A 67,122-nucleotide genomic window follows, 5' to 3' on the forward strand; every position below is an offset into this window, starting at 1 on the left:
CATTGTAGATACTGTAGCTGCAACCGGTCATGCTCGTATCAAACATGGGGTCTGGCAGGTCCTCCCATTTCTCTTCCCCTGTGCACCTCTTGTGTCCCCAGTTGAAGGGTTGGCCTGGTTTCAGGAACCGACAGGCAAATCCATATTCCCACCATTTATGGAGAAAGACATCTCCTTGTGGTCGGAGTGGATCTAAAGCCCAGAAGAAATGTTTGAACACTGGCACATTCCTTCTGTGGACCATGAAGTGCAAAGCACCATGGAAAGGTGTCAGATCAACTTGGGCCAAGTGGGATGCTCTTCCAGCAATTTCCAAATGTGGTGTGAAGATCCAAACCTTCCTAAATGAGGTCTTGGTACAATATTCATTTTCTGCCATTGCCCATCCAACATTTTCAATGATCTTGGATTCCCCGAAGAGAATCATCACTTGCAACTCAGTCCAAGCATCAGAATCGATCAGTTCTGAAAGAACAGGAGAATAGGCCGCGTGGATCGTATGGGCGAAGGCCACACAGATGTCATTCTGTTTGAGCAGTGGTGTCAGTGTCTGGATGAAACACATATATAAAAATGTGGTGAATAATGGGCAATGGGATCAATTCGCCTATATTGATGGTTGGTTGAATTGGTGCGGAAAGAATCCCCCTTAGTTACGGAAGTGTAAATGCGTAAATGTGTTACTGGCAAAGGATCACAGGGGCAAGAGACCCCGGGTGGTGTCTGAATCAAGTAGTAAGAGATAAATTTGCCTCAGGGAAGGTGAGGTTATCAGCATTTGGATGAGTGCCAACCAAAATCCACTGAAGGCGAGAAAAGGTTGAATATAAAGTTCAATATTGTAAAGTCATGATGGTATGCTCCGAGGTGAAGCCCAAAGCCCCTGTTCTCCCCGATTCATGCCCCGCGGGAGGAGCTTGAAGACTGGGAGACCCTGCCCAAGGTGCCCTGAGCTCCCCCCGGTCTGATTTGGTCTATTAGGTTGGGAGGAGAGGTTGTCGGGGGAGGGAGGGGGCCCTCCAGAGACACTTTGTCTGCCATCATATCCAAGTCTGATAGAAGAAGCAAAAGCAGTTGAAAAAGTTGCAACTTCTGAAGAAAGAGATTTGTTTGACTACTTAAAGACTGTGGCAAAATCAAGAAACAAAGACAGAGCAAGTTCTTAAAATATCAGGGTCTGTGTGAGCTTCTCTCTGTCAGCCTGCTCAGAGCAGAGCCAAGGGGGACTTGCCTAACCCCCCTTCGCCGTGGCTGGTTTAGCCTTAGCAAGCAGAGAGGCTGGAAGGTGTCTGTGAGGACCTGACAAAAGAGTGAGATTTGCAAAAAAAAAAAACAAGAAAAGCATCACAGCTGGAAAGCTGAGCAGCACTGCTCTGTTCTTATCTGTGGAGGAATCTAGAAGAGGTGTAAGGTTACACCTTCCCCATTCGAACTGATGAAGAGACACAGAGCTTTTGTTAAAAGCATCCCTTCTTTATGGCCCAAAGCCTTCTTTGTTAGAGGCACTCTGCACATGGACTGGAACTTTGGCCAGTTAAAGACTTGCCATAAAAAGTACTGTGAGGCTTGTCATAGCCTTAAACTCCCGTTGTTGTAGATTGTGTGTTTGTTTGTGATCAGCTCAGTGTACAGTTTGATTTGTGATTTCAACACTCAGATAAAAAGCTGCATTTGACTGAAAGAACTGGGTATATTTAGCCTTGAGAAGAGAAGACTGAGGGGAGATATGATAGCGCTTTTCAAGTACTTGAAAGGTTGTCCCAGAGAGGAAGGCCAGGATCTCTTCTGGATCATCCCAGAGTGCAGGACACAGAATCGTGGGCTCCAGTGACAAGAAGCTGGATTCCAGCTGAACATCAGGAGAAACGTCCTAACTGTTAGAGCAATACGACAATGGAACCAATTACCTGGGGAGGTGGCGGGCTCTCCCACCCTGGAGGCATTCAAGACGAGGCTGGACAGCCATCTGTCAGGGATGCTCTGATTTGGATTCCTGCACTGGGCAAGGGATTGGACTCGATGGCCCTTCCAACCCTACTCTTCTATGATTCTATGATTTCCAAGGCTTTGATTTCATTTACCCTAATGAAGCATACAGATACAAATTTCTAGAGATTCACAGACTACAAAGGAAACAGCCTTCAAAAAGTTCAAAGAGAAACTACGAAAGTTAGTTTCCCTTTAAAAAGGGGGGCAGCAAATTCTCTTAACTTAAGAGGTGAGAGAGAAAGAGTCCCCCACTCTCCCGTGATACTTCTAAGCCCAGCTGTGTTTCTGAAGCCTAAGAAAGTTCCTGCCCCATGTGTTCCAGCTCTTTCTCAAAATCTGAACTGTTCTGACGTTCCATTTGCTCAGAGGCAAACCTGACACTCTGCCAAAACTCATGCAGTGTGGAGTTGCCGATGCAAAAATGGTGGCTTGGAACTCTTTCCACATATGAGAACGCCCTTCCCTTGATTTTGATGGGCCCTGACCATGCAGTCAGAGGAGCAGTATAATGGTTAGATCTGCTCCACCATGCCCTACTATACAAAACAAATGTTTTCCAGTCATGGTGTTAGATTTTAATGATATGAAAAAGGTATAAAAGAAGGCAGAAGTAGCAGACAAAAAGGCTTAAAAAAAGAAAGAAAGCTTATCCCAAATGTGTGTCATTGAGATTAGTAAGAAGATCTAAGCAAGCGAGTCTCTGTCGAAGCAATGGCAAACAGCCTGACTTGCAGAGAAGACAAAGAGTTAAAACTGGTGCATGGCACAGAAAATTTGAAACATGATCTGCAGAACAGGCAAGCCGAAAGATAAGTGTGCCTGTTACAAGAGGGAGGCTATAGTAGCCATAAAAAGGGGCGAAGCCCCCGTATGAAGCTCTAACAAAAATATTACCCACTAGAAGTGGACAATTAAAATAAAAAAGGCTTTTCTTAAATTGAAGCAAGCCTTAATATCACCGCCTGCTTTAGCCTTATCAGACCCCAGATCATGAAGTTTTTAGAGCTATGGTGCACATGAGAGCACATGAAAAGAGTGCCATTCCTGGAAAAAGGAAAAGGCAATGCTGGCAGCCACCATGGGCGGAGATATAAACTGCAGCTTGAGAGCACAGAAGCGACCAGAGGGGAGGGGGGGGGGCAGAAAAGGAAAGGGCCGACCGGGGCTCAATAAATGTGCGTATTGCCGAGAGAAGAGACATTGGAAGAAAGATTGTCCAGAGCTGAAAGAAAAGAGAAAAGAGACTCACCCTGAAGGCTGCCAAATGCTGGCAGGGTCCTCCAGTGGGGGGGAGTCTAGCTGAAGGGCCACCACCCTACGAACAAACGCTCGGGAGAATCCCAAGGTAAAAGTAAGGGTTGGTGGCAAGGACTGTAAAGCCCTAGTAAGATACTGGAGCCACATTTTCTATGATCCCTGTGAAGCCCCCCGGCGAGAGAAAGTGGAAAGCATGTAACTATAAAAGGAATTAAAGGGAAGAAAAAAAACTAAATTGCCCATGTGTAAGCCCCTCCCCACGAAGATTGGAAATAACATACTGGAACATGCCTTTGTACTTTCACCTGCATGCCGGGTTGCCCTCTTGGGGCGGGACTTGTTAACAAAACTGCAAGCTAAAATCTTCTTCTGTGATAATCAGATTGTGGTACAGCTGCCAGCAATGCAGGGCTCAAATTAGCAGATGGCCCTTCAAGCAATCAAGATTGTGTCAGAGGCCAAAGGGACTGAGATTTTAGAGAATGTTGATCCATGTGTGTGGGCAGACAGAACCCCTGCCCGAGCAAATGCATAACACCAGTTAAAATCTTCTTTAAAAAGGGAGAGCCCTGTGTGCGTAGGGCAGTATCCTCTGAAGAAAGCCACCTGTGCAGGCTTGAAGCCGCTCATTGAGAAGTTCAAAAGTTATGGTTAGCTAATAAAGGGGTCATCCCCCTTTAACACCCTGATTTTGGGTGTGCCCGAGGTGGATAGCACCTCCTTCAGGTTAGACCAAGACCTGAGAACAGTGGCTGACTGCCCTTTGTGCCTCAAAAATGATTCAAAGATGTTTGAGCCCCCAGCTCAAATGAGAAGTCGCCCATGCGCTTACTATCCTTTTCAAAGATTTCAAGTTGACTTTTCAGAGTTGCCCCAGACTCATGGCTATCGGTACCTGCTAGTAATGATAAAAGCAATTGACTGCACCGCACAGACAGTAACCAAGATCCTGTTAAAAAGTAATCCCTAAGCTCTTGTTACCTAAAGAGAGTGAATCAAATCAAATCCCCATTTTGTTGGACAAGTGACGCAAGTAGTGGCCCAGGCATAACAAACTAACTAGAAGCTACACCCCCCTTGGAAACCTCAATCTACAAGTCAAGTTGAGAAGATGAACCGCACCTTAAAGACAATGCTCATTAAAATTTGTTTAAAGATTAAGTTGAAAGGCCACAGGCCTTGCCAATCACCTTGACTCGAGTATGGTGCGCCCCCAGGGGAAGTATTAAACTGACACCCTTTAAACGTTCCATAAGTGCCCACCTCGGATATTACCTATGCCTGATAGCTTAAATGTGAATTTAAAAGTAAAAGTTTTAAGATTCAAGGTTATGTTACTGCTTTGCAGTCTGTTTTGTTTTCACAGGTTTGCGACACCGCACCAATCCTGGCCTTTAGATGCTCCAGTGCATAATCTCAATCCCAGCGATTGGGTGCTAATCCAGTCCTAGAAAGATGAACCACCTACCAAGGAGCGGAAGGGTCTGTTTCAGATCCTACTTACCCTCCCATTGCTATGAAAGTCGCCAAAGAAAAGAGGTGGATTCATCACACTGAATAAAGGCATCACCTGCACCAGAGAGAGTCACACCGGAAGCTGACCCACCTGAAGGTCACCGTTGGAATAATGAACCCCTGAAAGGACTCAAGTAGCTCTGCAGAAAGGGGGTGCTCTCGTTTCAAGGGTTCCTGATGAACGGAACACAACTGAGTTCCAAAAGTTCAAAAAAAAGTGTTTTTGTTGTCAACATTCTAGTAGCTAGAACAAAGGCGTCCCAGGCCTCACTTGCTGTTTAGAGAAAAGCGTCAATGCCACAGCAATAATAGTTTGCGCCTTTAAGTGCATAGTCCACCGCGGGACCAAAGAGAGTATAAATTTGAGAAAAGCCTTTTGAGGGGGGAATTGTAGTAAAAATGTAACCTAAAAGCCATTGTATGTGTCTTAAGCAGCACATAGTATTGTAAGAGCTGCGCATGCCTGGAATGAGCAGACAGTAACCCTAAGACAAGGTTGCCAAGCAAACTGCTAGCAACCAATCAAAGTGACACGCTGGCTAAGGAATGCAAGCTGAGGTGATAAAACTGTAGCGCGGGGGTTGCCCAGGGTTGACTCTGCTTTTGAGCGTGAGCTCCTTTGTCCAACTGTTTGCAAACAATAAAATCGAGTTGGACCCAGCCTGAAGTTGACTCTCCTCTTTGGGGCAAATTGGACTAGCCTCCAGGGGGCGAAACTAGCATTTTGTGCAACAATAGCACCAAGAACAACGAAGAGGTTTGTGGCGTTTCAAGGACTAGCCCATTCTAACTGTGTAAGATTGCATAGACTAAGGCCTACATCAGAGGACTGAAGTGTTACCTTGGAGGAAGACAGTCATTTCAAAAATGGACAACTCAAGGTAAGCTGGAGCTCTGCGATCCCTCTAAGACTCCCCCGGGTGTGGTTTTCATCCAAATGTCAGGGCTGCCAGCAAACTTCTTACCATTGCAATGAATGGGCCTTGGTGAGTATAGCAAAAATAAAGATCCATCACAAGCAACTTGGGGTCTTTTGAGCACCTCCCAAATCCCTCAGAATTATCTCAGGAGGCACAACTCAAGTATATCAACACATGGCAGCTGTGTGGGTCAGTTGCACCCAGAGCAACAAAGCGACCTGGAAACCCAGCTCATGAAATGGTTGGGGGGACACAGAATACAACATGTGACACAATGTTTGTGGGGCTGAATCAGACACCTTCAAAGTGCCCCCACTCCAAAACCCTTCTGCTAACAGCCTAAGGCACATGGCTGAAAATAGTTGAATTGTGTATGGAAATGTGTCCCCATACCTAAAACACTGACTGGTTTGAGATGGTGTGTGTGTGGGCGGTCTGTGTGTGCCGAGTTGGTCTTGGCAGCCAGAGCAACACAGAGGTTTGGAAACCTTGTTCATTTCCGAGTCTTTAAGGGGTCACCACACTCTTTGTGTCTCCCAATCCAAATCGTATTGTTCTAAAGAAATCCCAGTGAGGGCTGGGAGTAGCCATGTCACAGTGACCTAAGATGAATGGCTTCCGCCAAGGGTACTATATGGCAGGTTGACCGAAGTTGGAAGGTCACCTCCTCCTGCCAGGAAACACAGCGGCGCCACACACCCACTGCATGGGCAAGAGACTGTTGTCAGAGACCGGGTTTTGCATCTCTGTGTTCCTGAGTTCTGCAGAACCCGCTTACCTGAGGGATCTTGAAGATGCCCATTAGAGACGCCACCTGCCGTGAGGATGTGGATTCGAGACCCCCAATAACAGAGAGCAGTTTATCCCCTCTGTTGCATTTATAATTCGGGAAAGCTTGGCCCCGTGTGGAGAGCAGGGTCAGGGTGTTCACGTAGATCCATCTCCCATTGTTGCTGTGGTCATAGATGCGGAAGCCGAGGGTCACATTGGGTAGGAGAGCTGGGTTCTCGTTGAGCTCCGGGATGGCAAATGCCAAGGCAAGGTACTGCAGGATGTTAGTGTTTACCGGCCTGCAGTGAGAGGGACAATGAGTGTCGGTGGGATCCCAATTACACTTCTGAGAGCAGAAGGAGATAAATTCCTCCTGGTTCCACCATCTTTGAATAAAGACTAGCCCTTCAGGCTAATACCCAAGAATTCACAATCTCTCTCCCTCCCTCCCTCCCTCCCTCCCTCCCTCTCTCTCTCTCTCTCTCTCACACACACACACACACGTCTTTGTCGCTGCCAGATCCTTCACATGGAACCAGATTATTGCCTAGCTCTGCCTGCCCCCCTTACACCAAGTGCCCTTGAGAGGCAAGTCAGTTGTTCTCCAGGTTTGCAAAGATGTGGATCTGGAATGGCAAAGTCTCCCCAGGTCCCCAGCCCAGCCTGACTCCAAAGAGGACTCTGGAAAGCAGGTTTGAGGCCCCTGAAAGAGAAGCAGGCAGACATCTGCCCCAGATTCATCTTGGAGAAACTCACAGTGGATGAACGACCATCTGCGATGGCCCTATAATCAATACTTCCCCTGTGATGCTAGGATAAACCTACTGCCAAGCAGTAGATTCCCACCAACAATGAAGTCTCCTGGCTGGTAATAGTCTTCTCGCACTTCATAAGGCCTGGCCAAGAGGCAGGTGGTCCTCAGCATCGCCTGCGTGGCCTGAGTCTGGTTCCAAAACAGCAGCAGCAGCAGCAGTTGAACCATCCTCAGTAGGAAGAGGCTTTTCCTCCCAGGCCAGTGTCCAAACAGAACCTGAAGGAGAGCCGGCTAGACAGGCTCCAGCAGGGGAATGAGGTCTTGGCAAGCAATGAGCAGATGCTGAGCGGTCCGACTTCAACCCAGGCCCCCATGGAAGGGCTCAGGGCATATTCATGTTAAGCAAGTGTTGACCTGGAGTTCTCTGTTGTTGACTTGCTGGATGGAAATCCATGGGGGCTTCCTGCAGAATTACTGTCATTACCCTGGTAACACCAGTGGAGAGGAAGAAGCAGAGCCCCACGGCGCTGGGCTCCCTTTGTACCTTGAACGGTGAAAACTACATGCTTGCATCCCTCTTTGGCTCTCTGTGGGGCAGGTGGAGTTCACATTAGTCATCAGGTTCTGCCCTTCGGTCTGCGTGAAGTTGAGCGCCAGAATCCAAGATGGAGCCCAGGCACGTGCGAAGTTCTTTCTCCAGACAGATGGCTGGGGAAAAGGAGGAATTGCAGTGGCAGAGTTGTACCCCATGCATAAGTCTGCATCATTGCGTTGCCCACACTGCCACCATGCTGCTCTGCTCCTTGTTCTGCCCCGAGAGTTGTGTTTTCCTCGGTCGTGGGGGGTTCAGGGATGCAGTCTCCATAAAACTATGATGGAGACCCTCTCTGGGCTCTTCCTCAGCCAGGCCATGGTCTCACAGTGTATCTCGGGAGAATCATGGCCTTGTCCAGCTGATCTGGAAGCAAGGAACGTCTCTGTCATGGCCACTGCAGGTCTCTGGTCTACAGAAATCCACCTCCCACCTCAGTCTGATTTGCTTTCTGGGCGTTCCTGATGGACCACTGTGTGGCCCCAGGCTCGCCCCAGCTTGCGTGACGGGGTGGGGGCTGGTGTGGATCTTGGCCCATCTCCAGGAAGGGATCCCCTCAGCCAAAGGGATAGCAAGCAACCGTTTTGCAGGAGGCCCCCCCTGGCCGGAGATCTTGGAAGGGAGAAGGCCCCGAAGGGGATCTGGAAGACGTTTGGCTCGCTCAGACTGGCAAAGTTGGCCCTGCCCTCGTTGTGCTCTGGTGGCTTCTTGAGCCTCACCGCTGGCAGAACCGTTGCATCAGACAGCTATGGACAGAGTGTGGCCCGTCCCTCTTGCACCCAGGGGCCACAGATTATGGTAGGTGATGCCACTCAATATCCTGAGACCCTCCTCCCTCGGTGAGTGATGCCATCCGTGGCACATGAGCTCACTCCGGCCTTCTCCTTTTCCCCATGCACTGCTCACAGGCCAAGGGATCCACTTCTCAGGAGCGCCGCACCCTCCCGAGGGAGTTGGGAGACAAGTTGGCACAAACCTTGTCTTCTCCTTCTCACCTGGATGGTCCCACTGAGGATCCCTGCCAAAATCAAGAGGATCCCTGCCAAAGATCCATGTTTTTGGATCTTGGCTGCAGCTGCGAGTGGGAGAGCCATGATTTTTCTGGGTCAGAAATGGTTCCGAGAAGACATGGAATTCCTGTCCTTATACAGTATTGGCCTGACTTGAACCAGAAAGCCATGGATCGGGGCGGGGGGGGGACACTTTGCGTATGTTGAAACATCAGTGCCCTGCAGCATTTTCCCATCCCCATAGCCAAGTCGATCCCTTTCCTATGTATCCCTTGGAAAACGTGGTATGTGCCTTTTTCCGTAGCAGATGCACTCTGGGTTGACCTTGTCATCAAACTGCCGACCACACACCCAAGATCTCTGCCTTGGCCAGTCATGAGCATGCAAGTGAAGTTGGGCTTGCCCCCCACATCCCCACCCCAATGTGCATCACGTTACACTTGCTGACATAGACCTGCATTTACCATGTTGATGTCCATTTTCCCACTATGGAGGGACGCTTTTGGGGTGGAGCTCTTCGCAATCCCTCTTTGTTTCCCCGGCACCAAATTGTTTAATGATACCAAGTTATTATACTAAATAATTTGGCATAATCAGCAAGCTTGGCCACCTTGCTGCTTAGTCCTAGTCCCAGATATTTGGATTATTACTGTCAGTATTCCTACTCCTATTCCTCCTCCTACTACTATTACATTAGTTATTCTTACATTTATATCCTGCGCTTTTTCCTCTGTGGGTAACCCAAGGCAGCTTCCATGGGCATCTATCTCCTCCTCCATTTCATCTTCACAACAACCGTGTGAGGTAGGTTAGGCGCAGAGTCAGTGAGTGGCCAAAAGCCACCCAGTGAGCTTCATGGCCGAGTGGGGACTGGAACCCACATCTCCCAGATTCCAGTCCAGTGCTCTAACCACTACACCACACTTGAAACAAACAAACAAACAAACAAATATATGACCAGTAAATAAACCATGTACAGAAATAATGGACTTGATTGGAAAGATGTCTTTTTAAATAAAATAAAGTACAATGACTCCTGTAAGTATGCAAAGCATAGGGAAATGTGATGGAGGGACTGGACAATGAATTCACAGTGAATTCCCTACAGTAATAAAAATCACAGAATCTTTCTCCTTATTAGATGATCCTGATTAGATAAAGATGCAACCCAGGAGACCAGCCACAGAGGCCAAGATGGAGAGGATCTCCACGGCCTCCATGGACTTTCCCTTGGTGCTCAGGTAAGTTGGCATGAAGGACACCCACACGCTGCAAAACACCAGCATACTGAAGGTGATCACCTGGGCTTCATTAAAGCTGTCCGGCAATTTCCTTGCTAGGAAAGCCACTGTGAAGCTGATGAGAGCCAGGAAACCCATGTAACCCAAGACACTGAAAAACATGGTGACCGAGCCTTCCTGACATTCCACGATGATCTCTGCTTACAGAATTTGGGTTTTCCTTCATTGCACACTATTGAGCAAGAGTCTGATATAAGGGAGTGTCATATGAAAAGAAGGCATTTTGCACCTTCTTTTGCACAGTGGACTTCCATTCCCTGGCTGGAGAGATCATAGTGGAATGTCAGGAAGGCTCGGTCACCATGTTTATCAGTGTCTTGGCTTACATGGGTTTCCTGGCTCTCATCAGCTTCACAGTGGCTTTCCTAGCAAGGAAATTGCCGGACAGCTTTAATGAAGCGCAGTTGATCACCTTCAGCATGCTGGTGTTTTGCAGCGTGTGGGTGTCCTTCGTGCCAACTTACCTGAGCACCAAGGGGAAGTTCATGGTGGCCGTGGAGATCCTCTCCATCTTGGCCTCTGCAGCTGGTCTCCTGGGTTGCATCTTTCTCCCCAAATGCTACATTATTCTCCTGAGGCCCAATCTCAGTTTCAAGGATCATCTAATAAGGAGAAGGATTCGGTGATTTTTACTACTGTAGAGAAGTCACTGTGAATTCATTGTCCAGTCCCTCCATCACATTTCCCCATGCTATGTATCCTTACAGGAGTCATTGTACTATATTTTATTTTAAAATACATCTATCCAATCAAGTCCATTATTTCTGTACATGGTTTATTTACTGGTCATATATTTGTTTGTTTGTTTCAAGTGTGGTGTAGTGGTTAGAGCACTGGACTGGAACCTGGGAGATGTGGGTTCCAGTCCCCACTCGGCCATGAAGCTCCCTGGGTGGCTTTGGGCCACTCACTGACTCTGCCCCTAACCTACCTCACACAGTTGTTGTGAAGATGAAATGGAGGAGGAGATAGATGCCCATGGAAGCTGCCTTGGGTTACCCACAGAGGAAAAAGTGCAGGATATAAATGTAAGAATAACCAATGTAATAGTAGTAGTAGGAGGAATAGGAGTAGGAATACTGACAGTAATAATCCAAATATCTGGGACTAGGACTAAGCAGCAAGGTGGCCAAGCTTGCTGATTGTACCAAATTATTTAGTATAATAAGTTAATTTTTGTGAACCACCCAGAGAGCTTCGGCTATTGGGCGGTATAGAAATGAAATGAATGAATGAATGAATAAATAAATAAATAAATAAATACTTTGGTATCATTAAACTATCTGGTATAGCTGAAACAAAGAGGGATTGCGAAGAGCTCCAGAAGGGTCACTCCATAGTGGGAAAATTGACATCAACATGGCAAATGCAGTTCTATGTAAGGAAGTGTAAAGTGATGCACATTGGGGTGGGATGTGGGGGGCAATCCCAACATCACTTGTATCCTCATGACTGGCCATGACAGAGATCTTGGGCTTATGGTCGACAGTTCGATGACAATGTCAACCCAGTGTGCAGCTGATATGAAAAAGTCCCATCCCACGTTTTCCAAGGCATAATTAGGAATGAGATTGACTTGGCTATGGGGATGGGAAAATGCTGCAGGGCATCGATGGTTCAACACACTCAAGCCCCCCCCCCGCCCCGATCCATGACTTTCTGGTTCAAGTCAGGCCAAGAGTGTATAAGGACAGTAATTCCACATCTTCTCAGGCAATGTCTGCCAATTCAAACAAAAAGGAAAGTACAAACTTCCCAGTTACACAAGACTCTTTGTGAAACTGGATCAGAAGTATGCCTTATCAGGCACTCGGGAATTTCCATCTATGCAGCACTACTTTCACCCTTCACTCCATCACAACTGCACAGCATTTCAGCTTCAGAGTAGCTTCTGCTGGGACACACTCGTGACTGATTGTGGGCATCCCTAAAAAACTCCGCTGTGCCCTTTGTTTCCAGTCCCTGATGGTAAAAAATCAAGCTGGCACTTTATATGAGGGAACCAGTTGTGAAGGAGGATGTTGCCTGCCTTGGCTGGACGTTCAGCAGCCTCCTGCCATCCCCCATCCATGCATCCTCCTAATCCACTTATGTGTCTTCTTCCTCCCAAGGTGCCCAGCCCAAGTATGGCCACCGCTAAGAGGGTTGCTTGGTGTCTCCTGGGCTCAGGGGATCTGTTCTGGGTGCTGAGCCAGGATCCACACTAACACCCCTCCTTGTCCCTTAGTCTGGGGGAGTCCTCATGGCTGCAAGGGGAGCACCGTCAAGAAACTAAACCCCACTCAGATTGAGACGGAGGGGCAATTGCTGTAGGCTCCTGTGAGAAAGGTCCGTGTGACGAGTGTTGCAGTCTGGCCCGGCAACAATCACGGTGGCAGCCATAGAAACAGTGGCTATGCAGAAACATCATCGGATATCAGATACAGTTATGGGCAGACTTGGAAGCCGCCATGTTAGAGAAAGATATTGCAAGATGGTGGATTTTTTTCCAGTGTACAGGACTGATAGTAGAGCTGAAGGATTAGAGGCCTGTATAATGGCAGAAAGGTGGGAAGCACAAGTCTTTAACTACAGAGATGAACTGGAACACATAAGATCTCCACAGCTGAAATCCCTCCAGAAGGCAAACCTGTGCAACCTACGCAGTTCCGCCCTCTGAGGTTTAATAAAAAGTCTTGAAGAAAGTGGTCTTACATGGGTAAGACCTTACATGGTCTTACATGATCTTACATGTCGATCATGGGTCTGCCAACCCCAGTGGTGTCTCCACCAGGGGTAGGTGACCTTCTGGGGGGCTGTGGGCAGACCTGGCTGTTTGAGAAAGTGCCCTGGGCCCTGCCAGAACATGGGCGTGTTGCCACTGGAAGCATCAGCTGGCTGCGACCTGCCACCCTCATTTCCTAAGAATGTCCCTAAGCCCCATATTCATGGAGGAAGAAGATGGGAGCAGTTAGAGCCCCTCACTCTGGTCGGAAGGGATCCCAGCTGCCCCTGAGAAGTCTTGTTCTTGGACACAAAAACCAATCCAAGCGCGGAAGGGTGGGGCACCTTGGCAGGCACCAGGAAAGGTGTCTTGGGGCACAACGTTGCCCACGGGTGTCCCATCGCCTGCCGCTGGCTGACACGGACTGGCACTGGCTCTCCAGGGTTTCTGGCAGGAATCATTCTGTCCTCCGCAGTCATTCTGTCCCCATTCCTATCATGCCCCCGGAACGCACAGACCGCTCCACCAGGTTGTGGCTCCAGCACAGTCAGGATTCCCCACTGGCTTTTGGATGGCTTAATAACCATCGGTGGTCACACATCGTGCAGCTCTTCTCAGTCAGGACCCCGTATTTTCTGGGGAGCGACCACAGTGGCGCCTGGACAGGTTTGGCATCCTTGGTAGAATTGCCATAGATCTGCCTTCCCCCACCGGGTGCACTCCAGATGTATGGAACTGCAGCTCCTACCATTCCCAGCCACAAGAGCCAATGGTGAAGCTGGTGAGGAATGATGGGGTTATGGGCCAAAGCATCTGGAGAGCACCAGTTGAGGAAGGCAGGGGAAGACAATGCCGTGTGTAGCCTCAGGGGTGGCCAAGAAGGCTGAATGCCAGGTGTCCATGGCAGGGGGGATGTCAGGCACCCGGACAGTGTGTCATCTGAAACAGGGCTCAGGCAACGTGGCATCCGAAGTCCAAGGGAGGGATGGGCACACTGGAGTCCATGTTCCACACCACTTGCTGGGCCCCGTTGGTCCCCCGCCATGGTGCGGCAAGACGTGCGAGCCGCCAGGCGGTCCATGGATGGCCAGCAAGTGACGTCCCCCCACCCTGCGAGCCACCCTTTGGTGTGAAAATGGAGGCTCTGCTTTTTATGTCAGCCACCATGTGCGAAGAGTGGAGGCCATTGGTAGCCCCACTGATGCAAGTTAGAGGCTTGACCGGTCTAATCAGACCACTTGCGGCTGCAATACTGAGGAAATGGGGCTGTTTCTGGCCACCGTTTTGCATGAGTGGCGAGTGACGTGAATGGCAGAGCCTCCATTTTCATGTGCAATGGCAGTCCGCGGACAAGAGGGCAAGTATAATAAGTTATTTTTGTGAACCACCCAGAGAGCTTCGGCTATTGGGCAGTATAGAAATGAAAATAAATAAATAAATAAATAAGTTTATTTATTTATTTATAAGGGGCAGGATTGCAGCTTGAGATCGATAGGCATATGGTCAAGGAACACCTAATTACTTTGAATGAGTTCAAATCTCCAGGGCCAGATGAGCTGCATCCTAGATCACATTTTTTGATCAAGTCACCTCCCTTGTAGACCATGGGAATGCTAGAGACATCATATACCTCGACTTCAGCAAAGCTTTCGACAAAGTGCCCCATGATCTCCTGATGAGCAAACTAGCTCAAAGTGGGCTAGATGAAACAACAACCCGGTGGATCCACAGTTGGCTACAGAATTGGACTCCAAGAGTGCTTATCAATGGGACCTTCTCAAACTGGGGAGAGGGAATGAGTGGGGTACCGCAGGGCTCAGTCCTGGGCCCAGTGCTCTTCAACATTTGTATTGATGACTTGGCGGAGGAGGTGCAGGGAATGCTAATCAAATTTGCAGATGACACAAAATTGGGCGGGATAGCTAATACTTTGGAAGACAGAAACAAAATCCAAAGTGATCTGGATAGACTGGGGCGCTGGGCAGAAAACAACAGAATGACATTGAATAGGGATAAATGCCAAGTTCTGCACCTTGGAAAAAGAAACCGAATGCACAGTTACAAGATGGGGGATACGTGGCTCAACAACACTACAAGCGAGAAAGGTCTTGGAATTGTTGTCGATCACAAGCTGAATATGAGCCCACAATGTGATGTGGCTGCAAAAAAGGCAAATGCTCTTTTGGGCTGCGTTAATAGAAGCATCGCTTCCAAATCCCAGGAAGTACTAGTTCCCCTCTACTCAGCACTGGTTAGGCCTCATCTGGAGTACTGTGTCCAGTTCTGGGCGCCACACTTTAAGAAGGATGCAGACAAACTGGAGAGGGTTCAGAGGAGGGCAACGAAGATGATCAGAGGACTGGAAACAAAGCCCTATGAAGAGAGACTGAAAGAACTGGGCCTGTTTAGCCTTGAGAAGAGAAGACTGAGGGGAGACAGGATAGCGCTCTTCAAGTCCTTGAAAGGTTGTCACAGAGAGGAAGGCCAGGATCTCTTCTTGATCACCCCAGAGTGCAGGACACGGAAGAATGGGCTCAAGTTGCAGGAAGCCAGATTCCGGCAGAACTCCAGGAGAACCTTCCTGACTGTTAGAGCAATACGACAATGGAACCAGTTCCCTAGGGAGGTGGGGAGCTCTCCCACACTGGAGGCCTTCAAGACGAGGCTGGACAGCCATCTGTCAGGGATGCTCTGACTTGGACTCCTGCATTGAGCAGGGCCTTGATGGCCTTGTAGGCCCCTTCCAACCCTACTATTCTATGATTCTATGAATAACACACACACCCCGCAATATGTTGAACAGCCATGTTGCTACATCACTGGAAGCGTTTGTCTCGATATTCACATCATGTGGAATAAGGTTGCACAAACTTTTCAGGGTCGTTTTGAGCATTGGGTCCTCTACTGGGGGCCAACCCATCACCCAACACTTGAATTATTGGGCCGCATGGGAAAAGGGGTGTGGCCTGACCTTTAGCAGGCGTCAGAGTGACATTATTCTCCTTCATGGTGCTTTCTCATTGAAATATCTCCCATCACAGTTCACCCCGAACAGTCACTTCAGCTTCATTTCATGCAAATGTGGCACTTCCCTCTTCCCTTTATTCCCCGTGGCTCCTCTTGGGAGATGTTTCAAAAGCCGAACCTCACCGTGCCTCCTGGAAGCCCTGCAGAAAACTGCCCCACCCCGCCTGGGATGGCTGTTGGCACCAGAAGGGATGCTCCCTCGGCCCTAACAGGACCTTCCATTGCACAGCAAAGAAACGCCATGGGGACTCCAATCTGGAACAGGCACAGGATGGAAAGATAACCCTGTCCCCCTGCCACGGGCCAGACCCACCACCTTCCCTGCGGCTATTTATTTGCAGTGTTATGGAGACACAGCTGCCAGCCGTGAGATTGTCCCATCTAGGCTGACCCTCAGAGCAAAGGTTGCCTACTCCAAGCATTCTCCATGACGGGAGAAGGAGGGTGGCAGTGAGAGGAGCAGGGATTTGGCAAAGTCCCCATCCAATAATGCCAAATTGTTCATAGAATCCTAGAATCCTGGAATAGTAGGGCTAAATCCCCTGAGTCCATGGGGGTTGGACTCGATGGTCTTGTAGGCCCCTTCCAACCCTACTATTCCATGATTCTTCCTCTTCAGCATCCACAGTTTTAAACGCATGATTATTGCAGAACATAAGACAAAACAGAAGAAGGGAACTGTCGGCAGGCTTACAAGAAATCTTGTGTGGTTGTACCATCTGACAACTATACTGCTTCTTTCCTCTAAAATCTGGGATTAATAACTGTCAGGAATGAATCTGAGCATGTGGAGATATTGAGTAGCTTGGATCCAGCATGGGAACAGCCAGAACAGGGGGAGGCTCCCTCCCTAGTGAGCGCAGCTATGGCAAAGCCTTCTCCCTGAGACCTTGACTCGCAGATGGCTCAGCCTGAACGCCCCCTCCTGCCACTTTCCTCCTCCATAAGAACCCAGGTTTCGAGGGAAGAGGAGGGCGTGGAGCATGACTTGAGAGATGCTAGGGTCCATCACAGAGTGAAGGGGGCAAAGTTCGGGGCAGAAGTCAGACGCTCCTCCAGGTTGGCTATGCGTGAAAGCCTACCTCGGAGGGAGCCACCGTAAGGGAGGGGCATCCCTGTGAAGCTCGTCTGGCTGAGTGACTCTTGTTCAGACTGCTGGCAACTTCTCTGAATCCCACTTCAGCTCCTCCTTTGATATTCGTAATAGTGTGGGGTAGCTGTTTCCATTGTAGTTTGAGAGTGTCCTGCAATTTGCATTTGTAAGGAAGCTAGTCGTTCACTACTAAAATAGAGAGCCTGAATCCTGGAATCCTGGAGGGATACTTGACTGTGAAGGGGGGGATGAAGGAACGTGGCCATAACAACCTCCTGATGACTTTCAGTACATATGTGAGAGCAGTCTGCAAGGTGTCTCTGACTGGATTTTTAGAACTGCCTAGCCAAAATAATGGCACGAGGCAAAACAGAAACATACTGGAAGCACAATTTTGTCCGTTTGTTTTAAAGGAAACTAACAGGATCTCATTAGCACCTGTACTGATAAATAGGATTGATTGGGAAATGAACGAGCAGGGAATGTTCTGGAGGATACAATTCACAGATTATGTCTTCCTTATGAGATGAGCTCAGCAACTGAGATTGGGCCTCAGGGGGATAATGTAACATTAGGGGAGAAAGATGCATCCGACGAGACCAGCCCCAGAGGCCAAGATGGAGAAGACCTCCACGGCCACCCTGGACTACCCCTTGCTGCTCTGGTAGGTAGGCACAAAGGAGACCCACCAGCATGCTGAAGGTGACAAACATGACTTCGTTGAAGCTGTCAGGCAACTTCCTCGCTAGGAAAGCCACCGTGAAGCTAACAAGGGCCAGCAAACCCATGTAGCCCAAGGCAGTGTAAAGCATGGTGACTGAGCCTTCATGACATTCCACTACGATCTCGCCGGGCAGAGAACGGAAGTCCAAGTTTGGGAATGGGGGAGGGGTCAGCAACCAGACAGCACAGATCACAGCTTGGATGAGGGGACAGGCCAGGACAATGGAGGTTGTCAGTTGTCTCCCCAAGAGTTTTCTGGCCATGTTTCCTGGCTTGGTGGCCATGAAGGCCAGAACCATGGTGACCGTTTTGGCCAGAACAGATGAAATGGCATGAGAGGAGGTGATGCCAAAGGCAGCTTGTCTGAGAAGACAGGTGGCCTTCATTGATTGGCCGATGAACAGGAAGGAGCAGAGGAAGCAGAGCAGCAGGGAGAAGAGGAGGACGTAGGTGAGGTCTCGATAGTTGGCTTTGACGATTGGTGTGTCATGGTGTTGAATGATGGTTGCCAGCACTAGAGACGTGGCAAGAGAGAGGAGAAGTGCTAGAGAAACTAGCATGGAACTGAATGTCTCCTGATGGGAAAGGAAGTGGATCTTTTGTGGGATACACTGATCTTGGTTCCTGTTTGGATGTTGATCTTCCGGACATGAGGCACAGCCATCTGCATCTGGAATGAAAATAGCTCCTGAAGCATCTCAAAGATGAGACCGATTTTATGACCGTGGTAGCCGGTTAATGCCACAGTGAATGAAGAATGTATCCCGAAATATCCTTTCCACCGGAATGTGGACTATCCCCTCAGAAAAGGCCCTGGGAGAAAGGCTGGGGAACAGGTTACAAAAGGGATGATCTCAAAAAGTGATCCGTTTCTGTAACAGTTGCTACAGTCTGAAATGTGGCCCAGATTTGACTGCCAGCACAGAGCGCAAAGAAAGAGAGGCAGTTGGCCATCCTGCCATTGGCTGTACATCCCAGAGTACCGCTGCCCTTCCATTCCCCCCTTTTTCAGCTTCAGCCACCTATTTCTTAAGAAGACAGCCTGAAAAAGCGCAGGATGCTTTAAAAACAAAGGATCGTGACAGCCCCCTGTGCCAGCCCCATCTTCAATAGCCTGCAAAGGGGGAAAAGACCAAATTCTGTAACTAGAGAATGAGCCTATATCTCCGGCCCCCTCTGAAAGAGCAAATAAAGAAATGAATCCTGGGCATGTTCTTCAGATTAGGAGCAACGCCCCACCCCACAGGGCGTGCCTCAGTCCAGAGGCGAAGGGACAGGCGACAGAAGACATTGCAGGGGAAAGGGGGAATTCAATGGGAACGGGGGACCATGTTCCGATTGTTCCCCTGAACGCTGGCCTGATCAGGGTTCTGCGCCTTTCATCAAAACTGCCCCCAAAGCTTTGGGGCCGGATACCCAAACAACTGAGGTTGGCAGTAGGGTTGTGCGAACTCAGCTGAGTCCGCCCTGCGAGCCAATCGCCAGAACCTGGCCCACTGCTGGACCCGAATCACGCTGGGATGCGACCCGGCTGGTGCTTTGCGGGGCCCTGCGAGTGCTCTCGCCGCCAGCGCCGCCGCAAGCAACGGTGTCCCTCTCTGCCGTGCACCAGCAGGAAGGGGTGCAGTCGCTCATGGCGGTGATGGGAGAGGGCCTCTGTGTCTCTCTCTGCTCAGCACCGGCAGGGAGGGACGCAGTCGCTCTCGGCAGCAGGATGGGAAGGCTTCTCATCCTGCCTTTGCTGCTCGGGCAAGGAACGGGCCGCTGCACCCCTCCAACTCCACATGCGCCGAGTCGGGCCAGAGCGGGAAGTCGCGGGCTGGTGTCCAGGGGCCAAACTGGCAGGAACCCGCGGAGCTCGAGCCCCCGAATGGACGCTCACAACATCCCTAGTTGGACTCATGGGGTCCGCTCCAGTTATACACCTTGGACCAGACACATTGAAGGATGGCCAATTCTGGGCCAAACCCATGAGCCCTATCCATGCTGACTGTGCTCCAGCTGGCGCAACGGGGACCCAGCACTCCCCAAAGTGACTGGAATGAGAGGAAAGACTCCCTTTGAGAGGGGGAGCAGGTCAGCCGAGCTCGCGGGAGGGAACTCCATTCTGGGAAAGGGCATTCTGGCTCGTCTCTGGCGTTGCTCTAGTGTGCCTTGCTGGTGGAACATAATCCATGGAATCCTAGAATAGTACGTTTGGAAGGGGCCTATAGGACCATCGACTCCAACCCCCTGCTCAATGCAGGACTCCAGGTCAGAGCATCCCTGACAGGTGGCTGTCCCGCCTCCACTTGGGTGGGAGAGCCCACCACCTCCCCAGGTCCTGGGTTCCACTGTCGTATTGCTCTAAGAGTCAGGACGTTCTTGCTGATGTCCAGCCGGAATCTGGCTTCCTGTAGCTGGAGCCAAGATTCCATGTCTGGCATTCTGGGATGATGGAGAAGAGATCCTGGCCTTCCTCTCTGTGACAGCCTTTCAATGAGCAGAGATGTGTGAGCAAATGCAAGAGAAGTATTGCCTAGGCGAATACGGACGAAAAGCTGACACATACAGGGCCGGGAGTCCTTGCACAAAGGTCTTAATGTCTTGCCGAGAGAGTTGTCCTCTGGCCGCGACGCACTGTCTAGGGGGCCATAGGATTTTGCGGTTTCTGGGCTCCGAGGTCGGGGCCAAGACGCATGCTCCCCACCCCCTCCCCGAGCCCCCATAGCCAGCGTGGTTCTCCCTCTGCCAGCTGTGTCCTCACGCTCGGAAACGGAGCACGGCGACAGGGTAAGGGAGCCGATCCCTGGAGTGGGGAGGGGACCACGGAAGCCGCGCGGCACAGCTTTGTCTGAACCATGTGGCCTCCCTCGCTCCCCCTCCCCGAAGCAGTGGCTAGACCGCTGAAATTGGGCATCTAGCCAGAAATGCAGGGCGGCTGGAGCATGGAGGCAAGGGCCACCCCTGTGCTCCAGCTGCCCTGAAAGGGCTGCTCGGCAAGGTCCGATTTCGGAGGCTGATGCCTCTCCGTATAGGATTGTGCCCTGGACTTGTTGACGATGATGATGGCTATAAGAAGAATAAGAACATGGAACGTTTCTTCAGAAAAGGGTATTCCTTGCAAGCAGGTCAAGCTGCGGACATCCACAAGCCAAAGCCAGACTTCATCCATGGAGAACATGGCATCCTCTGCTCCTCATCCAGGATCTGCACCTTTCCTATCCCGTCCTTGTCCCCTGTGTTTCCTCCTTAAATAAGGCTCTGAAAGTCTCCGCGACCTGTCCGGTCAGAAAAGGTCCCTTCCGAACAAGGGACACATTCGTAGCAGCAAGCCGGCTTCCCCTCCGGAACTTTCCTCTGGTGTCCCGGAGAGCACCTCTCCGCGCACCTCACCGAGGGAGGCACCTAAAAGGGGAGTGAGAAATAGTTGGGGTCTCCTACACGATGGAAATGGAGGGAAACAGGGCTGGGCGTTAGTCTGTGGAGTTTACCATTGCATGGCGAACAGAGCCACCGGTTTGGGGCGCCAAATTGCTCCCGGCAATCTGCAGCTAGAATAACAGAGGCTCAACCAAAGTGTGTGCCGAGCAGAACTGGGATGCTGCCTTATAGCCCATCCATCTAGTTCAGGATGGTCTCCTCTGACTGGCAGCGGCTTCCAAGGACCTCCACCAGGCAAAGGAGGTGCTCCATCACTGAGCAATAGCCCCATGAAGGTAAAATAAGTTGATAGTTCTCCTTCCATCCTTCCATCCATCCATCCATCCCTCCATCCAATTTATGACTCACCCTACAGCCAAAGCTGTCAGAGTAACAACAGCAAATACAAAACACCCGACAAGAACCCCTACTAAAAGAACTTGGAATGTTAGACACAAAAACAAGACAGCCGCGATGATTGAAAATAGCGCGGAAAGATGAGATCAATATCCAGGCCGCGGAAACATGGGAAAGGGTTATTTTAAAGCGCAGCACGGAATGTATGCGTACAAAGCAGACGTCAGTTCAAAGTGGCCGTACAAACCCTGGAAGGATCGTAGCATCACAGGGCGGCATGACTGTGATTCGATGATGAGCGAAGAGAAAGGGTGACGCCTGGCGGGGAAATGGTGACCGGGGATGTGCCAGGCGCTCCAGTGCCCTCCCACACTGAGATCGCACAGCTGGCTATGTGGGGCCTTTTTTGTGCTGGCCCCACATTGTGGGATATCCTCCCTAGCTAGTTCCTCCTAGTTCTTCCTTTGTCGACTTTTAGGAACCAAGCAAAGCCCTTTCTTTTCCATTCTTCCGGGCCTTGTAAAATAATTTGAAAGTGCTGTGTTTCCCCACTTGTAAGGATGCAATGGATGCCATGCTTTGAAATCAGCCTTTTCACGTGTTTGCTGCTTGGGATGGGTCTCTCTTTAAAAATCATTTCAAATTATTGTTCCGCATCTTAAAGCTGCTGGTGAGTTTTATCGTTCAGCTGAGCCTATCTGCCGTTCTTAAATACGTCAGCCTGAGAGCTTCAGCAACTCGTAAGCTGGAATAAATAAATGCATGGAAATGAGGACGGGAAGCTTGTTTTCTCTTTATGGGGCCATATAGACCCATAGAACAGAAGAGTTGGAAGGGGCCTACAAGGCCATCGAGTCCAACCCCCTGCTCAATGCAGGAATCCAAGTCAGAGCATCCCTGACAAATGGCTGTCCAGCTTCGTCTTGAAGGCCTCCAGTGTGGGAGAGCCTACCACCTCCCCAGGTAATTGGTTCCATTGCCATATTGCTCTGACACTCAGGAAGTTTTTCCTGATGTTCAGCCGGAATCTGGCTTCCTGTAACTTGAGCCCATTATTCCGTGTCCTGCACTCTGGGATGATCAAGAAGAGATCCTGGCCTTCCTCTCTGGGACAACCTTTCAAGGACTTGAAGAGCGCTATCCTGTCTCCCCTCAGTCTTCTCTTCTCAAGGCTAAACAGGCCCAGTTCTTTCAGTCTCTCTTCATAGGGCTTTGTTTCCAGTCCCCTGATCATCTTAGTTGCCCTCCTTTGAACCCTCTCCAGCTTGTCTGCATCCTTCTTAAAGTGTGGTGCCCAGAACTGGACACAGTACTCCAGATGAGGCCTAACCAGTGCTGAGTAGAGGGGAACTAGTACTTCCCGGGATTTGGAAGCGATGCTTCTATTAACGCAGCCCAAAAGAGCATTTGCCTTTTTTGCAGCCACATCACATTGTTGGCTCATATTCAGCTTGTGATCGACGACAATTCCAAGATCCTTCTCGCTCGTAGTGTGGTTGAGCCACGTATCCCCCATCTTGTAACTGTGCATTTGGTTCCTTTTTCCTAGGTGCAGAACTTGGCATTTGTCCCTATTAAATGCCATTCTGTTGTTTTCTGCCCAGCACCCCAGTCTATCCAGATCACTTTGAATTTTGTTTCTGTCTTCCAAAGTATTAGCTATCCCTCCCAATTTTGTGTCATCTGCAACTTTGATCAGCATTCCCTGCACCTTCTCCTCCAAGTCATTAATACAAATGTTGAAGAGCACTGGGCCCAGGACTGAGCCCTGTGGTACCCCACTCGTTACCTCTCCCCAGCTTGAGAAGGCCCCATTGATAAGCACAGTTTGAGTCCGATTCTGTAGCCAACTGTGGATCCACCGGATCGTTGTTTCATCTAGCCCACTTCGAGCTAGTTTGCTCATCAGGATATCATGGGGCACTTTGTCGAAAGCTTTGCTGAAGTCGAGGTATATGATGTCTACAGCACTCCCACGGTCCACAAGGGAGGTGACTTGATCAAAAAATGAGATCAGATTTGTCTGGCAGGACTTGTTCTTGACAAATCCATGTTGGCTTCGAGTAATCACGGCATTGTTGTCAAGGTGCTTCCAGATGGATTGCTTATCATCTGCTCCAGAATTTTCCCAGGGATTGATGTCAGACTGACTGGTCTGTAGTTCTCAGGTTCCTCCTTTTTACCCTTTTTGAAGATAGGGACAACATTCGCCCTCCTCCGGTCATCTGGCACTTCCCCCGTCCTCCATGATTTCTCAAAGAGAATAGACAGCGGTTCTGAGAGTTCTTCTGCCAGTTCCTTTATGACTCTAGGATGCAGTTCATCTGGCCCTGGAGATTTGAACTCATTCAAAGTAATGAAGTGTTCCTTGACCATATGCCTGTCGATCTCAAGCTGCAATCCTGCCCCTTCAGCCTGTACTTCGCCTTTGCCAGGGGGGTCATAGACCCTCTTTTGGGAGAAGACTGAGCCAAAGTAGGAATTGAGCACCTCTGCCTTTTCTTTGTCATCTGTTATCATTTTGCCATCCTTATTTAATAGCTGAACAACCATTTCTTTCCTCTGCCTTTTACTATGCACGTAGCTGAAGAAAGCCTTTTTGTTGTTTTTAGCATCCCTCGCTAACCTCACCTCGTTCTCCGCTTTAGCCTTCCTGACGCCATCCCTGCAATTCTGTGCTACCTGCCTGTACTCTTCCTTTGTTACTTGGCCTTCTTTCCACTTCCTATATGTGTCCTTTTTTGTTTTCAGGTCATCCCTAAGCTTTTTGTGAAGCCACATTGGCTTCTTCTGTTGTCTTCCACCTTTTCTTCTTGTTGGAATTGTCTGTGATTGTGCCTTGAGAATTTCCTTTTTTAAAAGTTCCCACCCATCTTGGACTCCTTTTCTCGCTAGCATTGTTTGCCATGGGACCTTACTGATCATTGTTCTGAGTTTATTAAAATCAGCTTTCCTAAAATCCAGGGTACGCGTTTGAGTACACTCGGCTTTTGCTTCCCTTAGAACCAAGAACTCAAGTACAACATGGTCGCTTTCCCCCAGAGTTCCTGTAACTGCTACTTTATCCACTAAGTCATCTCTGTTGGTTAGGATCAAGTCAAGGATAGCCGATCCTCTAGTTCCTTCCTCTACTTTCTGTAGGAGGAAGTTATCCGCCACACAAGTCAGGAATTTCCTGGAGGGGCCATGTTTTGCAGAATTTGTCTCCCAACAGATATCGGGGAAATTGAAGTCCCCCATTACTACTACATCATGCTTCCTTAAAACATTGGCTATTTGCTTTTCAAAAGTTTCATCCTTGGCTTCTCCTTGATTGGGTGGCCGGTAGTAGACTCCGACCACCAGGTTCCTTTTATTCTTTGCTCCATTTATTTCAACCCAGATGCTCTCGATGGGGCTACTAAGCTCCTCCTCCTGTATTTCTGTGCAGAGATATGTATTTTTCACATACAGTGCAACCCCGCCTCCCTTTCTGTTCCTCCTGTTCTTTTTGAACAAGTTATATCCTTCAACTGCTGTATTCCAGTCATGAGAGTCATCCCACCAAGTCTCAGTTATACCTATCAAGTCATAATTTCCCTCCTGTATTAAGAGTTCAAGTTCGTTCTGTTTGTTTCCCATACTCTGGGCATTAGTATATAGACATCGAAGACCATGTGCTTCATAGTCTGGCTTTCTTCCTACATGTGTCTGAAGACTATTATTGGGCGCTATCAGCGCTGTTCTCTCCATTGCAGTGCATGCGCCTACGTCCATTGTTACCCCCAACATTACATCTCCCTTCCCCATAGGATTCAGTTTAAAGCCCTCCTGATGAAGTTCTTCATGCTGTGGCCAAACACATTCTTCCCAGCCTTTGTGAGGTGCAACCCATCCCTAGCCAACAGCCCATCTTCCAGGAAGTATAGCCCGTGGTCCCAGAATCCAAATCTCTCTCGTCGGCACCACCTTCGTAGCCAGTCATTCACCCGGAGTATTTTTCGTTCCCTTTCTATCCCTCTTCTAACTACTGGAAGGATGGATGAGAAAACTATCTGGGCCCCAAAGTTCTTGAGTTTCCTTCCCAAAGCTTCAAAGTCTGACGTGATCTCTTCGTAGCTCCGCTTGGCGGTATCATTTGTTCCCACATGGATGAGAAGAAAGGGATACCTGTCAGTGGGCTTTATGAGTGCAGGCAACCTTTCAGTCACGTCTCTAATCTGTCCTCCCGGGAGACAACATACCTGGCGAGTCCACGGGTCTTCGCGACATACTTGGGTCTCGATCCCACGCAGCATGGAGTCTCCCACTACTACCACTCTTCTCTTCTTCTTCTTGTAGGCCTGGGTTTCATCGCCTCTGTTTGACTGACCTTTAGCCTCTTGCTCACTCTCATGCAGGTTCCCCTGTGATTCTTCCTCTGCAGGCTGTCCTCCAGTCTCATCTGCAAGTACCTGGAATCGGTTCCACAGCTCCACCGCTTCCACTGGTGCAGAGTGGCGTCTAGTTCTTCTTCTCCTAACTGTCACCGTTTTCCAAGGAGTATCCTCTACTCCATTTTTCTTCTCCTCAGCATTTCCCACTTCTGCCTCATCTTGCTGTTGCTCTTCAAGCTTCTGGTCTGCCCTTTGCTGCTGTAGTTCCCCCATTCTGTCCAAGAACTCTTCGTGTTCTCTTATTCCCCGGAGGGTTGACAGTCGCCGCTCCAGTCCACTTACTTTTTCCTCCAGCAGCGTGATCAACTTGCACTTGTTGCAGGTGTAGGCCATGTTGTTCTCAGGCAAGAAAACAAACATGGCACACACCTTGCAGGTCACCACCACTGGAGAGTCTTGTCCTTCCATAGCCCCGTTTCCCTTTTTGTGTCTAGCTTTGTGATTGTTCTAGACTAGCCTGTGCCTGCTCCTCTACTCAGTAGAGGTTAAAAGCAGAGTCCCACTGGTGTGGAAGTGTGTGTTACAAGACAAATAAATGGGAAAAAGTTAGTTAAAAAAAAATGTTAGGGGCCTCCCCCTTGACCTCCCCTGCCGAACTCCCCTGGCCAACTCCTGTTTGCTCCCCCTGTCCGCTCGCTCTGGTCGCTCGCTCTCTGGGAGCTTGCCTGCTTCTGTAGTCCCTGGACCAGCTGGAGCAGCTTGCTCTGCTCTGCTCTTCTCAGCTGGGAGGCGGGAAACAGACTGAAGCTTCCCGCCCAGTCAGCTGCTGGGAGTACTCAGGCCACACCCCTCCAATTCAGTTGGAGCTCTCAGAAGCTCCTGGTGAGCTCACAGCCAGTCAGAAGGATAAAGGGCAGCGCCCTGGGCTTCCTGCAACCCACTTACCTCTTAGCCTCTGTCTCCTTTGTCTCCTTTGTCTCTTCAACCACTGCAACTCCCCTGGCCAACTCCTGTTTGCTCCCCCTGTCCCGCACTCCGGGACGATGGAGAAGAGCTCCTGGCTTTCCTCTCTGTGACCCCATTCCAAGGACTTGAAGAGAGCCATCACGACTGGAAATGGGGCATGTCAGATGGGGCATCAGCCTTCGCTTCCCATTTCCTGGCTGTGTGGAGTTTGGACCAACGTGACGTGGCCTTATGGTCTGGTCTTTTCAGCCGGCAGGTTTTTTGATGATTGAGTTGACTTGGTTCTTGCAAAGCAAATGTCTCCCCAAGGGGGGGGGGGTGTGAGTACACACACACACACACACACATACACACACACTGCTGTCTGTCTGTCTGTCTGTCTGTCTGTCTCTGTCTTCCTCTCTCTGTCTGTCTTTGCGATCGGAGGTACAGTGCTTCCGAACATTGAAGCCCCATCTCTAATATGAATATAAGAAGAGGCATGCCCGATCAGTCCAAGGGTCTAGCCTTCTATTCACATGGTGGTCAACCAGCCGCCCACGAGGAATTCACAAGCAGGACATGAGTGCAGGAGCACTCTCCTGCCCATGTTCCCCAGCAACCAATCCAAATAGGCAGGCTGACTCTGCTACCGGAGATAGATAGAACCATCATGGCTAGTCGCCTTTGATTCCATGGTCCTCCATGAAGTGGTCCAGGGCCCTTTAAAGGCATCCAAATTAGTGGCCGTCGTTCCCTCCTGCAGCAGCGAATTCCATAGTTTAACGGCGCGCTGCGTGGAGGACTTTTTCCTTTTCCCGGTCCCGGATCTCCCACCAATCAGCTTCGCAGGATGACCCCGTTGGGTTCTAGCTTTGGAGAGAGGGAGGACAGTGTCTTCCTATCCACTTTCTCTGACCATGCATAATTTGAAACACCACTGCTATGCAGTGGAGGCCGGTGGTTAGTCCGAAGGGTGGGGAGGGGGCATGTCAGCAGAGGCAGAAGCAAGAGGTCATGAGAGGTGGAGCCAAGGGGGATCTGTGGATAGGGAACAGTGTTTGAATCCCCAACCCATACCACAGAAGGAGAAAACTGAGGCACGAGGCATGCCAGGGGTGGGGGAGAGAAATCACATGACCACACAGAAGCACCCCTTTGCTTCCACCTTCTCTTGTTCTATCCATAGCTCCCATTTCACAGAGCCAGGTGACTTGAAGATAATGGACGGGAGCAGAGAGCCCACACAGCCATGCTAACAAGGGGAATAATTAAAATAAGATGTGATGGTCTCACAGCCACGGAGAAAAGCGGCCTTTGGAACGTAGGAACAAGTTCTGAAAGCTTCCCGACATCCGTGCTCCTGTTCTGAAAGCATCCAAAACTCCGTCACAAAGCATCTGCCAGAGCAGACTAAGTAGAGAAGCAGCACAGTAGACATGTATGTATGTATGATGTATGTATGTATGTATGTATGTATGTATTTATTTCTGTACTGCCCAATAGCCGAAGCTCTCCAAGGCCCCATCTACACAAGGATTTTACTCCGGGGCGGCTGCAAATCAAGGTCCCTCAGGACAGACAGCACAGTCGCCACTTCACAGCCATCCGTGGTTTTCTCCTGGGAAATGCGGATTTCCATGGAAGCGCTTTGCTGGGATGTTTTCAATCTGCTGCGGGTTCCCCACGGTTGCGAGCCGTCTGTCCCTTCCCCAAACCGACGTCGCATTTTGCGGGGGGAGTGTTGTGGGCATGCGTAGTGCTTGAGTTGGCCTGCGACGCCCCTTTACTCCCCCCGTCCCTTCGCAGCTGTGCAGTTCAAGGGGACGGAGAGGCATTCTCATTTATTTGATCACACTTTTGCACATTTTGGCAGCTCCGTAGCTTCGCAGTGGTTGCTTTCAGACTCAGTGCCAAGGGCTGGTGGGGGGGCTTGGGGGAGGACCAGTTTCGCTCCAGCCACCATTTCGGAGTGATGGGTAGGCATGTACCACTCACGCCTTGTGAGTGGGAACTGTCGCGAGAGTTTCAGGCTTGGGAACTGGCAAACAGATGGCATGGAAATGAAGGAGCACAGATCGCCCACGATTTATCTAACAAGGGATGGACAGACACAACAGAACCCTCAAAGTACAAAACAGCTACATAAGTGTTGCACCAGACTGCATGGCTGCGCATTAAAAGATAATAGCTAAAAAAGGGCACAGCAGAGTCTGTTAGGGAAGCCCGCAGTCAATCGTGAGTGGAACCCAGCAGAAGCTAGTTCAAAGCTGAGATGCTGCACAGTCGTGATGGAGTGAAGGCTGAAAGTGGTGCCACATAGACAGGGCCCAGATAATGCACACCTTACTTGTAGGAAGTAAGGACTGGACAGTTCAGGAGAAAGTATAGCAGTGTGGAAGCTTCTGTGATTAAAAAAAAAAGAATTAAAGGAAATTCCTGAGTGCATGATAAGGCATACTTCTGATCCAGTTTCCCAAAGAATCCTGTGTAACTGGGAAGTTTGCGCTTTCCTTTTTGTTTGAATCGGCAGAAATTGCCTGAGAAGATGTGGAATTACTGTCCTTATACACTCTTGGCCTGACTTGAACCGGAAAGTCATGGATCGAGGTGGGGGGGGGGGTTGAGTGTGTTGAAGCATCAATGCCCTGCAGCATTTCCCCATCCCCATAGCCAAGTCGATCCCATTCCTAATTATGCCTTGGAAAATGTGGGATGTGCCTTTTTTCATAGCAGCTGCACACTGGGTTGACATTGTTATCAAACTGTCGACCAGAAGCCCAAGATCTCTGTCTTTGTCAGTCACGAGCATACAAGTGAAGCTGGGATTACCCCCCCCATCTCCACCCCAATGTGCATCACTTTACACTTGCTTACATAGAACTGCATTTGCCATGTTGATGTCCATTTTCCCACTATGGAGTGACCCTTCTGGAGCTCTTTGCAATCCCTCTTTGTTTCAACTATACCAGATTGTTTAATGATAGCAACTTTTTATTTATTTATTTATTTATTTATTTATTTCTATACTGCCCAATAGCCGAAGCTCTCTGCGCGGTTCACAAAAATTAACTTATTATACTAAATAATTTGGTATAACCACCAAGCTTGGCCACCTTGCTGCTTAGTCCTAGTCCCAGATATTTGGATTATTACTGTCAGTATTCCTCCTACTATTCCTACTTCTACTACTACTACATTGGTTATTCTTACATTTATATCCTGCGCTTTTTCCTCTTGCAGGTAACCCGAGGCAGCTTCCATGGGCATCTATCTCCCCTCCATTTCATCTTCACAACAACCGTGTGAGGTAAGTTAGGCGCAGAGTCAGTGAGTGGCCCAAAGCCACCCAGGGAGCTTCATGGCCGAGTGGGGACTGGAACCCACATCTCCCAGGTTCCAGTCCGGTGCTCTAACCACTACACCACACTTGAAACAAACAAACAAACCAATATATGACCAGTAAATAAACCATGTACAGAAACAATGGACTTGATTGGATAGATGTATTTTTAAACAAGATAAAGTACAATAACTCCTGTAAGGATACATAGCATGGGGAAATGTGACGGAGGGACTGGACAATGAATTCACCGTGAATTCTCTACAGTAGTAAAAATCACAGAATCTTCCTCCTTATTAGATGATCCTTGGAATTGAGATTGGGCCTCAGGAGAATAATGTAGCATTTGGGGAGAAAGATGCAACCCAGGAGACCAGCCGCAGAGGCCAAGATGGAGAAGATCTCCACGGCCACCATAGACTTACCCTTGGTGCTCAGGTAAGTTGGCACGAAGGAGACCCACACGCTACAAAACACCAGCATGCTGAAGGTGATCAACTGGGCTTCATTAAAGCTGTCCGGCAATTTCCTTGCTAGGAAAGCCACTGTGAAGCTGATGAGAGCCAGGAAACCCATGTAAGCCAAGACACTGATAAACATGGTGACCGAGCCTTCCTGACATTCCACGATGATCTCTCCAGCCAGGGAATGGAAGTCCAGGTTTGGGAATGGGGGAGAGGTTGCCAGCCAGACAGCACAGATCACACCTTGCACAAGGGGACAGAACAGGACAATGGAGCTGGTCAATTGTCTCCCCAAGAGTTTTCTGGCCACATTTCCTGGCTTGGTAGCCATGAAGGCCAAAACCACGGTGACAGTTTTGGCCAACATGGAAGAAACGGCCAAAGAGAAAATTATGCCGAAAGCTGCTTGTCGGAGAAGACAAGTGATGTTTGTGGGTTGACCGATGAACAAGAAGGAGCAGAGGAAGCAGAGCAGGAGGGAGATGAGGAGGACATAGGTGAGGTCTCGGTTGTTTGCTTTGACTATTGGTGTGTCGTGATGTTTCATGAACGTTGCCAGCACTAGGACAGTGATCAGAGTGAGGAAAGCAGCAAGAGTTGCTAAAATGAATCCAAGTGTCTCTTGATACGAAAGGAAATGAATAGTTCTGGGAATACACTGGTCTTGGTTCTCATTAGGGTATTGATCTTCTGGGCAGTGAGTACAGCGAGCAGCATCTGCAATGAATAACAACGAATGAAGTATCTTGAACATGACACAGATGCTGGCGCCAGATCAGCCCACAAGGGAGTCGGTGGAATTCTCCTTTCGGAAGTTTATTGTACACCAAAGTGCAGAAACTCCCTTTCCTGGCCCTCTCTGTAAGCTTTGGCAACATATTTTATACGAACCGAGTCAGAAAAGGTGCAAAATGCCTTCTTTTCACATGACACTCCCTGATATCAGACTCATGCTCAATAGCGTGCAATGAAGGAAAACCCAAATTCTGTAAGCAAAAATGAAAATCTGGGAACGAACAAGTGAGCCACAATCTGTCACCTGCAGCGCCTTCTGAATGCACCAGTAAACCAAGCAACCAAGCAACCCACCCACCAACCAACCAACCAACCAACATCTGTCATTTTCTTTAGATTGAGGGCTGAGGACATGAGTTGGGGTAGAAGATGGGAAGCAGGTTCTGGAAAACACTACAGAAAAAGGGGCTATCTGTCTGACACTGGGGTTACAAGCTCCAGTTGTTAAAAGGATGACCAGCCCTCTGCCCGGATCAGTGTGCCACCCAAACAGCTTCAGACCTGATGCCAAAACAACGTACCCCTGGAAAGGTGAGCCAATGGCAATCAGGAAGTTCCAGATACTGTTTTTGCGAGCATTAGTAGACATAGACATAGAAGATTTCTTCAGGAAATTCTGAATACTTTGCAAACAAGGAAATCACAGAAATATGCAATCTGGAATGGAATTAACCGAAAAAAATCCATTCCTGGGGCAGACTCCTTGTCTAGATTACGCTCTTCTCCCAGCTCCACTCTTGCCCCAGTACATCCTGTACATCCTACATGGCTCTTGCCCCAGTACATCCTACATGGCTCCCAGACTTGGAGCTACCTGTCCAGGTAGAAATCGTCCCTTCTGGGCAACGATCACATCTGTAGCAGCAAACCGGCTTCTCCTCTGGATCTTTTTGCCAGTGTCCTGGATGGCACCTCTGCACACACCTCGCAAAGGGGGGCTCCTTAAAAGCAGAAGACAAATAATTCAGGATATCCAGATGACAGAAATTGCACCAAGCTAGATTCAGAATGACTCAAGTTCCCATTACATGACAGATGTTTCACCAATTGAGGAGGGTCGAAGTGACTCAGAACTATCGTATTCAAGGGTGATTATATATATTCACAGAGAGAGAGAGAGAGAGAGAGAGAGAGATGTATGCATGCATGCATGCATGCATACACACACACATCTAAGTTGGAAGCTGCTTTCTAACGAGTTAGACACTTGGTCCACCTAGTCTGGTAAAGTCTGCATGAATTCCAGCAGCTCTCCAGGGTTTTCGACAGAGGACTTTCTCCAGCCTATGTGCAGATGTGGGGACTAAAGCTGGACCTTCCTGCCTACAAAGATTGTGTTTGGCCATTGGGCGATACCAGCACCCTGCACCCTGGACTGAAAAAGACGTTGGTCTCATCTAGAAAGACTTCTGTTCTCAAAGGACAGACTGCAACATCCCTTACTTCTCCCATGACCCCAGAAGATTCAACTCCACCTCTGCAGGCCAGATGATTGCGTCAGAGTTAATGGTGAAGTCTTGTCCTGGGGGAGCGTCTGGATGCAGCCATCCGACTTTCGCAGGGGCAAAAGTGTGATTTGGAAGGAAAATCCAGTTCACAATATCGTAACTAGAGGACATCTCAGAATTATCGGTGAAATAGACTTCATCTCCAGCGCTGTTGTTAAAGCGGACGGTCTTCAAAGAGCCAAGAATCTGAAATGTAAGAGGTCCTTGGAAAATGGGCTGACTGGTTCTCGGGACGGTGAGGGGGGTCTGAAGTCTTCTAACGTACTGTGCCTGCCATTCAGCTTGGGGATTGCTTGGTTCTGTATTCTGTTGTGGGGTTTAATACTTAAGATGCTTCTTCACTGGGCACTAGCCGTGAGAAGCCGCTTACCCAGTGTTTTCGGGGGGTTGCTTGGCTCCTTCTTGCTCCAACGCACCCTTTCTCCGCCACTAACTGTAAAAATATACATGTCCAGCATAGGGATGGGGGAACAAGTGATGTGGGAATTCACCAGCCCAAGCCCGATATTTTCCTCTCCTTGGTTTGTGCTCGCTTTTGATTTTGCATGAACGGGAAAGTTGTGCAACAAAACAAGAAGAATGAATCTCGCATTTGCATACATTTCTAAAGTTGCACAAATTTCCTCTGTAGACTAAAGGGCGAAATGGTGCATTTGCAAAGTTGTGCAATTGCGAACTGTTTTCTCTTCCAAAAGCATGTATTTTCAAAAGTGAGCACCAGTTCGAGAAGTTGCAAATGTTTTGGGAGAGCACGTTCTCCTGCTCACACTCCCGTTTGGGGTGGTGAGCAGGGCATTTTTGCATGTTTTGTAAGTGGAAATTAAATTCTCCTATAGCCCTTGGAGCCTTTTGGCTCATGTCTGCTTGCTTCAACACATCCTGCTATCTCTGTGTGGGCACGAGAAGGAGCAGGGTCTTATCAGCAAAGACAACAAGATCTAAGTTTCAGCTGCTGGCTGGCAAAAAGGAGCGTGGGGGGGGGGAGAATCCTGCTGTCTGATACTGCAAAGTTTGGGAGCGGATCAGTGCTGCTTTAGAGACCTGCGCTGTATGTCATGGGGGCTTGCTTGAATCCTCCCTCCTTGTTCCCAAATACCTACACACATTCTTGGCACAGAAGTACAAAAAGTCTCTGCTACTGTCTACTCTCTTCCTAAACTCGCTCCAGGGAAATGGTGGCCCTGACAGGATATCTATGGGGAATCTTTTCCTTAGGAACATTAGTGTGAACTAATACAGCTTCTCCCAGACTGGCCATTTGCTTCCGGTACCTGATGGTAAAACCACTTCCAATCCCGGATGGTAAAAATTCAACCAGGCACTTTATATGAGAGATCCAGTTCTGAAGGAGGATGTTACCTGCCATGGCTGGACGTTCAGAAGTCTCCTGCCATCTCCCATCCATGCATGTTGAGATTCAGGTGAAGCCATGGCATGCAACGCGTGTGCCATGGAATAGACGGCATTGTAGATACTGTAGCTGCGACCGGTCATGCTCATGTCAAACATGGGGCCTGGCAGGTCCTCCCATTTCTCTTCCCCTGTGCACCTCTTGTCTGCCCAGTAGATGGGTTGGCCTGGTTTCAGGACCTGACAGTCAAATTCATATTCCCACCATTTATGGAGAAAGACGTCTCCTTGTGGTTGGAGTGGATGTAAATCCCAGAAGAAATGTTTGAAAGCTGGCACATTCCTTCTGTGGACCATGAAGTGCAAAGCACCATGGAAAGGTGTCAGATCAAGACGGCCGAAGCTGGATGCTCTCCCAGCAACCTCCAAATGTGGTGTGAAGATCCAAACCTTCCTAAATGAGGTCTTGGTAAAATATTCATTTCCTGCCATTGCCCATCCAAGATTTTTTAAGATCTTGGAGTTCCCAAAGAGAATCATCACTTGCAACTCATCCCAAGTATCGGAATCGATCAGTTCTGTAAAAAGAGGAGCATACGTCATAGGGACCGTACCAGTGAAAGCCACACAGATGTCATTCTGTATGAGCATTGGTGTCAGTGTCTGGATGAAATGTTCACCACGGTCATCCTCAGAAGCAAACAGCCCAATCCAGTTCCAATGGAAATGCAGGAGCAGCCTGACTAAGCCCTCAAATTGAGGCATTTCATTGGGATCAATGCGGAAGAAGGAAGGAAAGACCATTTTCTCCCTCTGGACAGGTTCAAAGACACCAAACATGAGCTGTGGGAAGGAATTTCCAGGGGGGTGGCTGTGTTAGTCCGTAGCAGCAAAAACAATGAAGAGGTTTGTGGCATTTCAAGGACTAGCCCATTCCAACTGTGTAAGCTTGCATGGACTAAGGCCTACGTCAGAGGCCTGAAGTGTTACCTTGGAGGAAGACGGTCATTTCAAAAATGGACTACTCAAGGTAAGCTGGAGCTCTGAGCTGACTCTATGCCCCCGTGGGTGTGGTTTTCATCCAAATGTCAGGGCTGCTGTGAAGGTAGGCCCAACACACTTCTTACCATTGCAATGAATGGGCCTTGGTGAGTATGGCAAAAATAAAGAACCTTCACAAGCAATTTGGGGACTTTTGAGCACCTCCCAAATTCCTCAGAATTATCTCAGGAGGCACAACTCAAGTATATCAACACATGGCAGCTGTGTGGGCCAGTTGCACCCAGAGCAACAAAGCGACCTGGAAACCCAGCTCATGAAATGGTTGGGGAGACACAGACTACAACACGGGACACAAAGTTTGTGAGGCTGAATCAGACACCTCCAACGTGCCCCCACTCCAAAACCCTTCTGCTAACAGCCTAAGGCACATGGCTGAAATGAATGCTATTGTGTATGGAAATGTGTCCCCATACCTAAAACACTGACTGATTTTAGATGGTGTGTGTGTGGGTGGTCTGTGTGTGCTGAGTCGGTTTTGGCCGCCAGAGCAACACAGAGTTTTGGAAACCTTGTTCATTTCCGAGTCTTTATGGGGTCACAACACTCTTTGTGTCTCCCAATCCAAATCGTATTGTTCTAAAGAAATCCCAGTGCTGGCTGGGATTCGTCATGTAGTAGTGACCTAAGATGAATGGCTACCGCTAAGGGTACTATATGGCAGGTTGACCAAAGTTGGAAGGTCACCTCCTCCTGCCAGGAAACACAGCGGTGCCACACACCCACTGCATGGGCAAGAGACTGTTGTCAGAGACCGGGTTTTGCATCTCTGTGTTCCTGAGTTCTGCAGAACCCGCTTACCTGAGGAATCTTGAAGGTGCCCATTAGAGACACCATCTGCCTTGATGATGTGGATTCGAGACCCCCAACAACAGACAGCAGTTTATCCCATCTGTTGCATTTATAATTCGGAAATGTTTGGCCCCGTGTGGAGAGCAAGGACAGGGTGTTCACGTAGATCCATCTTCCAACATCGCTGTGGTCATAGATGCGGAAGCCGAGGGTCACATTGGGTAGGAGAGCTGGGTTCTCGTTGAGCTCCTTGATGGCAAATGCCAAGGCAAGGTAGTGAAGGTTGTTGGCGGTTATTCGCCTGCAGTGAGAGTGACAATGAGTGTCGGTGGGATCCCAGTGGCACTTCTGAGAGCAGAAGAAGATAAAGTCCTTCTGGTTCCACCGTCTCTGAGTAAAGACCAATGCATCAGGCCAAAATCGAAGAATTCACAATCTCTCTCTCTCTCTCTCTCTCTCTCTCTCTCTCTCACACACACACACACACACACACACACAGAAATACACCACAGCATACCGAGCTATATTTCATAATATCATCACAAGAGCCCTGCTGGATCAAAGTGCCATCTAATTCAGCATTTCTGGTATTATTGCTTGTATATTTCAATTACTATTGTCCAGGCTTTCAGAGCTGAAGTACTGCCCAGGCGGCTTTCTAGTAAAACCTGTTTAGCATAATCAAAGCGAATGGAATGGAATGGAATGGAACGGAACGGAACGGAACGGAACGGAACAGAACAGAACAGAACAGAACAGAATAGAAGGGTTGGAAGGGGCCTACAAGGCCATCCAGTCCAACCCCCTGCTCAATGCAGAGCATCCCTGACAGGTGGGTGTCCAGCCTCGTCTTGAACGCCTCCAGTGTGGGAGAGCCCACCACCTCCCTAGGTAACGGGTTCCATTGCTGTATTGCTCTAACAGTCAGGAAGTTTCTCCTGGAGTTCAGCCGGAATCTGGCTTCCTGCAACTTGAGCCCATTCTTCCGTGTCCTGCACTCTGGGATGATCGAGAAGAGATCCTGGCCTTCCTCTCTGTGAGGAAGAGGACATGTTTTCTTTATTATTATTAGTTGTTTTCAAAGTTTGTTTTGTACTTGTATGATGGACTTTCCAGGTATACTCAAACTCCCAAATGTTGGGAAAATATTTCTTTTACGGGGCAGGCTTTTCACAGATGTGTTATGTAAGCAATAGGCGTGTGGTGTAACATCCTACACTGTGTTTCGTTCAGGCTTCACCACTACCTTGCAGTTGGATGGCTGTCAGTGGCAGAGTGGTGGACCGAAGTCCTCGGTTTGTCTGTTTGCTGGAGGAGAGACATGGAGTCCCTGCACTCTACCATGCAGCCTTGACTTCACAGGCAGACCTGCCTCTGAAGGTGGAGGTTCTACCATTCCACTTCTCTATTGTGCTGCTTCTCCTATCCTGTCTAGCACACACACACACACACACACACATACACACACACACATGCTGGGTGACTGAATTGCTTTGCAGCAAATCTATCCCATTTCAGCATACGCATTCCCCCCCCCAATTGTTCTCCCTTTTACCACTGAGAGGAAAAACATTTCTACAACAGAGGAAAAAGTTCTGAAGTTGTGCAAATCTCAAAAGTTGTGTGTTCCAAAAGTCATGAGTCTTTCGAAGTGCACATTTTGCAAACATGGATACGAGACTGGGGGTGTGCAAATGTTTCGGGAGAACGGACGTGCACTCCCGTTCGCAAACGGGGCATTTTCGAGCGAAGCGTGAACTGAAACACATTTCTCGGACATCCTAAATGTTTATTTATGTATTTATAGAACTTTTATTCTGCTTATTATCATAACATCTCCAAGCGATTCACAAGGCTTCAGTCTCAATCTCTTGTGAGCTGCTTCTATTGTCAGACTGCTTGTCTTCCTTATCAGGGATTTTATTATCAGTCCCCCTGTTCTGCTGCTGGAAAAACCACACAAAATACATTTATAGCAGAGAACGCCATCCTCACCCTGCAAGACGTCTGAAGCACCCAGCCGTGGGAATGCTTTCAGTCGGGTGGCACGCTCACGCTCACACACACACACACACACACACACACGGCTTTGTCACTGCCAGATCCTTCACACGGAACCAGACTATTGCCTAGCTCTGCCTGCCCCCCTTACACCAAACGGCCTCGAGAGGCAAGACAGTTGTTCTCCAGGTTTGCAAAGATGTGGATCTGGAATGGAAAAGTCTCCCCGGGTCCCCAGCCTATTCTAGCTCAGAATAAGACCCCTTCTTTGATTCCCATTACGCATTGGATCCATTCATGACACGACTCTGAGAATCTCATATACAGCCAGGAATTCAGAACTGAAGTGACATGGTGAATGCATACATGAGACATAGCCCTCGAATCAGAAGGAGAAGCAGGCAGACGTCTGCTCCGGATTCATCCTGTAGAAACTTACGGTGTATAATAGACGAACCGCGATGGCCCTAGAATCAATATTTCCCGGGAAAAGATAGGATAAACATCGCCAAGCGGTAGATTCCCACCCACAATGAAGTCTCCTGGCTGGTAATAGTCTTCTCGTACTTCATAAGGCCTGGCCAAGAGGCAGGTGGTCCTCAGCATCGCCTGCGTGGCCTGAGTCCGGTTCCAAAACAGCAGCAGCAGCAGCAGCTGAACCATCCTCGGTAGGAAGAGGCTTTTCCTCCCAGGCCAGTGTCCAAGCAGAACCTGAGGGAGAGCCAGCTAGACAGGCTCCAGCCGGGGAATGAGGTCTTGGCAAGCAATGAGCAGATGCTGAACGATCCGACTTCAACCCAGCCCCCCATGGAAGGGCTCAGGGCATATTCATGTGAAGCAAGTGTTGGCCTGGAGTTCTCTGTTGTTGACTTGCTGGATGGAAATCCATGGGGGCTTCCTGCAGATTTACTGTCATTACCCTGGTAACACCAGGGGAGAGGAAGAAGCAGGGCCCCACAGTGCTGGGCTCCCTTTGCACCTCGAACGGTGAAAAACATGTTTGCATTCCTCTTTGGCTCTCTGTGGGGCAGGTGGAGTTCACTTTAGTCATCAAGTTCTGCCCTTCGGTCTGCGTGAAATTGAGCGCCTGAATCCAAGATGGAGCCCAGGCATGTGCGAAGTTCTTTGTGGGCCGCATCCTTTTGAGGGAGATCATAGAATAGTATAGTAGGGTTGGAAGGAGCCTACAAGGCCATCAAGTCCAACCCCCATGATCCAGAACAGTGTGTTTGACCTGAAACGTACCAAAGTATTCATTAAATGCAACCATGAGAGAGAAGCTCCGCTCTCCAAGAAGAAATCCCACGAAGGGAAAAGTTAGGAAAAAGTCAATGCTCGATTACCTTCGCACTCTTCATTTCTGTGCACAACGTGTTCTTGCCACATGAGAGTGGGCCACTTGTAAAAATCACACATCCATCCGTATCATTTGACACAGATGTGAAGACCTATCTAGACCACAAACGTCTCAGCATCTCCTCTGCAGCTGCTCTGCAAACAGAGGAAAGCGAAACTGGCGGAGCAACTCGGAAAGCGTCCTTCTCCTGAGACAGACCAAAGGTCCATCTAGTCCATTCTCTCCTGCTCTGCGTGGCAGGGTCTTTCCTTCCCTGTCCCACCTAGAAATCCTGCGGGGCGCTGAACCTGGGGGCTTCCGTGTGCAGAGCGGATGCCCTTTGGCTCCTTTGGCTAATGCGAAAGCAAGTTTCCAGCCCTCATGGTTCTGAATAAAGGGACGATTTAAGCAGGTAGCTGCTTTAAGTCATGTGAGAGCCTTGGTGCCATGAGCTCAATACTGCCTGCACAGATTGGCTGATGTCTTACGTTTGCTGCAAAAGGAATCAGACACATTCCCAGAGGTCAGGAGTAATGGCAGGCTGACTGCTGAGTCAAACACGCTGTCCTCTCCAGCTCAATATCTAGCTCTTCTGGGTGGTAGAAAGGCGCTCTCTCTCTCTCTCTCTCTCTCTCTCTCCATCTCTCCATCTCTCTCTCCCAGGGTTGCCTGTATACGTGAATGATCAACACTGAAACCCATTGCGTTCGAAGAACGTGTTCCGTCAATGAACTGCGGCCCTTCCTCTAAATAGAAAACAATGTCCCGGTCCTCATTGTACTGAGTGAAGAGCTGATCAAGACAGAAGCTGCTTTAGAGCGTGCAAGAGCTATGGGGCCATTTGGTCTTTGCTGCCTGCACTGATGGGCAGCAGCCCTCCTGGGTTGCAAAGCGGGCTCTTTCCCCACCCTACCTGGAGATGCCGGGGATGGAACCTAGGGCTTTCTGCATCAGCAAGAGTAAGAGAGCAAAGACATGCGCTCCCAGCAATGGCAGAAGTCAGAGAGGGAGGGAGGGAGGGAGGGAGGGAGGGAGGGAGGGAGGGAAGGAAGGAAGGAAGGAAGGAAGGAAGGAAGGAAGGAAGGAAGGAAGGAAGGGGGGGAGCAAAAGGAAGAAATCACAAGAAACCACATGGTAGGCGATAGAGATCCTGAGGCCAGCTGTGGTCACATTTCCATGAACTAACTAACGGCGGCGCTTCCCCCTTCCAGAAACTTGCAGATGGGGCTGCCATATTCCCAACAGTTATGTGAGGGAGAAGAAGAAAGGAGGCCTGTTGGCTTCATGAGGGGCTTCCAGGAAGACCCTGGGCTGACCACCGCCAGAGGCGGGATGCTGAGCTAGATGGAACCACCTTGTCCCAATGGAATGGGGCTCATCGGATGTTCTTCTTCATATATTCCTCTCTGACAATGTAATGGATGAGGCTGATGCAGTATAGAGCTGCCCCCTGGGAAGGATCCTGGCAATTTTTTAAAAATGGCCTTATTTAGATTTTAGTGTTGCATTTTGGCTTTACCTGTAACCCACACTGGAAACGTTTCTGTCCAGAAAAGGGGAACTCAAACAATGAAAATAGGCAATAAAGTTGTTGTTGTTGTTCATTCGTTCAGTCCGGCTCTTCGTGACCCCATGGACCACACTAGGCCTCCCTGTCCTGCGCTCTCTCCCGGAGCGTGCTCAAGTCCATATTCATTGCATCAGTGATGCTATCTAGCCATCTCAGCCATATTCAAGTCCATATTCATTGCATCAGTGATGCTATCTAGCCGTCTCATCCATATTCAAGTCCATATTCATTGCATCAGTGATGCTGTCTAGCCATCTCATCCATATTCAAGTCCATATTCATTGCATCAGTGATGCTACCTAGCCATCTCATCCATATTCAAGTCCATATTCATTGCATCAGTGATGCTGTCTAGCCATCTCATCCATATTCAAGTCCATATTCATTGCATCAGTGATGCAATCTAGCCATCTCAGCCATATTCTAGTCCATATTCATTGCATCGGTGATGCTATCTAGCCATCTCACCCTCTAAGACATTGTAAATGTGCTGAATTCAGTCTCTGATCTAGCAGAGCTCTTCAGATGTCCTTCTAAAATGCAGCTAGCAGGACTGTGTGACTCTGTGTGAAAATAGGACAATCTGAATTTCACTCTGAACCTTCATGGAGAGCTCTTTAGTCTTTTTTTTTTTTTTTTCCTTCAGAGAGGGTTGAACCAGATTGACTTTCTAACGCTCCACTTCTCAACAGTTCGGTTGTGATCCTCACCTACCTCCCAATGTCGCTCTCACCATCGCAGGTCAATGGGCAGGAACTACCAGCCCTTCCTGGCCTTGGCGTTCGCAATCCCTGAGATCAACCAGGATCCGGCTCTCCTTCCCAACACGACACTTGGCTTCCGAATCTGTGACACAAGGGCCTGGCCAGATGGATGCATGTGAACAGCCTCTCTCTTCTTCCCACTCGGGGGCAAATGATTCCCAATTATAAATGTGACAGGCAGGATAAACTGCTCTCCATTATTGGGGGTCTTGACTCCCTGTCCCCTAGGGAGATCGCATCTTTAATGGGCATCTACAAGATCCCCCAGGTAAGGGGACTCTTCTGGGTATGGACGTAGGGGGCCTGCTGAGCTCAGTTACACTAAGACAGGTAGGCCAATCTCTGAAGACGGATTTGCCCATGCTGGACGGCAGGAGCAGGGGGTCCCCTGACATTGGCTAACCTGACCTGACACATGAAAATCTTGGTGGTAGACAGGGATCTCAGGCGGCCATTGCTAATCCCAGCCAAGGATGGATCTGTTATTTAGAAAAATGATTCAGATTCGGAGAAATAACGAGGAGCCTTGTGACACCGTAAAGACTCAGAAACGGATGAGGCCCTGCAAGACTCCTCCTTGTCCCTACTGCGATCAACGAACACATCTTCCCCTCGGGTGACTGGGGGAAGACCCTTCCCCAACACTGTGCCTGTCTTTTATGTATTGGGCTGTCCATATTGCCTTGGGAGAGAGCTTTGGCTATTGGGCGGTGTAGAAATGGAATACATGAAATAAATAAATAAATAAATTGGGAAGGGCTCTATGGCTAGAAAGCCCCCAATATGCATATAAGGCCTCATACATCTTGACTGTAGACCCACAGGAGTATTCATTACAATAGTTAGGAACTGTGTCAGGGTTACCTGCGTGGCAGACCTGACTTTTGGTGGTCACAGTGGGCTCTCCCACATGGGAGGCCTTCAAGATGAGGCCGGGCAGCCATCTGTCAGGGATGCTCTGACTTGGATTCCTGCACTGAGCAGAGGGTTGGACTCGGTGGCCTTGTAGGCCCCTTCCAACCCTACTATTCTATGATTCTGTAGGGATGCTCTGACTTGGATTCCTGCACTGAGCAGGGGGTTGGACTCGGTGGCCTTGTAGGCCTCTTCCAACCCTACTATTCTATGATTCTATGATTCCCCTCTGGTGACTGGGGGAAGACCCTTCCCCAACACTGTGCCTGTCTTTTATGTATTGGGCTATCCATATTGCCTTGGGAGAGAGCTTCGGCTATTGGGCGGTATAGAAATAAATAAATAAATAAATAAATTGGGAAGGGCTGTACGGCTAGAAAGCCCCCAATATGCATATAAGGCCTCATACATCTTGACTGTAGACCCACGGGCCTATTGATTACGATAGTTAGAAAATGTGTCAGGGTTACCTGTGTGGCAGACCTGACTTTTGGTGGTCACAGTGGGCTCTCCCACACTGGAGGCCTTCAAGACGAGGCCGGGCAGCCATCTGTCGGGGATGCTCTGACTTGGATTCCTGCACTGAGCAGGGGGTTGGACTCGGCGGCCTTGGAGGCCTCTTCCAACCCTACTATTCTGGGATCCTAGGATTCTGTGTCCACACAGGAGAAGTCATGTAGACATCTATTTTTTAAAATGGGCCTCTTCCTTCTTGGCAGGCATCCGAAGTCGGCAGGAGTTGTCCGGGGAAGCTTCTGCTGTAAAAATGTGCAAGCCTTTCAATAGCCACAGAATTCTGCTGCTGCAGACTAACCGGGAATCCCTCCCTTCTGCTTGGTTATGTTGAGGGAGAGAAAAGGGCATTTCCTTCCTTCTTCCAGAGTGATTGCAACGAAGTTGCCGATACTTGGGGACACACACACACACACACACACACACACAATATAATATTGGCCCATCTGTAATGTATCGGGCTATCGATAGCTACTCATCCTGGAGGAAATATGCAACCCCCGGAAGTATCAGGAGCAGTGTGCTCCTCTGGGACTGGACATCCACCCCAGAGTAAATGGGATGGAGAAGGCAGGCGTCGGCCATCGCAACACGGCCCCCGCCTCTTCCAAGACGTTCGGACGGCGGGCGGACCAGCCCTTTCGGCCAGCAGTGCCTCTGTGCCCAGCCCCGCACTGCTGTAGCCAGGGCCAGCTCCTCCCTTTCTCGAGGAACCTGTCTGGGCTAGCACCCTTCGCCGCAGGCCTGGACCCCGTCTAGATCCAGGAGCTGAGATTTACAGAGGCCAAAGGGCAGAACCTGACGACGGCCCATCGAGGAGCAGAGGCTGACGCAACCCTGTTTTTCTCCCTCGGAGGTGCGAAGGGACTCCAGCGCTCTGGGGCTGCGGGTCTTTCCCGGGATGAAATTATCCAAATGACAGCAATTCACGGGGAAACCGCGGGGGTTTCCAGCCGGGAGGCCAACAGCAGTGCCGCCCAGGAGGAAACGTCCTCCCCATAAGTAGGCCCAGAGCCCTTCCGTGTGGGGCTGATCCCTTTGTGAGATCATTTCTTGCCAAGACCCGATTCCCCTGCTGAGGCCTGTGCACTCCGCTTCCCTTCACATCCTGTCGGGTTGCTGCCCTTGCAGGGAAGGCATCTCCACGCCGCTGTGCATCTGGCTGCTGCTAATATTTCAGCTCCTGTCTCAAGCGACCAGAGGATGCAGAGGACGGTGTGCCTCCTGAGCTGGATGTATCTCCGGCCAAGTGACTATTACAGTCCGGGAGACCTCATTGTCAGCGGGAATCTGCCCCTTGGCACTTATTATTATACCAAGTCCGAAGAATTCTGTCGTTTCGACACGTCCGAGTTCTCCGTCATTCCACAGTAAGCTTCCCCAAGAGGGACCTGGGGGGGACGCTTGCCTGCTTTGCTCCCAGATCACAGGGCTCCTTCCAGGGAGATGCATCAGCGACACTGCTGGTGTCCCACCTTGCCTAGCTGGATGTCCCAGAGGCTTGCCACGAATGGTTTCCACCTGCAAAGGCAGTCAGAGACTTGGAGGTCCTTCTCTGGCTTCATTCTGAGGGGGTTTGTGCAGGGAACATAGGCAGAGCTAACCGGTCATTTGGCTTCACCTTGACCATCTCGTCATAACTAAGAAATGCCCCTGCCCCAAGCAGACTTCGTCTAGGACAGGGGAGGGGAAGGTGGGTCTGGATCCCCTGGCAGATATCTGCCGTGGGTCAGAATGCACTGCTGACTCCCAATTGTGTACGAACAGCAGCGAGAAAGGATTCCCTCGTGCCCCAAACAGCACCGCTGAATTGGAGAAAACTTGGGTGTCCCCAGGAATGGGGTTTTGCGTCCAAGCCTGTGGGCAACATTAAGTTTTAGTACTCAGAACAAAGTCCTGAGCTCAGACTATTTTAACTCGAAGTGCATGTCTTTAATTCAGCGTGCAGGCTTTGGCTGGGAGAATCTTGGGGGGTATTCCAATCGGAAATGGATCCTGCGAGCTTGAAGGCTGCCCGGTCCCCATCAGGCTCCCAATCAGGCATTCCCAGATATGGTTTGGCACACGGCTCCCATCATCCATGCTCAAATGCATGGGACAATCGGAGGTGTACTGGGGATCCAAGGCTGGGAAGCACCGAAGGCATCCTGGCGGCTGGATGCGTCAGACGTTTTGCAGGGTGCGAAGGGGATTCTGTAGCAGAGGGGCTGGGCGACCAGCCAGATGGGCGATTCATAAATTTAATAATAAATAATAATAAATAAATAGCATGCAATGACGGCGTCCTTCTTCGCAGCCCCAGAAATAAGGGCTCTGATCATCAAAGGCTGAAATACTTAACAGTTAGTCGGCAGTATATTTAATGCAAGAAATACAGTTCCGCACAACAACTTCAAGCTACTCAAACATAATTTACATTCAGCAATGACAGATGAGCTCCCGCCTCCAAGAAGGAAATGCAAGAAGGGGAACGAAAAGCTCTATACTCCATTTCTAGGCACAAAGTCCTTTCAGCGCTAAAAGAACAAAGTGGGCCCCCTTTCAAAATTACGCATATAACCGTATCATTGGACATATATGTGAAGATATATTCTGGACCACAAAAGACGCAGCAGTTCCCCTATAGGTGCTCCGTAAAGGGAGCAAAACAAAAGCGGATCAGCCCCCTGGAAAGCTTCCGTCAGCTGAGGGAGACCATCGGTCCATCTAGATCAGTCTCTTCTGCACTGAATGGCAGCAGCTTTCTGACAAAAAGGATCAGACCAATTCCTGGAGGAGGGGTCTGTTGGCAGCTCTGAACCGAGACAGCGCAACAGAGACTCCATTATGAGAGGTGGTCTACCACTGAGCTGGAGTCGTCATGCGGTGGAGAAGGAGGGCTGTTGCCTTCATCTCCTCCTTTGGTCTCCCGGCAAACTATCTTGGCTGGCCACAGTCAGGAACAGGAAAGAACCACCCTAGTTTGAACTACCACGGCGCATGTAACAAAATGCGGCTCGCACAACTTGGTGTCTCTCCAGGTGAACAGAACTATCGACATTTGTCTGTGATCTTCCATTGCCTTTGGCCTGGAAGGCTTTGCCTTTGTTCAGAGAGGGTTCGGCCAGATGGACTTTTTAATCCTCCAGTTCTGTTGGGATCCTCACCCACCGCCCAATGTCTCTCTCATCCCTGCAGGGCAGTACTGACAAACTACCAGCTCTTCCTGTCCTTGGCGTTCGCCATCACTGAGCTCAACAAAGATCCGGCTCTCCTCCGAAATACCACCCTCGGCGTCAACGTCTACACACACATGGGCCTTGTCAGATGGATGCATCAGAACAGCATCTCTATGCTTTCCTCTCAGGACCGAATCACTCCCAATTTTAAATGTGGCAGCCAAGATCAACTGCTCTCTGTCATCGGGGGCCTCGACTCGAAATCCTCAAGGGAGATTGCGTCCGTAATGGGCATCTACAAGATCCCACAGGTAAGGGGATTCCTCTGGGGAGAGATGTGGGGGACATGCAGAGCTCAGGAACACTGGGGTAGACATGCTGATTTCTGAAAACTGACTTGCTGATGCAGCGGGCGTGTCACCTTGGTCCTGGATGGCAGGAGTAGAGGGCCTCCTAGAATCCTAGAATCATGGAATAGTAGGGTTGGCAGGGGCCTACAAGGCCATCGAGTCCAGCCCCCTGCTCAGTGCTCACTTTGGCTAACCTGCCACGCTATACGCTTGGTGGTAGCCAGCAACAGGAATGGGTCCGTTTTGTCGGAAAGGGTTTTGGATGGGGCGGAATGACAAGGAGCCTTGTGACACCGTAAAGACTCAGAAACAAAGTCGTTGCTGCAGGATTCCTTGTTCTTCTTGCTGCGGCTCAATAATGCAGCTACCCCTCTGGGGACTGGGGAAGACACCCCCCCTCCCGCAACAATATAACATTTGTCAGTCTTTGATGTATTGGGCTATGAATATTGTCTTTGGGGAGGGGCCCTATAGCTAGAATACCCCCCAAATGCATACAAAGAGTGGATGTTCTGGAATATAAACACAGGTACCTCATTGCGATGGTTAGGGACCAACTTTGTCAGGCTTGTCTTCATGGCGGACCTGACTTTGGGGGCGATACCCACACAGGGGGAGTCTTAAAGATGTCACAGGACTTCAGTTTGCAGTTAGATATCTGTTTCTGAAATGGGTGTCTTCCTTCTTGGCGGCTCTTGGTGCATTTGAGGTCATCTGGAGCAGCCCAGGGAAGCTCGTGCCATAAAACGAAATGTGCTAGTATTGAAAATGCCACAGAATTCTGCTGCAGCCGACTAACAGGACATTCCTTCCTTGAGCTTGGTTACGGCTTACTCAGCCCTGTTCAGGGAGAGAAAGGGGCATTCCCTTCCTTCTTCCGGATCAATCCCAACGAACTTGCCGAGTATGCGAGTGTAGTCCGGCTTCTCCTGCATTTCCACTGGAACTGGATTGGGCTGGTTGCTACCAGTGATGACAGTGGCGAGAATTTCATCCAGATGCTGACAACAATGCTCGAGCGGAAGGACATCTGTGTGGCCTTCACTGAGATGTTCAAGTCAGAGGACCAGCGCTATGTGATTCAGGTACGATCTGGCACTATTCCTAGTTCTTGGTTTGAGCCCCAAGTGATGCTTGTGTTTGGGGACTCCATTGTTATTGTTCAAATAGCAAGTTTATTGGGCGTTCATGAAAAAAAGACTGAGATTCCTTTTAGGAAGGTATGGATCATGACCTCCCACTGGGAAGTTGCTGTGACAAGACCCTTGAGTGGGCGAGTTCTAAAATCCATCCAGGGAGCTCTGCACGTCACAGTCCACAGAAGGGATGTGCCAGGATTCAAGCATTTTGTTCGGGCTTTAGACCCACTCCAACCGCACGGAGACGCCGTTCTCCGTCACACGTGGGAAACGGTATTTCAATGTCGTTTTCTGAACCGAGGCCAAACCTCTCGAAGGTTTTGGAGGATCTGTACCAGGAAAGAAAAGCTAGAAGACCAGCAAGACTCCTTGTATGAGATGAGGATGTCCAGTCACAGCTACAACATCTACAACACCGTCTATTCCGTGGCACACGCCTTACATGCCGTGTACATATCAGGATCCAAGCGTGCAATAACGACGGAAGCCAAGAGGCTCCTGAATGTCCAGCCGTGGCAGGTAATGTTCTCATGAAGATTTGGCCTTCGACGTTTTGTCCAAGACAAGTTGCCTTGGACATTTGTCCTTGGACAAGATGCCTTGGGCATTTTTTAAAGGTCACATCCTGGGAGCAAAGAGTGAGTCTTCGAGAAGGGCTATTAGCCCATTCTACAGATCCTAAGAAAAATATTGCCTGTGGATATTCTCCCATGGCTGTCATTTCCCTTAAAGAGCATTAAGAAGTAAGTTAGGAGTAGTGGAGACCAGCTGTACTTCTGTAAGAATTATATATTTACAACTGTGGATACTGAGGAGGGAGGGACCAGGCAGGCCTCCATCCCAAATATGGATTTCTAGTCTGCAAAGGAGTATTCCTTGACCCCCCCACCAACTCTCAGACACAATCAGAAGGCAGCTCCCCACATCCCATGTTCCTTCTTGACATCCAACTGAAGACCCCCAGATGTTGGTCTCCTTGCCACTACGAGCAAACTCCCTCCAGCACCCACTCCAAGATATATTGGCCTGTTGTGGTCAGTAGACACCAGCCAAAACCAAACCACTGTGTGTGCATGATCAAGCAAAAAAGATGAATCCTGAGCATGAAACCAAATATAGTGCAGGGAGGAAAGCCTAACTTGATGGCAGTCACGGTTTGCTAGAAGATGCCTGGTCTCACTCACAGCCACGCTGGCCTCTGAGCATCTCTTCCATTTCAGATCCTTGCTTCCTTGAGGAACGTCTGGTTTAACAACAGTGCTGGAGACCAAGTCTCTTTCATGGACAATGGCAGGAGATACGATATCCTGAACTGGGTTTTCTTCCCAAATGGATCTTTATCTCCGGTGGAAGTTGGAAGAGTGGATTCAGGGGCTCCCTCAGGACAAGACTTCACCATTTGATCGGATGGGATCGTGTGGGCTACAGAGGTGGGGCTGAAGTGACAGTTCTAGGGCAGCTGTTGGCCAGGAGGCACCCATAATGACAACTGAAGGCACCCACCATCCCCTTTCCTCACGCCCTATCCCCATTCCCACCCCCCAACCCCCTGGAAGTGGCAGCTGCAGTGGAGAGAAGAAATAAGGCAGAGGGAATCCAAGCTGGGGGCTGAAGAAAGGTGGGAATCCAAGCTGGGTGGGGAGGAAAGACATACATGCCCAGGGGCCCAAATGGCTGTGGGGGAATGCACCCTCAGTCTTCGACGGCAAAGGTGGCAATGGGTCCACAACGGTTGCCTGCCCCTGTTCAAGGGTCACGGTAGAACGTAAGAGCGTTGCAGTCCTCTCCCTTGAGAACAAAGGCTGTCTTTCTAGATGAGACCAAAGGCCCATTGAGTCATCATCCCACGGTAAAAAGCAACCTTTGCATGTAAATCCCAGGTTTGGTCCCGGAATAGTGGGTGGGGTTCCAGCATTACAGTTTCTCTCTTCCCCTTTGAGCCTCCTCTGTGATGTTTCTAAGTAACCTGCAGACATCCAGAAGAGATTTGGCTCTCCTCAAGTGGTGATCCTATCCATCATGTAGTGGGAAATTCTGCTGAGCGACTTGGTTCAGAGCAATTTTTGTCACCGAACATCCTCAACTGTTTGCCTCTTCCCTTTCAGAAGCCGCCCTTCGCCAGGTGTGTGGAGCGGTGCTCTCCAGGGCACCGGAGAAAAGTTCCAGAGGGGAAGCCGGTTTGCTGCTACAGATGTGATCTTTGTCCAGATGGGACGATTTCCAACATGACAGGTACCTCAAACTCTGAGAGCCATATAAAAGTGCAGAACGTCCTGGGGGCAGAGTGGAGCGGGGGCAAAGGGAAGGTCATAGGCCAGGAGAAGAGTCTGCCGTTTCCCCCAGGAATTTTTTTTCCTGTCATCGGACTGTATGCTGCTGCTGTTTATTTGCTTGCAAGCTATACAAAATTGCTGGAAGAAATCTGCTGTGTAAATAATAGAATAATAACGCTTACTTGCCATTTTCTAGAAGGGTTGTTTTGGCGTCCGGCCTGAAGCTTCTTGGCAGTACACTGATCAGGGCAGATGGCTAGTCGTCCTTGTAAGGATTGGAGCACGTCGCCGCAAAGTCAAGCCAGCTGCTCCATTATCTATGGTGATTTCTGTAACCTATTCCCAGCCTCTGGACCAACACATCTCAGAGGACAGTCCATAAGCTGAAGAAAATGACCGACAGATGACAGATAGATGTTCATTCCAAAGGAGCTGCAATTCCGTTCTTACAGTTGCCTACACTGATCAGGGCAAGAAAATGACCTGAAGAAATTCAGTCCATAACCTGAAGAAAATGACAGAAGGGAATCCCTTTATTTATTTGCTCCTTCAGAAGGAGCCGCAGGTTAAAGTTCAGTTCTTATAGTTGACTAGTTCTTGGTCAATGAACGTGGGTTTTTCCTCCTTGCCGAATGTAGAACTTCAGTCTGGCAGAAAGGGTCGCCATGTAAAAAAAGCATTATGTCACTTTTCCATCTGTGGCCTTATTCAGTACATTTCCAAAGCTTAAACAGATAGCAGTCAAACAGACGTTAGACAGTTAGGAGTGCAGTAAGCTAGAGAATGGATGTTTTTATCTCCTCCTTTGTGGGATGAACTGGCCCCCACAGAACGAATCTTTGCATCATGACTGAGATACTTCAACAGTAGTTGCTCGTTCCAGATGCCGATCGTTGTGCCCCGTGCCCAGAAGATCAACACCCAAACAGGAACCGAGACCAGTGCGTCCCCAAGGAGATCCACTTCCTTTCGTATCAAGAGACACTGGGCTCCGTTTTAGCTTCTCTGGTGCTTTTCCTCTCCCTGACCACAGCGGTCGTTCTGACAATCTTCATTCAACACTGTGACACACCCATCGTCAAAGCCAACAACTGAGACCTCACCTACGTCCTCCTCCTCTCCCTCCTGCTCTGCTTCCTCTGCTCCTTCCTGTTCATTGAACGGCCCAGGAACGTCACCTGTCTTCTCCGACAAGCTGCTTTCGGCATCACCTTCTCTGTCGCCATTTCCTCCATTTTAGCAAAAACTGTCACCGTGGTTCTGGCCTTCATGGCCACCAAGCCAGGAAACATGGCCAGAAAACTCTTGGGGAGACAAGTGATGAACTCCATTGTCCTGGCCCGTCCCCTCATCCAAGCTGTGATCTGTGCTGTCTGGCTGGTCACCTCTCCCCCATTCCAAAACTTGGACTTCTATTCTCTGCCCGGAGAGATCGTAGTGGAGTGTAAAGAAGGCTCGGTCCCCATGTTTTACACTGTCCTGGGTTACATGGGTTTTCTGGCTGTCGTCAGCTTCACGGTGGCTTTCCTAGCAAGGAAGTTGCCTGACAGCTTCAACGAAGCCAAGTTGATCACCTTCAGCATGCTGGTGTTTTGCAGCGTGTGGGTCTCCTTTGTGCCCACCTACCTGAGCACCAAGGGGAAGTCCATGGTGGCCATGGAGGTCTTCTCCATCTTGGCCTCTGGGGCCGGTCTTCAGGGCTGCATCTTTCTCCCCAAATGCTACATTATATTGCTGAGGCCCAGTCTCAATTGTAAAGACAATCTAATAAGGAGAAAGAATTAAGGTGTCTATCACTTCAGAACATGCCCTGCTACTCTAGTTTCCTATCAAGTACATCTATAAGAAGGCCAATAACATCATAAAAACGTGCTGAGTTACGCCTTAAATCATGGGGTCCTTTCCATACTGGCACCTTTGCTCCAGTTCTGTGGCTTTTGCTCTTTCCCAGTCAACTGGAAGTGGGCTTAAACGGCTGCCTGTATGGCATTATATTCCCATAGACACCCTTCAATCACAGAATTATTGTTACAAAAAACATGCCATCACACTATGAGGAATTGCATCTCCAACAAAAAGTTGCAGCATGGTTCAGGGTTCCTGTCAGCCTGTTCCGCCTGCTTCTGAGACACCCCAAGTGGTGTGGGTCTCAATTCCCCTATAAGGAGAACATCCTTCTCTCCCCCATGCCATTCTCAGCTCAGCTCATCTGACTGGATTGGTTTTGGGGAGGGGAGGTTTTGTTTTATTTTTTCGCCCGCTGCTGAGGCATGTGCAACGTTTTCAAATTAATCTTCTATTGTACATTTTTACAAAGCAAAACAAGCCGAAAACCTGACAAAACCTACAAGAAAAAAGAATGAATTTTTTTTAAAAAATACAACAACTTGTTCAAAATCCTCAGTTTCTAACACGGCAATATTCGAGGGGGGGAAGGGGGGGAAGGTGACACATGAACTTCAGTAAAAAAAATTGTTTTTAAAAAAATACAACAACTTGTTCAAAATCCTCAGTTTCTAACACGGCAATATTCGAGCGGGGGGGGGGGAAGGGTGGGGAAGGTGACACGTGAACTTCAGTAAAAGCAGACCAAATATCCGCATCTAAGTCCATTTGCAAGTTGCACCTAATACCACTCTTTCAAATATTGCTGGCGTTGTTAAATCTTCAGCCCATTGTATTATAGGCGGTGAGCTTTTGTGCTTCTGATATCATAGTGTCCGTCTTTTAGCAACCAAAAGGGCGCAGCAAATCCATTCACGCTGGCCACGTCTTATGTTCCAAGAAGCCGGTAAGTAGCTTAAAAGAACATTTACATCAGTAAATATCAAAGAGCTTTCCAATACAAAGTTTATCCGTACAATAACTTCCTCCCAAAAGGAGGTGGCCATTGGCATTTCCAAAGCATAGGAACAAAAGACGCACTGACTGCATGACACCTGCGACGATTCGCCGGATTTGGCAAGCCTTTGCTAAAAAGACGTCGCATTTGCAACTCGGGTCCCTTCCGAGAGGAAAATGGCAGGACGTTGATGTAGTAATAAAGAAAATAAATTGCTTTCCAGGACTTCCCCAGACCCGTTTCCTTCAAGAACGAATATGCTTCTCTCTTGTTCCTCGGGAACCCTGTTGTGGCTCGGATTTTGTTGGCACATGCCAGGTGAGCTCCCTGTTAGAGGGAGTGATAGTAGCGGCCAGAATATATTATGCGAAATTATGAGAAGTGTCGGTGACACCCATATTTTCGCATATTCATGTGAAACGCATGAGCCTGCTGTCATGGAAAGGGGGGAAACTGGGTCAAGAGAAGGGACGACAGTGGAACAGCTTCCTTCAAAATTAGGGACTTTTTATTGATAGAAAAATAACAACGCAATCCTATATGCCCTATACTCAGTATAGTATACTCAGTATAGTATAGTCTACTCCTACACCTGAGTATAATCACATACTCGGAAGTCATTCCCATTGATTTCCATGTTGCTGACTCCAACTATTGCAACTGGCGTCTCATTCCTTAACTATACAAATATGTTGCCCTTGGTATGACTTGGGCATGATCAGAGCCATCGCTCAAGAATTCTAATATTCCTTCTGCATTACACTTTCTCCTTATTTGTTTTAAATGCCGGGAATGCCTTTCACCTGTTTGCTTTCGCCATTTCCCCCCTTTCCAGTTTTGACCTTGCGATACCGGGGAGCCGGGAGACGGTTGGGAAAAAAGAGAAGGCTGTGCTTCTCTTTCAAGGCTTTCACGTTAAAAAGCATTTCCGCGGGGACTTCTAAGTCAAGCCTAGCTAATAAAAACCAACAGAAGGGCCAGCTTTTGCATCCCGTCAGGCAAAATCTGGAAATGGCTGGCGAAGGGGGAGACGCACGTCACGGTCTTCCTCGGGTGGGTCGGGGCTGACACTGCTTGCAGGAGCGGATCATCCTGTTAGGAACAGGGAAGCAGCTCTGCGCCGGGGCGAAAGGTGGGTCCCTCTCGGCAGGATTCTCTGCAGGCTGACCGGCCGTGGCTTCCCAGGGTTTGGGGCGAGGGTCCTTCCTAGCCCTAGCTGGAGAGGCCCCGGGTCAAACAGGGCCGGTCTGCATGGAAATCATGCGCTCTGCAAGCGACCTTCCAGGGCAGAGGCAAATCTCCAGTCCTGGTGGCTCTCCCGAAAGTGCCGATCCAGTCTCCGGCCTCCCACCTGCCGGTCTCAGGAGCCCTGCTAGACCTCGGTGCTTCTGCTGCAGCGGGCAGCTCCAAGCACTGCAGCCCGCTCATCTCCATGGCCCCACTCTGACCTGAGCCCTTCTACTGGGGTCCCCACTGGAGGTCAGAGCGATGGACTTCCAGCTGCTGATGGCAGCCATCCTGTTAAGGCCCCGGTCAGGCGTCACCATCAGGCAGCTCCTCGGGGCATTTCTTGTCCTGAGCCCTAGAGAAAGCGGGGGTCTGTGTTCCCAAGCAGAGCAGAAAAGGCTGGGGAGGGACTGCGGGACCCCCCCGCCCTGTATCAGGAAAGCACAAGCTCGTGAAAACACGAGCGAAGGAGTGCTGGAGGCAGACTTTCCCTGCTTTCCTGGGGTGGGGGGATGTGTGTGGAGGGGCTCGAAGGGGAGCGTGACATTAGCCGACACACTGGATGGCACAGTGCGTGCGCACGTGTGTGGAGGGTGATAATGCGCTGTCACGTGACAGTGCGCCGCGCTCCCTCGTGAAAAGAGGCGACCCTGAGTCACGGGGAGCTGGACCACAGCACCATCTCGTGGCTGCATATTGAAACATCTGGGAACTGCGGATGGGGGGAGCGGGGAAGGGAAGTGCGTGTAAAGGGAGCCTGTCATGATCCTGCCTTTCAAACGGAGGCGGAGAGCCCCGGTTAAGGTGCAGGGTTCGATCCTGGCGCAGAAACGCCCGAAGACTCATGAACTAAGCAGTCGCCAAGGGGCTCCTTGCCGCTCCTGACGCCAGGGGCGTCCACAGCTGCTCCGCTGGGGATTTGGTGGAGCCCCTCTGCCCCACAACCACGTGAGGTCTGTCCCTTTGGAGGCCCATGCTCGGCGCGTGCTCGCCAATGGCTCCTCCTCAAGTCGGAGGGAGGGATCAAGCGGGGTGCCGCAGGGCTCAGCCTGCGTCTTTGGCATTCCCGTTAACAAATTGGAGGAAGGGGTGGGGGGGAAGCTTGCCAAACTCCCTGCAAAGGGTCGCCACGGAGGGGAGCGCGGCAACTGCTTCCCCACCCTCCTGCGCGGTGGGGCACGAGGCAACAGACGTCAGTTCCAGGAAGGCGGATTTCAGCTGGACCTCAGGAAAAGCTCCCTAAGGATGTCCAGAAAAGCCTCGAAACGTGAACTGCTGCCCGACACCCTCGGGTGCCCCAGAGGAGACTGGGACGCCTCTGTGGGGCTGGAATGGGTGCAACGCGGCTGCAAATGGAGAAGAAAAGAACCCACAAGGCCTTCAGAAGATGCCGCGTCACCTCGCGCACCTCCTCTTCTAGAGTGCTCCCTGCCCGTGCCGTCCTCACTGCAGTGGGACCCGGAGTCTGTCGACACACGTGCAGACCCGATTCGGAGAGCTCCGGCTTCCTCCGGACAGGCGGAAACCCCGCTGCCATTCCTCCGCGGCCGGATCTCGTCTCGGATCCCGCTGGCACTCACCGCCTGGGATTGCGGTGAGAGGGACTGATACCCGCAGCCGGAATGGCTCATGCTGAACTATGGGAAACGGGGGTTGCCTCCATATTTATGGGGTGGCAGTGCAAAACAAAGAGGTATGCTACCGGGATGAAACGGGATAATTCGGTGGAGGGAGGAGTCATAACTGAGGCCTTCCCCCCCAGAAAATCACACGAGGGTCCTTTCGTTGAATGTTGCTTGTTTTTTTCTTTGTTTCATTTCTATACCGCCCAATGGCAGAAGCGCTCTGGGCCGTTCACAGAAATTAAAGCCCATATTATGGTGGGGAAGCCAATATAATCCTATGTGTCTACATGGAAATAGACACAATTGAGTTCCGTGTGACTTACGGCCAAGACGGTGGGGAGAAGATTGGAGCTCAAGTCTCACTTTTCGGCTATACGTGCCAAACGTCCGAATTATTAAGACTTGTGTTTGATAAATAAACCAGCTCAATAATGCTAATATTCCCTTTGCATTGTATGCACTCTTTATTTCAATGGCCAGAAACAGCCTGTGCCTTTGCTTTTCTTCCGTTCCTTCCTTCCTGCCCCAGCTTTTTCCGTTCTGATTTTGCCATACGTTTCGGCCCCCGGAGAGCAGTGGAAAAGCAGAAGCTAGTATGTGGCAACAGTGGCATCTCCTTTCTCGTAAGACTTGGAATCATAGAATCCAAGAATAGTAGGGTTGGGAGGGGCCTACAAGGCCATCCAGTCCAACCCCCTGCTCGGTGCAGGAATCCAAGCCAGAGCATCCCTACAGAATCATAGAACAGTAGGGTTGGAAGGGACCCACAAGGCCATTGAGTCCAACCCCCTGCTCAATGCAGGAATCCAGGTCAGAGCATCCCTACAGAATCATAGAACAGTAGGGTTGGAAGGGGCCAACAAGGCCATCGAGTCCAACCCCCTGCTCAATGCAGGAATCCAGGTCAGAGCATCCCTACAGAATCATAGAACAGTAGGGTTGGAAGGGACCCACAACACCATCTAGTCCAACCCCCTGCTCAATGCAGGAATCCAAGTCAGAGCATCCCTACAGAACCATAAAACAGTAGGGTTGGAAGGGGCCTACAAGGCCATCGAGTCCAACCCCCTGCTCAATGCAGGAATCCAGGTCAGAGCATCCCTACAGAATCATAGAACAGTAGGGTTGGAAGGGACCCACAACACCATCTAGTCCAACCCCCTGCTCAATGTAGGAATCCAGGTCAGAGCATCCCTACAGAATCATAGAACAGTAGGGTTGGAAGGGGCCTACAAGGCCATCGAGTCCAACCCCCTGCTCAATGCAGGAATCCAGGTCAGAGCATCCCTACTTTGAGCTAGTTTGCTCATCAGCATATCATGGGGCACTTTGTCGAAGGGACTTGACTGTGACTTGATCAAAAAATGATCAAAAATTGATCAAAAAATTTGATCAAAAAATGAGATTAGATTCATCTGGCAGGACTTGTTCTTGACAAATCCATGTTGGCTTCGAGTCATCATGGCATTGTTTTCAAGGTGCTTCCAGATGGATTGCTTGATCATCTGCTCCAGAATGTTCCCAGGGATTGATGTCAGACTGACTGGTCTGTAGTTCCCAGGTTCCTCCTTTTTACCCTTTTTGAAGAGAGGGACAACGTTAGCCCTCCTCCAGCCATCTGGACCTTCCCTCGTCCTCCATGATTTCTCAAAGAGAATAGACAGCGGTTCTGAGAGTTCTTCTGCCAGTTCCTTTATGACTCTAGGATGCAGCTCATCTGGCCCTGGAGATCTGAACTCATTCACAGTAATTTGTTGTTCCTTGACCATATGCCTATTGATCTCAAGCTGCAATCCTTCCCCTTCAGCCTGGACTTCGCCTTTGCCAGGGGGCTCATAGACCCTCTTTTGGGAGAAGGCTGAGCCAAAGTCGGAATTGAGCACCTCTGCCTTTTCTTTGTCATCTGTGATCGTTTTTCCATCCTTGTTTAATAGCTGAACCACCATTTCTTTCCTCTGCCTTTTACTATGCACGTAGCTGAAGAAAGCCTTTCTGTTGCTTTTAGCCTCCCTCACTAACCTCTGCTCGTTCTCCGCTTTAGCCTTCCTGATGCCATCCCTGCAATTCTGTGCTCCCTGCCTGCACTCTTCCTTTGTTGTTTGTCCTTCCTTCTACTTCCTATATGTGTCCTGTTTTGTTTTCAGGTCATCTCTTAGCTTTTTGTGAAGCCACGTTGGCTTCTTCTGCTGTCTTCCACCTTTTCTTGTTGGAATGCTTTGTGATTGTGCCTTGAGCATTTCCTTTTTTAAAAGCTCCCACTCATCTTGGACTAGGGGTGCACGAAAGTCACTTACCTGGTCTCGCAGCTTTTCGCGGTGGGGGGGAGGCACTTCGCTGCTCTCCCCGAAGTTCAGGCCGGGGGGGGAGGCTTCCCGCCTCGCCTGGCCGAAATTCAGGCCGGGGAGGAGGCGCCTCGCCTCGCCTGGCCACGAAATAAAAAGTAAAAAAAAAAAAACACCGCCCCCGTGATAGGCTGCATGACGATTAACGTAGCCTATCACCGCTAGATCTGCAAAGTCAGCCATGATAGGCTACGTAAATCGTCACATAGCCAATCACGGGTGACTTAAAAAAAAAAAAAGCGCATACGCAAATGGTGGCCCCCATAGGGAGCTGCCATTCGCGTTCCTTATTTGGTCGCTGTAGTCTATGTAAATCTTTACGTAGATTACGGCGAAAATACAGTGAAGACTACAGTGACCAAATAAGTCACAAAAGACTACAGTGACCAAATAAGGAACGTGAATGGTGGCTCCCTATGGGGGCCACCATTAGCCGTACGCACTTTTTTTTTTTTTTTTTTTAAGTCACCCGTGATAGGCTACGTGACGATTTACATAGCCTATCATGGCTGACTTTGCAAATCTAGCCATGATAGGCTACGTTAATCGTCAAGTAGCCTATCACGGGGGCGTTTGTGTTTTTTTTAGTTTTATTGGAATGGCGGTGGCGGCAGCCGGTCAAAAGATTGGCTGCCGCCCCCGCCCCTGACGAAGACCCGATGAACCGCCGCCGGGACCCGCCGCCGGTAGGGACATTCGGGAAAGGTAGGTCCCGTCCCGGGGGGGTGCGGGGGGCAGGGGGTGCAGAGAATTTCTCCCCAAAACGTCTTCGGGGGGCCGAACACGTTGGTGCTCGGCCCCCCGAAGTTTCGGGGAGAAATTCTCCGCCAACCCTATCTCGGACTCCTTTTCTTGTCGGCGTCGCTCGCCATGGGACCTTTGTGATCATTGTTCTGCGTTTATTAAAATTGGCTTTCCTAAAATCCAGGGTACGCGTTTGGCTACACTCACCTTTTGCTTCCTTTAGAACCAAGAACTCAAGTGCAACATGGCCGCTTTCTCCCAGAGTTCCCATAACTGCTACTTCATCCACTAAGTCATCTCTGTTGGTCAGGATCAAGCCAAGGATCGCCGATCCTCTAGTTCCTTCCTCTGCTTTCTGTAGGAAGAAGTTATCCGCCACACAAGCCAGGGATTTCCAAGTTTTGCAGAATTGGTCTCCCAACAAATATCGTGGAAACTGAAGTCCCCCATTACTACGGCGTCATGCTTCCTTAAAACGTGCACATTTAAATGTCATTTTTGCTCATTCAAATGTGATTTTTGTAGGAAGACGGTGAGCACAAGAACAGGTCAACGAGAAGCAACATGGCAACAGAGATCCGCGTCACCATCTTTGGAAAGGGATGATAGGCATTTACAAGCACACTGCAGTCATCACAAGGTGGGCTGCGGGGGGCCAACACTGTTTCCAGGAGCGGAGTGACCTTCCCAAGAGTCGGGGAGGTGGCCTCATACCATGCCAAAGGGTTGGTGCTTCTGGCTCAGAGAAGCCCTTGGGGGCTGCGTTCCAGTAGCGGACGGGGCCAAAGGAGAAACGGGGCAGGCCGGGGGCGGGGGGAGTATCCAAAAACAGAATGAAACGCAGCATTTCTTTTAGCTTAAAGTCCTTCCTGCCATGAATTCAGCCCTAGGAGAGGCATTTCTGCTTTTCGAATGGGCAGGAAAGGTGCCAAAGCCGGGATCCCCCAAACCATCCAGAGGAAGGGGGCAGGGGTGACCTGGGGAACCCCGGACTGGGGCCCCAGGAGAGCCAGGCGGGACCCGGGCCTGAGGTCCCCCACCCCCATGCCGGAGCAAAGGAAACGAGTAGCAACGGTGTGCCTGGCCTGAAAGAAGAGATGTCCTCTGAGCATGTGCAGCATTGCATTTTACAGGTCAGTCCATCTCGGCCCCCTCGTAGCCAGAGAAGTAAAGCAGAGTCCGCTCCCCGAAGCAAAGCCCTCCACCTCCCGGCTTTGCAATCTCGTTGGAACATGGGAGGGTTGGAGGCGGCGGGGAGCGCGCTGAGCCCCAGCCAGCCTCGCAGGCCTCCGCTGGCCCAGGCATTGGGGCCTTTGGCGCTGCTAACTGGGTGGACATCTGCTGTTCCCCGGAGCTGCAGGGGCCTGGATGTTGGCCCTGCAGCCCGCCGACTGGCGGCTGCTGTGCAACAGCCGATGACGGGGCGAGGCAGAGATGCTTGCTGACCCAGCCATGGCCCAGTCACAGGCAGTGGGAGTTCTGCCCCTAGCCCCACACATGAGCGCCTGCTTGTAGGGCCGGGCTTCCCCACCGCTTTCCCCATCTTCCCGTCTTCGCCGCTTTCCCCATCTTCCTGCTCTGACTCGGATTCCGGCTCTGGATGCTCTGACTCAGGTTCCTGCCTTGAGCAGGGGGGTGGACTCGATGGCCTTGCAGGCTCCTTCCAACCCTACTGTTTTATGATTCTGTAGGGGTGCTCTGGCTTGGATTCCTGCATTGAGCAGGGGGTTGGACTAGATGGTCTTGTGGATCCCTTCCAACCCTACTGTTCTATGATTCTGTAGGGATGCTCTGACTTAGACTCCTGCATTGAGCAGAAAATCCCTGCTCTTCTCCGGTCCTCCGATTCCTTTTCCTTTCCTCAGAAGACAACCTGTTCAGGAGGGAAAGACAGAGCAGCTGGCTTTGTCCTCGAAAGCCCTACGCGGCTCGGGGCCGACAGACCTGATGGCATGCCTCTCCGGGACGAGCCCACACGTGCGCTATGCTCAACGCCGCCGAGGCAAGCTCAGGAGGCAGCAATGAGGGGGAGGGCCTTCTCAGTGGTGGCCCCCCATCTGTGGAACGAGCTCCCCGATGAGGCGGCAGCGTTGGCATCTTCTCGGCGCCAGGCTGAGGCCTCTCTCTTCTCCCAGGCATTTGGCAGCACCTGATGAGGTCTGGGTGAGTCTTTACTTACGGCTGACTGTTCAGAGTTGTGTTTGGTCACATGGCGTTCGTGCACGTTGTCTGTGCACCGTCGCGGAAGTGGCTTTTGAACTGTGCATATTGCATTTAACGCTTTGGCTTTTCGCAAGCCGCCCAGAGCGCTTTGGCTGTGGGGCGGAATCGACATGCAATAAACGGTCAGAAAAGCGGCGCAACGCCTTCGGCGTGTGTTGCGCCAATCTCCCTGGAGTCCGGCTCTGCCGCCTTCACTGACGCGTCCTCCGTTCCGCTGTGACTTTGGCTGCCTGAGCTGGAAGCTTCCAGGGCCGCAGGACCACCCCGCCTGACCAGCCCATCAGCTGACCCTGCGAGGGCCAGCCCCTGCCCACCAGGCTCTATAACGCCTCCCCTTTGGAGGAGGCGACTCGCAATTTGGGCAACTTGTCTCCGGAGTGAGGACGCTCAGGGCCGGTGCCAGCACCACCAGGCAATGCAGAAAAAGGTGTCAGGGAACGCCAGGGGCCTTCCCGGAGGAGGATCTCTTGACGAATCGTCACTCGCGCCCTCACATTTCATGGGCCGTCTGGATGACGTTGCCATCCTTTCATGCACCATCCGTGTTTTCCCAGCGTTTCTCCAGACTTTTTCCTGAGTGCGGGAAGTCCCTTATGGAGAGAAAAAGCAGAACGGCGGCACCTTGTCTTGGATGGTGTGGAGAGGAGAATGCAGAATGGGAGCAGGCCAGGACGAGCTGTCCCCGGGGAAGGTGGATGGTGTGTTCGAGACGCCCGTCTTCTCCCGGACACTCACCCCAGAATATCTCCTGCTGTACACCCAGTCCTTCTATTCTATTCTATTCTATTCTATTCTATTCTATTCCATTCCATTCCATTCCATTCCATTCCATTCCATTCCATTCCATTCCACTCTATTCTACTCTATTCCATTCTAGATTCTACGATTCCTGAAGCTCCTTCCAGCTCTTCCCAACGGCATCAGCAGCCCCTCAGGCAATTCTTCCTTTTGCCGCCTTCTTCCCCCGATGCCAGGTGTTTCGCGCCAGGACTGAGATCGCCTGCTGAGCTTTGTAGCTGTGGTTGGCTTCCCTCCCCAAAATTAAACGTCTGTTGGCGGCATTCCAGAAGAGCAGGCTTGCGCAAGGGCAACACGTCAGAGAAGAAGACGAGGTGGGGACCTTCTGTTTCCAAAGCAGGGATGGGGGGAACTGGTCCACCAGCTCCCAGAAGCCCCTTTTCCAGCCGTCCTCGTTGGGAGACCGAGCAGGAAGCAAGCAGATGTCGGAGAGTTGTGTGTGTCCCGTTTCTAAATTCATAGAATCATAGAATCATAGAATCATAGAATCATAGAATAGTAGGGCTGGAAGGGGCCTACAAGGCCATCGAGTCCAACCCCCTGCTCAATGCAGGAATCCAAGTCAGGGCATCCCTATAGAATCATAGAACAGTAGGGCTGGAAGGGGCCTGCAAGACCATCAAGTCCAACCCCTGCTCAGTGCAGGAATCCAAGTCAGGGCATCCCTATAGAATCATAGAAGAGTAGGGCTGGAAGGGGCCTACAAGGCCATCCAGTCCAACCCCCTGCTCAGTGCAAGAATCCAAGTCAGGGCATCCCTATAGAATCATAGAAGAGTAGGGCTGGAAGGGGCCTACAAGGCCATGGATTCAATGCAGGAATCTAAGTCAAATTGAGGAATCCCAAAACACTGGTCTTCTTATATGTGTGTGTGTGTGTATATATATAAAAATAAAAAATATATAAAAAATTATATATATATCTATATATCTATATATATATATATATCTGAATGAGAGAAACACTAACGGAATACTTTGGAATCTACATTTTGAGCTGAAGGGTCAGTTTTCGCATGGACCAGCAGCCTTCTCCCAGGCTCACCCTTTCCTTCCAGGATCAGACCGCTGAGAAACCACAAATTCACCATTGTCAAGACTGCCAAATCTGAAGGGGGACGCTACCTGCCGAGGCCGAATCATCAGAAGCTTCTCCCCCCCTCCGTCAGCCGCAAACCCAACTTCCTGCGTTCGATGCTGGGCGACACATGCCCTTCCACGAATGCGGTTGATTCCATGAAGCCGAAAAAGAAAGGCAAACCGCAGCTGGCCGACGAGCAAGGCTCCGCGGCCACAGAGCTGTGATTCTTGCCCCCAGGCAGGAGCAGCCTGTGGCAAGACAAATGCCAAGTGCTGCGCCTCAGGAAAAGAAACCAAATGCACATTTACAAGATGGGGGATGAGTGGCTCAACAACACGATAAGCGAGAAGGATCTTGGAATTGTTGTCCATCACAAGCTGAAGATGAGCCCACACTGTGATGTGGCTGCAAAAAAGGCCAATGCCATTTTGGGCTGCGTTATTTATTTATTTCATTTCTATTTATTTATTTATTTATCTATTTATTTATTTATTTCTATTTATTTATTTATTTATTTATTTCTTCTATGTATTAATAGAAGCATCGCTTCCAAATCCCGGGAAGTACTAGTTCCCCTCTACTCAGCACTGGCTAGGCCTCATCTGGAGTCCTGTGTCCAGTTCTGGGCACCACACTTGAAGAAGGATGCAGACAAGCTGGAGAGGGTTCAGAGGAGGGCAACAAAGATGATCAGGGGACTGGAAACAAAGCCCTATGAAGAGAGACTGAAAGAACTGGGCATGTTTAGCCTTGAGAAGAGACGGCTGAGGAGAGATAGGATAGCGCTCTTCAAGGACTTGAAAGGTTATCCCAAAGAGGAAGGCCAGGATCTCTTCTCGATCATCCCAGAATGCCTGGAACTCTGGGAAGCTCAAGTGACAGGAAGCCAGATTCCGGCTGGACATCAGGAAAAGCTTCCTGACTGTTAGAGCAATACGACAATGGGACCCATGACCTAGGGAGGTGGTGGGCTCTCCCACACCGGAGGCGTTCACGACGAGGCTGGACAGCCATCTGTCAGGGATGCTCTGACTTGGATTCCTGCATTGAGCAGGGAGTTGGACTCGATGGCCTTGTAGGCCCCTTCCAGCCCTACTATTCTATGATTCTATAGGGATGCCCTGACTTGGATTCCTGCACTGAGCAGGGGGTTGGACTGGATGGCCTTGCAGGCCCCTTCCAGCCCTACTGTTCTATGATTCTATAGGGATGCCCTTACTTGGATTCCTGCACTGAGCAAGGGGTTGGACTGGATGGCCTTGTAGGCCCCTTCCAGCCCTACTGTTCTATGATTCTATAGGGATGCTCTGACTTGGATTCCTGCATAGCTCAGGGGGTTGGACTGGATGGCCTTGTAGGCCCCTTCCAGCCCTAATATTCTATGATTCTATAGGGATGCCCTGACTTGGATTCCTGCACTGAGCAGGGGGTTGGACTCGATGGCCTTGTAGGCCCCTTCCAGCCCTACGATTCTATGATTCTATAGGGATGCTCTGACCTGTATTCCTGCATTGATCAGGCGGTTGGACTCCATGGCCTTGTAGGCCCCTTCCAGCCCTACTATTCTATGATGCTATAGGGATGCCCTGACTTGGATTCCTGCATTGAGCAGGGGGTTGGACATGCACGTTGGCCACCGTGTGCCGTCCCCACCTGAAAGATGGCCTTTGTGGGGAGAGCTCCCGGATGGGGTGGCAGGAAATCCTGGTGGGGCCATGAGGGAGGCAGGGGCAAAGAGGCTGGGGCAGGGTCTGGAGGAGGGTGAGGCGGGGAGGTGGGGCCCCATCCCTTCCAGCAGCAGCATGCCCAGCAGGACCACAGGCCCAGGGTTCTGGGCCAAGGCAGAGCTGGAAGCCATTGTGGGGAGAGGCGCCCAAACTGCCCGCAAGGAGGACACCACAGCATCTGTGCAGCGTTACCTGGTAGAGCCCATGGATGGCTGGTCCACAGGCCCCATGGCCCACCTGTCGTCCCGCAGCCAGGTTCGGCTGGACACCGCTCAGGTGGCCAGGGAAAGCCTCAGCTGTGCCAAGCAAGAGGGTGTCCTTCATGGCAGGCAATGTGGCGACACCCCATCACTCGTCCTCAGAGGGTGGCTTGGTGGGGCAGCTGGCCTTCCTCCAAGTCAGCCTGCCCCTGCTGGGCCACACCACCCTCAACCCCTTGGGCGAGTGAGCGGCATGCTTCCTCACCCTGCTCTGTCTCTTCATTTTGGCTGGCTCTTCTTTGCCTGAGCCAGGCAGGGCACGTAGGTTCACTCCCTCCCCGCTCCCCCCATTGCTTGTAGGGCGTTTGCTTTCCGTATCCGCTTCTCTTTCGCTCTTGTTCTTTGCCTCAGTCCGGACAACTCCAACTCAGAGCTCGCCGTCCCCCTTAAATGTGCCCACTTCGCCGGCCTGGCTAGTTTCTTCCCGGCCCGCTTCAGTCTGGACAACTATTGCAAGTTTGTGCCCTGTCGCACACGCAGCTGTCTCTCTCTCTCTCTCTCTCTCTCTCTCTCTCCCTCTCTGCCCCGCCAGACTGCCCCTTTGCCAGCCTCTGCCCACCACCCTGCCTGCCCACCCACCCCATGCCTGGGCGGAATAGCCGGGCCTGGTGGCTTTGATGCCATAGGCCTGTTGCATGCTTGCACCCAGCTGCACCCACGGGTGTCTCTCTCTGCCATCGTTGTGCCAGCACCCTTGCCTGTAGCTGCCTCTCTGCCTCCAGGTGGGTGTCTTCCATCCAGCCAAAGAGAGCCTGACGTCATCCACTGTGGAGGGGAATAGGAAAGAGGTACCGGGGAGGTACCTCCCCTTCATGGATCACTGCCTTGTTGTGGCGAAGGGGCTTGCGTAACTCAGTGAAGCCATAAGCTATGCCGTGCAGGGCCACCCAAGACGGACAGGTCATGGCAGAGAGTTCTGACAAAATGTGGTCCACTGGAGAAGGAAATGGCAACCCACTCCAGTATTCTTGCCAAGAAAACCCCATGGAACGTATCACAAGGCTAAAAGATATGACGCCGGAAGATGAGCCCCTCAGGTTGGACGGTGTCCAACATGCTACTGGGGAAGAGCAGAGGGTATTTCCAAGTAGCGCCAGAAAGAGTGAAGCGGCTGGGCCAAAGCCGAAAGGACACTCAGCTGTGGATGTGTCTGGTGGTGAAAAGAAAATCCGATGCCGTAAAGAACAATATTGTTTAGGAACCTGGAATGTCAGATCAATGAATCAAGGTAAGCTGGAGGTGGTCAAGCATGAGATGGCAAGACTGAACATCGACATCTTGGGAATCAGCGAACTGAAATGGACAGGCATGGGCGAATTTAATTCAGGTGACCATCATATCTACTACAGTGGGCAAGAATCCCTGAGAAGAAATGGAGTAGCACTCATAGTCAACAAAAGGGTGGGAAAAGCAGTACAGGGGTACAATCTTAAAAATGATAGAATGATCTCAGTACGAATCCAAGGCAAACCATTCAACATCACAGTAATTCAAGTCTATGCCCCAACCACTGAGGCTGAAGAAGCTGAGGTTGATTGGTTCTATGAAGACCTACAACACCTTCTAGAACTAACACCAAAAAAAGATGTCCTCTTCATCATAGGGGATTGGAATGCTAAAGTAGGAAGTCAAGAAATCACCGGGATAACAGGCAGGCATGGCCTTGGTGTACAAAATGAAGCAGGACAAAAGCTAATAGAGTTTTGCCAAGGGAACATGCTGATCATAGCAAACACTCTTTTCCAACAGCACAAGAGGCGACTCTACACATGGACATCACCAGATGGTCAATATCGAAATCAGATTGATTATGTCTTTTGCAGCCAAAGATGGAGAAGCTCCATACAGTCAGTCAAAACAAGACCTGGAGCTGACTGTGGCTCAGATCATGAGGTGCTTCTTGCAAAATTTTGGCTTAAATTGAAGAACGTCGGGAAAACCACTAAACCGTTCAGGTATGACCTAAATCATATCCCTGATGAATATACAGTGGAGGTGAGGAATAGATTTCAGGGATTAGACCTGATAGACAGAGTGCCTGAGGAACTATGGACAGAGGTCCGTAACATTGTTCAGGAGGCAGCAACGAAATCCATCCCAAAGAAAAAGAAATGCAAGAAAGCCAAGTGGCTGTCTGATGAGGCTTTACAAGTAGCTCACGAAAGAAGCGAAGCGAAAAGCAAGGGAGAAAGGGGACGATATACCCAAC

General features: G+C 50.1%; 2 protein-coding genes across 2 annotated transcripts; one reads left to right on the forward strand and one right to left on the reverse strand.

Moving 5' to 3' along the window:
- Window positions 1-30,334: 30,334 nt before the first annotated feature.
- Window positions 30,335-38,690, reverse strand: LOC146333849 (vomeronasal type-2 receptor 26-like). The gene is made up of 6 exons (XM_084825745.1): window positions 38,559-38,690; window positions 36,036-36,416; window positions 34,856-35,018; window positions 34,185-34,753; window positions 32,761-33,011; window positions 30,335-31,286 (listed from the first exon to the last, which is right to left on the reverse strand). Exons 1-6 carry the CDS (start codon window positions 38,688-38,690, stop codon window positions 30,335-30,337), a joined length of 2,448 nt encoding a protein of 815 aa, XP_084681871.1.
- A 5,638-nt stretch (window positions 38,691-44,328) lies between these two features.
- Window positions 44,329-49,175, forward strand: LOC146333850 (vomeronasal type-2 receptor 26-like). Its single transcript, XM_084825746.1, has 4 exons — window positions 44,329-44,495; window positions 46,303-46,594; window positions 47,452-48,291; window positions 48,993-49,175. Exons 1-4 carry the CDS (start codon window positions 44,329-44,331, stop codon window positions 49,173-49,175), a joined length of 1,482 nt encoding a protein of 493 aa, XP_084681872.1.
- Window positions 49,176-67,122: the final 17,947 nt, after the last annotated feature.

The sequence above is a fragment of the Heloderma suspectum genome, chromosome Z (genome assembly GCF_057233095.1).
Source record: "Heloderma suspectum isolate Gila_16-S chromosome Z, 16-S_ref, whole genome shotgun sequence".
Classification (NCBI taxonomy): Eukaryota; Metazoa; Chordata; class Lepidosauria; order Squamata; family Helodermatidae; genus Heloderma; species Heloderma suspectum.

Bases quoted from the DNA above. Each gene is read 5' to 3' on its own strand.
- LOC146333850 (XM_084825746.1), top strand. From the start codon at position 44,329: ATGCAGAGGACGGTGTGCCTCCTGAGCTGGATGTATCTCCGGCCAAGT. The intron at 46,595-47,451 runs GTAAGGGGATTC...TCCTTCCTTGAG, and splicing joins GCATCTACAAGATCCCACAG to CTTGGTTACGGCTTACTCAG. The intron at 48,292-48,992 runs GTAATGTTCTCA...CTTCCATTTCAG, and splicing joins TGAATGTCCAGCCGTGGCAG to ATCCTTGCTTCCTTGAGGAA.
- LOC146333849 (XM_084825745.1), bottom strand. From the start codon at position 38,690: ATGGTTCAGCTGCTGCTGCTGCTGCTGTTTTGGAACCGGACTCAGGCC. The intron at 35,019-36,035 runs GTAAGCGGGTTC...TCCTTCCCACAG, and splicing joins GCACCTTCAAGATTCCTCAG to CTCATGTTTGGTGTCTTTGA. The intron at 34,754-34,855 runs GTGAACATTTCA...CTCTTTTTACAG, and splicing joins TGCTTCTGAGGATGACCGTG to AACTGATCGATTCCGATACT.